The following is a 72,089-nucleotide window of genomic DNA, read 5'->3' on the forward strand; positions in this document are numbered from 1 at the left end:
AAGAACATGAAGTAATAGTATTTACCTTTGCCATTCCATTCGCTACTCATCATCGTCGATACGAAAACAAGGAACTCTATGCCCACTCCTGTTTTCCTCATCATCACTACAATATTGCAGCATAGTATGATCAGTCCGGTTTTCCTCATCCTCGCTCTCATGTTCATCCGCTACCACCTTTCTTCTTTTCTTGATGCCTTCAACTGTTGCAGCACCAACGATCACACGTTCCCGGTCCCTTCGCACTCTGCTTTGCACCAGAACTTCCATAGAGTCATCATCAGCTTGCAACGGAACTTCCGTAGAGTCATCATCTTGGTATGTTAGTCCACCATCACCGGGGCCCTTTTCCACTTCAGTTTCAGTCACACTCCACAAGTGTCTGTGCTGAAAGTTTTGCACAACTCGCCATTTTCCGTGCAAAAGAGTGTCTGGCAGATAAAACACCATTGTTGCTTGTATTTTTAGAATAAAGGGATCACTCTTATACCAGCACCTTGCAGTGTTGATGCTTTTGAAGTGGCCATCATATTTGACAAAAGAGTCTCTCCTCTTCTTGCTACCAAGCTCAAACCAGTCACAGCGAAATAAGACAACCGAGCGATGGATGCCTCCACTAGAGTTGTACTGCAACTCTACGATGCTTCTCAACTGACCATAGAAGTCAATGATCTCACCATCATGTGACCCCTCAGTGACGATTCCACTATTCTGTGTCTTCCTTTTTTCCTCGCGGTCAACGGTGTGGTACCGGACACCGTCAGCAATGCATGCTGAATACACTCTCACTCGCTTATCCGGTAAGCATGCCAAAGCAAATAGATCATCACTGACCTTCTTCTCCTCATGCAACTTTCCAATCTGCACAAATAAACCATTTAGCAAACAATGGTATTTAACAATGGGTGAATAACACAGAAAACATAAAACATGTGGCTAAAGATCTCACATGATTCTTAAACCAATTAGCAAACACCTTGGCAACCCTTTTATCAACATTGATATTGCTTTCTTCCTGATTTAACTCTTCCTTGCATTTCCTACAATGCCAACAAAACATGTGAATTAAAACATTAGGCTGGTGCCAACCCAAGCAATATATATATATATATATATATATATATATATATATATATATAATGAGTGCACAAGATATAACGTACTCGATATATGGTAGAACCTCGGCGCAATTGCTGAGCACAAACCAAACCATCTTGTCATACTCATCACCAGCCTCCAAGTATTGTGAGGCTCCAAGAAAGTTCACACCATGGTTGAAAACAGAGACATCACCACTTTGCGAATCAGACCGCTCTCTATTTCTGCCCGGCCGGTTCCATCTTGTTTCCACATCACCAAAGTATCTAGAGCAAAAAGTCAAGCACTCGTCAACGACATATGCTTCAGCAATAGAACCTTCAGGTCTTGCTGTGTTTCGCACATAACGCTTACAAGTAAGCAGCCTTCTTTCGATTGGGTACATCCAACCGTATTGCACAGGGCCTCTAAGCATTGCCTCTTTGGGTAAGTGCACCGCCAAATGGACCATCACGGTGAAGAAAGCTGGAGGGAAAATCTTCTCGAGCTTGCAAAGAATAATTGGGATTTCTTTTTCAAGTCTTTCCAAGACAGTTAACTTGAGGGTTTTGCAGCACAGTTCTCTAAAGAAATTTCCCAGCTCAGCAACCGCTTCATATATATCCTTGTGCATGATTCCTCGGAGGCCCGCCGGTAAAATCCTTTGGAGGAGGATGTGACAATCATGGGTTTTCAGTACTGAAAGCTTGAATCCATCAGAAGTAACACACTTTGCTAGGTTAGCAGCATAACCATCTGGAAATTTCACCGCTCTTAGGAATTCACAGAATGCAAGCTTTTGTTCTTTATTCATTGTATACCATGCTCGTGGAATTTCAAATGAATCTTCATCTTCATTGTGCTGTAGATGCAAATCTTCTCTTATGCCCATGTCCTCCAAATCAAGCCTAGAACTAACCGTGTCCTTTGTCTTCCCTTCAATGTTCAGAAACGTCCCTAGCAGATTCTCGCATATGTTTTTCTCAATGTGCATTACATCGAGATTATGCCTTAATTTCAGATCAGCCCAGTATGGCAGGTCCCACAAACAAGACCTCCGGTCCCAACATTGACCTTCCTCACGCTTTCTTTTCTTCGCCAGCTTTCCTGGTCTCACATCTTTCACCTTTTCAAGTTGCTGCTCCAGCTCTTCTTTAGTGAATTCAGCTGGCTTGTCACGGGTTTCATTCTCACCATTAAAATCTTTGCTTCTTCGCCAGCGATGGTTTCGGGGAAGAAAGCGGCGGTGCCCAATATAGCATATCTTGCTCCTTATTCTCTTTGAGCAAGGGTCTTTGTCACAATGGACACAAGCCTGATAACCCGTTGTGATCCTCCCAGACAGAGTGTGCAGAGCCGGGAAATCATGGATGGACCATATGATCGCAGCACGTAGATTGAACTTTTCTTCCGGACTCAAGGCATCGTATGTAGGTACACCAGTCCAGAGCTGGAGCAGTTCTTCTACGAGGGGCTCCATAAAGACATCAAAATCCTTTCCTGGAGAATCTGGACCCGGGATAAGCAATGACATCATGAAGTTGGACTGATCCATGCATGCCCATGGTGGCAGGTTGTACGGCACCACAAAAACTGGCCACATGCTATAAGACGTGCTCATGTTCCCAAACGGATTAAACCCATCTGTGGCAATGCCAAGTTTTATGTTCCTTGGATCTGCAGCAAAATCAAAATGTATACGGTCAAACTCTTTCCATGCCTCTCCATCCGCTGGATGGCTCAGCTCATTGTCCACAGGTTGCCGCTTCAGCTTGTGCCACTGTACCTCACGCGATGATTTCTTAGAGATGAACATCCGCTGCAGCCTTGGTATCAAGGGAAAGTGCCTCAGTACCTTCTCCGGTATTGACTTCTTCCCATCAGCATCTTTCCACCTAGATGCATTGCATTTTGGACAGTTGTCATGCTTTGCTAAATCCTTCCGAAACAAGACACAGTTATTTGGGCACACATGTATTGACACATAACCTAACCCCAGCCTGCGGATTATGCTCAATGCTTCATCATAAGATCTGGGAATACAACTGTCAGGGAATTCCAAGCTCAAAAGACGGAGTATTGCGTTGAATGCGGCATTGCTAATCCGGTAGAAAGACTTGATGTGGAGTAACTTCACGGTGAAGGTAAATCTTGAAAATTTACCCCCTTCATGAGCTGCGCGCTTCGCCTCCTCTAACACCTCAGCAAACAACGATTTCTGTCCATCAGCACGATCTTCAGCATCGTACAAATCCTTCAATAGGTCAGGAATCCTATCATCTTCATGCCCATCCTCTTCCTCCAAAACAGCATTATCTCGCAAAACCTTTTCCATGAAATCAATGCCAGCATCACCACCACCCATCATATGAGGGGCCTCTGTATCAGCTTCAAAATGTTGAGGTTGTCTGTCTAAAGGTTCTCCATGATATATCCATCTATCATATATGCTGGACATCCCATTAAGAAGCAGATGATCTTCCACTCTTCCTTGAGCCATTCTTGGACGGTTGAGGCATTTACAACATGGGCAAAGAATGTGAGCATCGTTGGCAAAATTTGCCCGAACAAATGCCATGAAATCATCAACTCTTTCATATGTTCTTTCGAAAACTTTCTAACTCCTTGTCTAATCCAGCTTCTATCCATCTGCCAAAGACAACAAATTGTTGCAACTTAGCAAATAAATCTAAGTGCATCAACATTAATTAATGAAAATGGATGGAAGTAATGGAAGCTAAAATTCCAGAAAATAAGGTAGGCACCCAAGTTTATATGCTAACTGCCTAAGCACAACATTCAGCTATTTCCAATTCCTCACTACTTTAGTCCAGTTCACATGGTTTACAGATTTCACATGGGAGCAATAAAAAGTAGTTCAAATGGAAATACAGATTTCACATGGGAGAAAAGAAAAGCTAACTAAAACATGATGGTTCACAAAAAACAGAGGTGGTTAAACAACCAACAATAACAATATATGCTGCCACTAAGAACTATTTTGGTTAAACCACCAACAATAACACCACTGTCAATTTACATGAATGCCATTTCCAAGATTGCATCAAATCTACATCAATGAGAGTTTTCCTAGTTTACATCTAATCTACATCAATATTCAGGTCCTTTCACGGATTTGAGGCTGAAATTTCAGAGGTGTAACATCAAATCTACATCAACCCCAGGATCCTGTTTCAGGGAAAGACCAACTCGAGCTCTGTTCTATTGATTGCTGACAACATAATTTACCAGTAACAATTGACTGAATTCCAAAAGAATTCTTAACAATTTCATCAACAACAATTCTCCTAATAATTTCATCAACAGAAATTCTCTTCACAATTTCTACCAAATTCATCAATGACATTTCCAAGAGATTTTTCCAAGCTTACAACAAACCTACATCAAATCACTCTGAAGATTCTCCTACCAAATCTACATCAAATCATTGTCATCAACAGAGAGGAGAGGGGGAAGAGGAGGGGGAAGGAGAGGGGTGCATACGTGGGCGAGGTCTGCTTGCGGCGGTGGCGACTCCCCCATGCTCGCCGGCAGCGAGTCCCCCATGCGTGGGCGACGCGAGCGGCGAGGTCGCCGTTCCTGTCATGGGCCCCGCCCCCGCCCCCGGCTCCGCCCCTGCTGGTTGCTTCCGCCGCGAGGCCGTGGGCGAGGTCACCTGCAGCGAGGTCGTGGGCAAGGCGAGCGGCCCCTACTGGTTGCTTCGGCCGCCAGCCCCGCCCGCCAGCCGCCGGCCGCCGCCCGCCGCCCACCGGCCCCGCCCGCTAGTTGCTTCCGCCGCCGCCCGCCGCCACCTGGTCGGAAGACCTAGAAAAACTCTAAGTGTTGCTCTGTTCGATGCCACCCGCCGCCACCTGGTCAGAAGGTCCCACTTGTCAATGATACGAGAGAGCCTTAGTTCTATATAATGTATAAATAAACTCCCAGATGTGAGCAACTATCCCTCTCTAGCCCAGCGGTAGCATGCGAGCCAACCAAGCGCGAGGTCGTGGGTTCGAGTCCCGCCTCGTGCATCTTTTTTGGGCGAATTAAGCCCTCGGCCCCATCTGTCAAATGGGTCCCGCCTGTCAGTGTGTCCCCCGTCTGTCTGTTGAATATTAAAACTCAAGCAAAAATGACACCTAGACAGTGACACATAAGCGAGGTTGCTGAGGTGGCTGCCTAATCATCCTAATTCATTCAAACTCAAGTGTAGTGACCATTTTATATTGGTCGTTATCAGCTACGCATGAGGCAGTGGACAGTGCTACTAGCTTTATGACCATTTCCTCTAATGAAATTATGACCTTTCTGACCAAAATGGTCATTGTGGTTTAGGGTTTAGAGCCCCCCAGACAGCTTTTGACCAATTGGTCTAAAATGGTCATAAATTTATGACCAATTCTTTGAGGGTCACTGACAGAAGGTCATAAGTTGACATATTTCTTGTAGTGATGCTCATATTGGGTCCTACATATTCTCCGAAGATCTTTATCGGTCAAACCACATAACAACATACGTTGTTCCCTTTGTCATCAGTATGTTACTTGCCCGAGATTCGGTCGTCGGTATCCAATACCTAGTTCAATCTCGTTACTGGCAAGTCTCTTTACTCGTTACGTAGTGCATCATTCCATAACTAACTTATTAGCTAAATTGCTTGCAAGGCTTATAGTGATGTGCATTACCGAGAGGGCCCAGAGATACCTCTCCGACAATCGGAGTGACAAAACCTAATCTCGAAATATGCCAACCCAACATGTACCTTTGGAGACACCTGTAGTACTCCTTTATAATCACCCAGTTACGTTGTGACGTTTGGTAGCACCCAAAGTGTTCCTCCGGTAAACGGGAGTTGCATAATCTCATAGTTACAGGAACATGTATAAGTCATGAAGAAAGCAATAGCAACATACTAAACGATCAAGTGCTAGGCTAACAGAATGGGTCATGTCAATCATATCATTCTTCTAATGATGTGATCCCATTAATCAAATGACAACACATGTCTGTGGTTAGGAAACATAACCATCTTTGATTAATGAGCTAGTCAAGTAGAGGCATACTAGTGACTATATGTTTGTCTATGTATTCACACATGTATCATCTTTCCGGTTAATACAATTCTAGCATGAATAATAAACATTTATCATGATATGAGGAAATAAATAATAACTTTATTATTGCCTCTAGGGCATACTTCCTTCACAAACACCCGGAGAAGTCTGACGACTGGATTACACGCGAACAAACAAGGACTTTCGCCGGTTGGTTGCAGAAACGTGCCCTGAATGATGGCGATATGTCAGGACCCCGACTCAATGCCACATCGATCTAGCATGTAACACCTCATATCACTTTGCGGCCTCACACACGGTATTCCCACGGGTGTCGCCTTACCTTTGCCCGGGACCGTTTGCGCCTTTTGGCACACGTATATGACAGTGTCGCTAGCATCCATATGATAAGGAGCCCGGGCTGACATGGCTAGTCGTAAACCCAAAGCGGCACAGACTTACAGGGACAGGCATCCATGACCCAGCATCAAACGTGTCGGTCATCAGCGAGTGAATCCAGGCTGTAGCACTGGGCTAGCAGGACTCCGGTGAACCGGGCTGTAGCGGGCTAACAGGACTCCGGTATTCACGCGTGACATTTCCCCGAAGGGACAGACACAGGAACGAAGAAGGACACATGCCGGCCAGCCTAAGTGTTCCGGAGCAGTAGCAAGCTACCATGGCTCGGTGGAAACACTAGGAGACATTTCTCCATAAGAGAGGCTACTAAAGATAAACAACTAGATGGTCAGATCCCACACATACCAAGCATTTCAATAACATACACACAATATGCTCGATATGTGCAAATACAACATGGCATCACAACATGACTCTATGACTCAAGTAGTTTATTCAATAGGCTCCGAGGAGCGAGATATTACAAACATGGGTCTCATGACCCAACACTCAGAGCATACAAGTCAAAGCACAAGCGGAAGCTATCATGTCTGAGTACAGACAACTATAAATGAAAAAGGCTGAGAAGCCTGACTATCTATCAGATCCTGCCGAGGGCACAAGATCGTAGCTGAGGTATCAAGCTAAACGTCGAAGACCACGTGGAATTACTAGTGAGACTGAAGTCTCTCTGCAAAAACATAAAATAGGCAAACGTGAGTACAAATGTACCCAGCAAGACTTACATCAAAACTATCTACATATGCATCATTATCAACAAAGGGATGGTGGGGTTTAACTGCAGCAAGCCAGCTTTGACTCGGTGGCTATCCTGAACTACGACTGCGAGTAACTTTTTTGAGGTGGCGCACACGAGTCCACATATTCACCATATCAATACACCACTATGGATCCGCTCCCGTCTCCCTACGAGAACGCCATCCATAGCACTCACGCTTATCTTGCGTATTTTAGAGTATCCACTTTCACTTGTCTATGAACTGATATAAGCAACCCAGAAGTCCTTTTCCGCGGACACGGCTATTCGAATAGATTAGGTTAACCCTGCAGGGGTGTACTTCTTCACACACGCTCTCACCACTTACCGTCGTTTACACGACATGTACTCGGCAACCTTCAAGCGGAAGCCCAATGTGGGTGTCGGCCACGACCTACCTAATCACCTAAGTCTCTAGTCCAGGTTTATCGCCTATTCGGGTTCCATCCATGAGGAGATCCGGCCGGAGTTTCGCTCACAGCCCCAAACGATGTGAAAAGGGTTCCCGAGACACCAAACGGGCGCCCGGTACACCGTGCCACGTGCCTACCGCATCACAGCCCACCCCTACGGTCAGCGCTGTCCACGGCCTCCAGCATACTACAAACACCAGAAACTACTTGCAACTCCTGGACATAGGACAAGGGTGATTAAGAAGCCGAGAGGGTCCATTGGTTTCGGGCCCAATGCGTGGTAGTAGCTGAATCATGGATGACAAACACAGAACTCAGTTCCTGAGGACGGCTGCAATGAGACAACCCACCATGTACTCCTACATGGCCTCTCACCGCTACCTTTACCAAATCGTGTTCACACACTTAGCTCACACACAGTAGGGCATGTTCACACACCTCTGATTCATCCCCGATGAATCAGACCTGACTCAACTCTAAGCAGTAGCAGGCATGACAAACAAACATGAATGAGTAGGCACAACAGGGCTCAAACAACTCCTACTCATGCTAGTGGGTTTCATCTATTTACTGTGGAATGACAGGTCATGTAAAGGATAAAGGGGTTCAGCTACCGCAGCAAGTAACAGATGAATCGATGTTGTCCTAATGCAGTAAAAGAGAGCAGGAGCGAGAGAGTGGGATTTTATCGGAATGAACAAGGGGGGGTTTTGCTTGCCTGGCACTTCTGAAGATAACATTGAGTCTTCATCAGTGTCAACGATCACATCATCGGTATCACGTCTACCGAGAGGGGACAAATACCGGCAACACAGAAGGGAACACAATCAATGCAATGCACAATATGATGCATGATCATGACATGGCAAAATGAATGTGTTATGAGCTAATGCAACTAGCAATAGATTAAATGAAGTTGGTTTGAATACAAGATTCAAATTCAAACTCCATATGTGATTATTTAAATGCCCTTTAATTGATTTGTGCTGAACAGCAGCTATAAGTTGTTCTAACATGCATGAAAATGGTACAGATGGATTCCTTGAATTTTTTTGATAATTTTTCATATATAATTTATTTCATTTGGAGTTACGGTTAATTTTCTATGATTTATTGAAGTTTTAGCTATTTTCTGGAATTTTCTGATTATTTAGAATTAAAATAATTCCAGAAAATGAATTATGGCGTCAGCATGTCATCACCTTGACGTCAGCAGGTCAACAGGGCGCCTCCAGGTCAAACCTGACCAGTGGGGTCCACTGGTCAGTGACCCAGGGCTGTTTAGTGTCAATGGCAGGTGGGGCCGGGTCAAAGGCCACGTCAGCAGAGTCAATGCTGATGGGTGGGGCCACTGGATTAGTTAAAAACTAAACAGAAACTAATCTATGATTAATTAGCAGGTGGGGCCCTGCTGTCAGTGTAACAAAGCGGTGATTAGTGGCTAATTAAGCCAGCCACGTCACTGGCCACCGGAGTTCGGCCGGCGGCGACCCGGAACACGGCGGAAGTTCACCGGGGTTGCGCTACGGGCGACGGCTGGACGCGCGAAGGGCACCAGAAGGTAGCCCGTGCCCGTGCGCACCTAGGGGGGCCAACGGGAGGTGCGGGGGTGGACGGAGTCCACCGGAGTGGAGCCCGAGGCGGCGGCCGGAGCTCGGGTGGGTGCGGGGTTAGTGTTGTGGCTTGCAAACAAGCTAGCTGCCACGCTAGCGTTGCTCCACGGGTCATTGCGAGTGCAATGGACGCACGCGTGGGGCCGTTTGGTCACCGGGGCTTCGCCGGCGACGAGTCCGTGCGGCGGAGCGTCTCGGCTCCGGTAGAGGGGGCGGCTAGAGCTCGAAATCGAACTTGGGGTTAGGGGGAAACGGAGCAGGGACTCATGGGGATCGCGCAGGGAGGGTCAGCGAGCTCGGGGGCGCGCCGGAGTGGCCGAATTCGATGGAGAACGGCGCCGGGGCCGAAGCTTGGGGATGATGACGATGGCGGCTGCTCGGGGCCCTTCTGGTCGCGTGAGACGTCGAGGAGGTCGAGGGAGGCACTGCGGAGCTCTGGGAGGCGTCGGGGAGGCAAGAGGGGGATGGTGGCCGCGGCGAACGGCATCGGTGGCGACGGCTCCGTTCGGGTCCGAGGTGCGGAGCGAGAGGGAGAGCAGGAGAAGGGGATGAGCACGGGAGGGAGTTGAGAGAGGCCTGAGGGAGCCGCATGGCGTCTCCAGGGAGTAGCGGAGGCAAGCAGGGAGGCAGGAGGTGGCCGAGGCGGCATCTGCGCTCGCCACCGAGCTGCTTCGGTGCGAGGGGAGGAAGAAGACAAAGGGGAGGAGGTGGGTTGGGCCAGCGGGAGGAGCTGGGCCGGCTACAGGTAAGTGGCCCAGGTGGGCTGCAGGTAATGTTTCCCTCCCTCTCTCTGTTTTTCCTATTTTACCTCTGTTTTCTATTTTTCTGACATTTGTTTGATTTAACAAATATATTAAATCATTTAATTTTATTATGCCAATTTTTGTAGGGGCTAATGGTATTATTCCAGAGCTCTTTTATAATTGGCATAATTTTTGGACCATATTTCATATATATAGAAATATCTTTCCAATGCAAATATTTATCGAATTAATCCAAATGGCCAAATTAAATGTCCATGAGCTCCTAAAAATATTGTTTTGATTTTTATCTCTGTCCAATATTTTCAGAGGGCAACATGAGCATTTTCTTGGACCCTTTTGGGGAATTTTTTTTATTTGGGTCATTTTCAACATGATTCTGAGGGTTCCACCAATCCTCATTTCAAATTTAAATGAAATTTAAACATGATGCACACATGAAGCTAGCCTAGAGCATTACCAGAAGCTAGGGATGTGACAACTCACCCCCACTAAACAAGAATCTCGTCTCGAGATTCAAGTGTAGGGTAGGATGAAGGGGAAACGCAAACTAGTACAATCTTCACGATCCAGGTTGCACTTCAAATGAACGTTGAGTTGAACACCATCTTTGTCTTGTCGTCTTGCTCTGAGAAATCCTGTCAACATGACAACGAGAGGAAAGGAAAAACCCTAAAAGAATCGTTCTTATCGAAGGTCGAACAACTCAAGATTAACTCACGGAATGGAACATAGCAACATCTCTCGAGCTGAGAGACGAAGCACACCTCTAGAGAAATGGAGTGGAACAGATGACGAAGGTTCACTAGGCAGACAACGATTCCACACCTAAGAAGGTGGTGAACGGTTGTCAACGTAGCGAGGAGTTGAGTTGCCATGATACCACAATGAGACACCTCCGGAAGCGTGACTCGTAGATATCTCCCCTTAAGTGGCAAAAAGAATTACTTTTGATTCAAAGATCATTGAAACTCTTTATACCAGCTTAAGGCAAATCATAATCGATCATTTAGAGGGGTTCGGTAGAATGGCATACTCAAACTTGGATGATGTGGATTACCTTGTTGAAGACAACGTAATGGATGAATTTGCTTACCACCGGAAATGGAAGAGATCCGTGGTAGAATGGCACATTGGCGGTGCAAGCTGGGAACAAAATGCAATTGCTGGGAATGATTCTGGTAACTGGGGAAGAACCCAACAATAGAGAGTAAATCCACTGTTGAGAAGTTATAGCATAACCGAGGAAGTAGAGAGCAAACCTAGCTAGTGCCGATGGTAACACCTAACGCTTGTGCGTGCTCTCAAGAACTTGAGCATTTCCATAATCATCAAGGTTTTACCAATATCCGTGTCAAGGATTCTGGCAACACAACTTACTACCATGATGAATACCGGTGGAAAATGCCGATGCAAAGGAAGATAACACCTTCTTAGATTTCACCTTGGCGAGGCCAAAGAAACAAAATCTGGATGATCGACCGAGAGACATTTAGCACTCTGCTTCTAATGTTCTCCTTGATGTGCTAGCGTAACCCATTCATAGATATGGTTTGATATCTAGAACATCAAGTAAAGGGTCGGACTTCGGGAATACAAAAATCCATAAGGAACAACTAGGGAGGTAAATCCTACGAAATCCTTATGGGGAGGTGGCCAACTTCCTCAATCAAGATACTATAATAATAGGTCTACCGGATGGGTGTGTTGGCCACGACATCTACCTTACCGGTTATCGAGAGACCAATATTATAGTTCTTAGGGAAATGTTTCAACCATCATATCTGCCTGAGATTCAGCTCTGGTTGGTGTTAGGATATTCCAGGCTCATCGAGTCTTAGGAAGAAAAATGAAAGTTTGCAACACAAATCGACGAGATGACGTTGTGGGATTCTCGGGAGATGAACTACGATAGCAAGCTCCAAAACATGAGCTGGTTCTGCTACAAACATGTGAACACGTTGTCCCAGACAAGCATGACCACGTGGTAGTCTTATAATAAAACACTACCGAGTTCAGGAGGGGGAACCATCAACGAGGGTATCGAAGTTCTTTCATAAGTCCGGATTAGCTCTTATGAAGGAACTCCTTCTCCTTGAACAAATCAATCAGTGGCTTGGTGTGTTAGGGATACATATAGATTGAAGGTTGCAAGTCTTCAAACCACAGCATTCTTCGCACGTGTGCATGACTGATTTGGAATGATTCCAAAGAAAGCAACATTGACTTTCTAGAATCCACGGCGGCAACTTGTATCAGATGCACATGAATTAAAGGAAGTCACTACCTTCATCCAAACATATGCTTCATGAGCTAGCATGAACAAATGCTGTCAAAAGTTTCCAACACTAGCTTAATGTTCAGCAAAATTATGGAGAAGACAAGGATGTTGTCAATGGGCACAACAACAATTCATCTGGGTTTCCTTTTAAAAGGAATTCCATAGTTAAGTGAACAAGTGATAGCATTGGTCAGACCTAAAAGATATAATGGTGTATGCTCGAGGGATCAACCACGAATAAGACAACATTACGAGCATCGTTGGTACTGATTTGATTTGACGATAGCCCACACTCAAATCAAAGGATTGATAAGACAATAGGTCCAGCAACTGATCACAAGGACCAATCGATGAAGATATCATCTTTCTTCAACACACACTACACAAGAATATCCCTTTGGAACGAACTAAGTCAGACAAGCTTTTATCTTCCAACTCTCCAAGTTGTTGTCTAGCTTAACCAACTAGCTCAGGGATATCTAACACCGATTCTTGGAGAGAAGGTGGTTCACAAGAAACCAACTTGATCACGAACTCAACATAGCGGTCAGGTGACAACCCGGTAACACCTCCAAGAAGATATTTGGAAAGTCACGAACCACCGGTATGTTACTAAGCTCGAGAACAATCTTGCTTTTGAGGGCAAGACGATATGATCAAATGAGTGAGGACTTGACAAGATCCTAACTCATCAATCGAAGGGTGCACCGAAATAAGGACTAGGTAGCACGATCAGTCTTAGAAGGATGATTCGAAAACCAACACGCTAAGAATGAAACTATTATCCTTTAACTACCAAGCAACGAAGTTGCTGGGAGTATTGATTTCACACATCACAATTCATTTGCCGGTATTCCGGTTGCATCAACACGAGGGCCGAGGAATGACTAATGATGGTGAGAAGTATCACTACGTCAAAATTCATGAGAGTTGGTGCAGTTCTCATGACAATTCTGACATAAAGGGGGTAATACTCCAAGGTAGAACAGAACCAAAAGCTGGATTGGCATTTGATCTGCGGAATACAACTACTTTGACCCAATCCTAGATATGGATGAGGTACTGGAGTTTGTTTCTCCAAGTCATTCAGGACAGAATGGCTTGACGGACCACAAGAGTAATAGGCATCGATAAACGAACGCACGCATACTCTTGACTATCAATTGATAGACGAGGGTCAGAATGCAACTAAAGAGAACAACTCAAAGGAACATATAACTTTCTGAGTTGTGGATGCATAGATTAGTATGTCGAACCAAGTTCAACATATTTCTTCCGGATAACCCATGCAGAAAGGTAGAACTGGCAGAGTCACGATTTATGAATGGAGAACTCCTCAAGAGTACTCTAATTGTGATTTTTTTTGATCCAATAAACATCTGCCATAAGTAGTTCATGGTATTTGGAAGAAGAAGATACCACGGACTTCAAGGACTATCGCAAAGGTTACTAATATCCTAAAGGCACTAGCAATTACTATCAACATGAAGTAGGTAGAGTGAATCTCGGGTTCAGAACCCAGGAGTAGAATACCTACTACTAAGTAGCATCACGGGATGCTTCCGAGAATAAAGGCCAGAATCTTCACACTAGGACACAAATCATGGCTAGACCACTAGATGATCCCCTAAGCACTTAGGGTCATAATAATAATTCCAACATATATGTCGAGGCAATAATTACCTCAACACACCGATTAGTGTGGTTAATCTGGCCCATGGGAACATCGGAAACAGAAGGAAGGGATTTGCAAATGCATCGGACTATTTAGAAACCTGGGATGACTCGGACAGCATAACGGCTATAATTGCTCAAAAAGATTTTAGACAATCGCAAAAATGGTGGCATAACCACTCAGAAGCACAATATCAAGGTTCCGAGATCAACAATTAACATACGGAAGTAGTAGGAACTGAACTGAGACTTAAATCCAACAATCTTATAAGTCTACTGATTAGTAACACGGGATCCTAATAGAAAGAAGAGATAGCCTAGTTCTTAATCCCCGCAGGAAAGATAAGATGACTCAGATCAGAAGGGTATGAGGTATAAGGAGTAAAAAGAGCCTTACGTTCCATCCCACAATCAATTCCCTTATATAACTAAAGAATTTCTAAACTCAACTTCGACCAGTTTGGCTTGGTAATCCTACAGGCAGTCAAGCTCTGATACCAACGCTGTCAGGACCCCGACTCAATGCCACATCGATCTAGCATGTAACACCTCATATCACTTTGCGGCCTCACGCACGGTATTCCCACGGGTGTCGCCTTACCTTTGCCCGGGACCGTTTGCGCCTTTTGGCACACGTATATGACAGTGTCGCTAGCATCCATATGATAAGGAGCCCGGGCTGACATGGCTAGTCGTAAACCCAAAGCGGCACAGACTTACAGGGACAGGCATCCATGACCCAGCATCGAACGTGTCGGTCATCAGCGAGTGAATCCAGGCTGTAGCACTGGGCTAGCAGGACTCCGGTGAACCGGGCTATAGCGGGCTAACAGGACTCCGGTATTCACCGCGTGACATTTCCCCGAAGGGACAGACACAGGAACGAAGAAGGACACATGCCGGCCAGCCTAAGTGTTCCGGAGCAGTAGCAAGCTACCATGGCTCGGTGGAAACACTAGGAGACATTTCTCCGTAAGAGAGGCTACTAAAGATAAACAACTAGATGGTCAGATCCCACACATACCAAGCATTTCAATAACATACACACAATATGCTCGATATGTGCAAATACAACATGGCATCACAACATGACTCTATGACTCAAGTAGTTTATTCAATAGGCTCCGAGGAGCGAGATATTACAAACATGGGTCTCATGACCCAACACTCAGAGCATACAAGTCAAAGCACAAGCGGAAGCTATCATGTCTGAGTACAGACAACTATAAATGAAAAAGGCTGAGAAGCCTGACTATCTATCAGATCCTGCCGAGGGCACAAGATCGTAGCTGAGGTATCAAGCTAAACGTCGAAGACCACGCGGAATTACTAGTGAGACTGAAGTCTCTCTGCAAAAATATAAAATAGGCAAACGTGAGTACAAATGTACCCAGCAAGACTTACATCAAAACTATCTACATATGCATCATTATCAACAAAGGGATGGTGGGGTTTAACTACAGCAAGCCAGCTTTGACTCGGTGGCTATCCTGAACTACGACTGCGAGTAACTTTTTTGAGGTGGCGCACACGAGTCCACATATTCACCATATCAATACACCACTATGGATCCGCTCCCGTCTCCCTACGAGAACGCCATCCGTAGCACTCACGCTTATCTTGCGTATTTTAGAGTATCCACTTTCACTTGTCTATGAACTGATATAAGCAACCCAGAAGTCCTTTTCCACGGACACGGCTATTCGAATAGATTAGGTTAACCCTGCAGGGGTGTACTTCTTCACACACGCTCTCACCACTTACCGCCATTTACACGACATGTACTCGGCAACCTTCAAGCGGAAGCCCAACGTGGGTGTCGGCCACGACCTACCTAATCACCTAAGTCTCTAGTCCAGGTTTATCGCCTATTCGGGTTCCATCCATGAGGAGATCCGGCCGGAGTTTCGCTCACAGCCCCAAACGATGTGAACAGGGTTCCGAGACACCAAACGGGCGCCCGGTACACCGTGCCACGTGCCTACCGCATCACAGCCCACCCCTACGGTCAGCGCTGTCCACGGCCTCCAGCATACTACAAACACCAGAAACTACTTGCAACTCATGGACAGAGGACAAGGGTGATTAAGAAGCCGAGAGGGTCCATTGGTTTCGGGCCCAATGCGTGGTAGTAGCTGAATCATGGATCACAAACACAGAACTCAGTTCCTGAGGACGGCTGCAATGAGACAACCCACCATGTACTCCTACATGGCCTCTCACCGCTACCTTTACCAAATCGTGTTCACACACTTAGCTCACACACAGTAGGGCATGTTCACACACCTCTGATTCATCCCCGATGAATCAGACCTGACTCAACTCTAAGCAGTAGCAGGCATGACAAACAAACATGAATGAGTAGGCACAACAGGGCTCAAACAACTCCTACTCGTGCTAGTGGGTTTCATCTATTTACTGTGGAATGACATGTCATGTAAAGGATAAAGGGGTTCAGCTACCGCAGCAAGTAACAGATGAATCGATGTTGTCCTAATGCAGTAAAAGAGAGCAGGAGCGAGAGAGTGGGATTTTATCGGAATGAACAAGGGGGGTTTTGCTTGCCTGGCACTTCTGAAGATAACATTGAGTCTTCATCAGTGTCAACGATCACATCATCGGTATCACGTCTACCGAGAGGGGACAAATACCGGCAACACAGAAGGGAACACAATCAATGCAATGCACAATATGATGCATGATCATGACATGGCAAAATGAATGTGTTATGAGCTAATGCAACTAGCAATAGATTAAATGAAGTTGGTTTGAATACAAGATTCAAATTCAAACTCCATATGTGATTATTTAAATGCCCTTTAATTGATTTGTGCTGAACAGCAGCTATAAGTTGTTCTAACATGCATGAAAATGGTACAGATGGATTCCTTGAATTTTTCTGATAATTTTTCATATATAATTTATTTCATTTGGAGTTACGGTTAATTTTCTATGATTTATTGAAGTTTTAGCTATTTTCTGGAATTTTCTGATTATTTAGAATTAAAATAATTCCAGAAAATGAATTATGGCGTCAGCATGTCATCACCTTGACGTCAGCAGGTCAACAAGGCGCCTCCAGGTCAAACCTGACCAGTGGGGTCCACTGGTCAGTGACCCAGGGCTGTTTAGTGTCAATGGCAGGTGGGGCCGGGTCAAAGGCCACGTCAGCAGAGTCAATGCTGACGGGTGGGGCCACTAGATTAGTTAAAAACTAAACAGAAACTAATCTATGATTAATTAGCAGGTGGGGCCCTGCTGTCAGTGTCACAAAGCGGTGATTAGTGGCTAATTAAGCCAGCCACGTCACTGGCCACCGGAGTTCGGCCGGCGGCGACCCGGAACGCGGCGGAAGTTCACCGGGGTTGCGCTACGGGCGACGGCTGGACGCGCGAAGGGCACCAGAAGGTAGCCCGTGCCCGTGCGCACCTAGGGGGGCCAACGGGAGGTGCGGGGGTGGACGGAGTCCGCCGGAGTGGAGCCCGAGGCGGCGGCCGGAGCTCGGGTGGGTGCGGGGTTAGTGCTGTGGCTTGCAAACAAGCTAGCTGCCACGCTAGCGTTGCTCCACGGGTCGTTGCGAGTGCAACGGACGCACGCGCGGGGCCGTTTGGTCACCGGGGCTTCGCCGGCGACGAGTCCGTGCGGCGGAGCGTCTCGGCTCCGGTAGAGGGGGCGGCTAGAGCTCGAAATCGAACTTGGGGTTAGGGGGAAACGAAGCAGGGACTCACGGGGATCGCGCAGGGAGGGTCAGCGAGCTCGGGGGCGCGCCGGAGTGGCCGAATTCGACGGAGAACGGCGCCGGGGCCGAAGCTTGGGGATGATGACGATGGCGGCTGCTCGGGGCCCTTCTGGTCGCGTGAGACGTCGAGGAGGTCGAGGGAGGCACTGCGGAGCTCTGGGAGGCGTCGGGGAGGCGAGAGGGGGATGGTGGCCGCGGCGAACGGCGTCGGTGGCGACGGCTCCGTTCGGGTCCGAGGTGCGGAGCGAGAGGGAGAGCAGGAGAAGGGGATGAGCACGGGAGGGAGTTGAGAGAGGCCTGAGGGAGCCGCGTGGCGTCTCCAGGGAGTAGCGGAGGCAAGCAGGGAGGCAGGAGGTGGCCGAGGCGGCATCGGCGCTCGCCACCGAGCTGCTTCGGTGCGAGGGGAGGAAGAAGACAAAGGGGAGGAGGTGGGCTGGGCCAGCGGGAGGAGCTGGGCCGGCTACAGGTAAGTGGCCCAGGTGGGCTGCAGGTAATGTTTCCCTCCCTCTCTCTGTTTTTCCTATTTTACCTCTGTTTTCTATTTTTTTTGACATTTGTTTGATTTAACAAATATATTAAATCATTTAATTTTATTATGCCAATTTTTGTAGGGGCTAATGGTATTATTCCAGAGCTCTTTTATAATTGGCATAATTTTTGGACCATATTTCATATATATAGAAATATCTTTCCAATGCAAATATTTATCGAATTAATCCAAATGGCCAAATTAAATGTCCATGAGCTCCTAAAAATATTGTTTTGATTTTTATCTCTGTCCAATATTTTCAGAGGGCAACATGAGCATTTTCTTGGACCCTTTTGGGGAATTTTTTTTATTTGGGTCATTTTCAACATGATTCTGAGGGTTCCACCAATCCTCATTTCAAATTTAAATGAAATTTAAACATGATGCACACATGAAGCTAGCCTAGAGCATTACCAGAAGCTAGGGATGTGACACGATATTCAAAATGACATGTACTCGCTATCCCAGTTACCATCTTCAAATATAATGACTTTCAAAGGGTACCAGATAAATGGGAATACATTTTACACGATCGCCCAAGATAAGAAGAGCACCAACCAAAAGAGTGGTGTCCACTTTGATGCAACAACCAACACGGGAAAGGAAACATATTATGGTTACATAGAGGACATATGGGAACTTAACTATGGATCAGGTGATTTGAAGGTCCCTTTGTTTCGGTGCAAATGGGTCAATATGACACGAGGCGGGGTAACGGAAGACCCGCAGTACGGAATGACTATAGTGGATCTCAACAATCTTGCGTATGCAGATGAACCATTCGTCCTAGCCAATGATGTGGCGCAGGTTTTTATGTGAAAGACATGTCTACCAGGCCGAGAAAAAGAAAAGATAAGGAAGCGAATGGATCATACGACGAGCCAAAGCGCCACATAGTTCTTTCAGGAAAAAGAAACATCGTGGGAGTGGATAACAAGACAGACATGTCAGAAGATTATGAAAAGTTTGATGAAATTGCTCCATTCACAGTGAATATTGACCCGAGCATCCAGTTAAATGATGAAGATTTTCCATGGCTACGGCGCAAAGGGACAGACGCGAAGAAAAAGTTTCACACCCAAAGATCTGGGATGTGATCGGCTTCACTATCATCACTTTCTTCTGTGTTTCACACCCAGGAGGGAATGTCTGTAATAGTTAGGGTAGTTATGTGTTTTGGCATTTGAAACGCGAAGAAATTTTATGTGCAAACAAATTCTTTTCATGCATTTACTGATTTTTTCTAGCTAAATGACCCTGAAATTGAAAAGCATTTCAAATGAACTCAAAAAAGGTTGAAAGTTGGCATGGTATCATAATTTCATACAAATAGCATGTGCAAAAAAGTAGAGAGGGTTACAGCAAAAACTGGATGCACTTCATGTACAAAATCGACAATCTCTTTCGAAGTATCAGGGTTTCCGACGAAAACTGAACTGTTACAAAGGCATTTCATTTTTTAAATAACCTAAGCATTACCAAATTGAATATAATGATAAACCACACTAATATTAAATATAATAAAAAAGAATCACTGATAAAACTTTTTTCAAAGTTAAGTTATTCACAAACTAGTGAATCACACAAATTTCAAATAATTCAAAATTTAAACTATTCAAATTTGAAAACTACCGGCACTAACAGAAAGTTTGTAATTTTTTGTATCTAAAGCAAAAATATTCACAAAGAAACTCTAAATACAGCAAAAAACAACTAAAAATAAATAAAACAAAAATAAATAAAGTGAAAAAAATTAAGAAAATAAAAAAGCCCGCCTACTAGGCCAAAGCGGCCTGCATACGACTAGGAACGCAACCTTTTGTTGGGCCAGGATGCAGGCCCACAAAGGCCCAGTAGGCCCACTGGGCGAAGAGGACAGGTAGGCCAAGTAGGCCTGCTTAGGAGAGGAGCTCGAGAGAGCTACCGCACTGGGGCTTATAAACCAGTGCGGTAGCCCCTCGACTAGCGAGGTGGGACTAAACTTGCGCACCGCCTGGAGCCAGCGCACCCCCTTTAGTACCGGGTCGTGGCTCCAACCGGTACTAAAGACCCCCCCCCCCTTTAGTACCGGTTGGTGCTACGACCCGGTACTAAAGGGGGTGCGCTTCCCGCTGCTGGGCCTGGCCAAAACAGACCTTTAGTACCGCTTGGTGGCTCCAACCAGTACTAAAGGGCCATCCTATATATACAACACTTGAAAAAAAATTCAGTTTCCCTCTGTTTCCTCCCTCCATCGCGCCGCCCTGCCCCGATCGATGCCGTTCCCGTCGACGTCGCCGCCCCCGCCCCTCATCGCCGACCCCGGCCGTCCCCGCCCCTCGTCGCCGCCCCCGTCGACGTCGCTGCCCCGACCATCCCCGTCCCCGTCGCCGCGCCCCGCCGGCGCCCCGCCCCGTCGTCGTCGCCCGTCCCGTCGCGCGCCACGGCCGCCCCGCCCCGTCGTCGCCTTGCCAGTGAGCTCGCCCCGGCCGCCATGTCCACACACACACACTACACACACACACACACACTACACACACACACATTAGTTTGTTTGTTATAAATTTTTCTGTTTTTTAGTTATAGAAATGTTAGAAATTATTCTGTTTTTTAGTTATATAAATATTAGAAATGTTAGTTATATAGAATTGTTATAAATGTTTTCTGTTTTTTAGTTATAGAAATATTTATAGAAATGTTAGCAATTTTTCTGTTTTTTAGTTATATAAATATTAGAATTGTTATGGAAATGTTGGTTATATAATTAGGAAATTTTAGAATTAGTTTTAGTTAGATGAATTAGATTAATGTCAAATTGTTAGAATTTGCATATATATAGAATTTTAGTTATCACAATCCAATCATTTAAAAAATGTTACTTTTTGCAGGCATATAGTATTTGGTCTCGACGATATGCTCGGCCCGCATCCTCGCCGTCGACCCGTTCGCGACAATGTCCTGCTTCAGGGGACCCATGTCCGGGACTGGGCTCCGCCGGGCTGGCACTGGGAGGTGCTACCTGGAGGGGGGCGCCTCTTGGTGAGGAACCCGACCTCGGGTCCCGTCGTCGACCCTGATCTTCTTTGGTGGCGTTCGTGTGGGCCACATTCGGTGCAGAGGCAGCCGGCCCCGCAGGAGGTGGTGCGTCGCCGTGTCAGGGAGGAAGATGAGCATGTTCATCGCTACATGGCTGCTATGGACGACGTCAGGTTCTCCACTACTTGGCGGGTTCTTTGGGCAGATGACCGGAGATATGATCCTGTGATGGTTCCTTCTCTTTGGGCGTGCACCGCCCGCACCCCAGGAACCGCGAGTGGTGCCCTAGATTCTTCTATAGTACTCGATCTTTATTAGGTACCTAGCCAGTGATGTATTCGATATATAATATTCGAGATTATATATATTAAGACGATGATGTATTCGAGATTATATATTCGAGACGATGTATTCGAGATTCAGTTTTTCCTTATTGATTAATTGCATCCATGCATTGTAATTTGAATACTAAATTGTTTTATATTTCTTCTGTATTAATTAGTAAAGTAAAAGCTATGGCGGACAATACCGGCAGAGAGAGAGAAGAGGAATTGCTCGACATCATACGCAGCTCTCACAGGCTAGATGATCTGAATGAAGATGATGGCTCCCAATATCTGAACAATACTGGAGAGGGTGATGAAAAGATATTCGATCTCGACGACCGAGCTGATGAAGTCATGAACTATGATTATGATGACACAGACAATGTTTGTGATGACACAGACAATGCTGATCTTCAAATAATAAAGACTACCGACGAGGTATATTTATATAAGCATGCATCCTGGTGATCATCACATGTTTTTTTATTGAAAATATATTAACGAATCGATCTTTCTTCTTTCAGCCCTCCGGATCGAGCAAATCTGCTTCTACAGACAGCAAGACAAAGCGACGTCCGGGCAGATTGTTGAAGGATGGTGTAAAGTACCACATCGAATCCACCAAACTTAGTGGCGAACCCCTCACGCCTAAGAACGTTGTAGACAAGTGAACTCGTCAGTGCAGAGTTTTTGTGAAGGACAAACTCCCGATCTCCATTCAAGAATGGAAAGAGCCAAAGACTAAACGTCCAGGTGTTACTTGGGTCGACGACAGAGCCAAAAAAGACCTGGTGAAAGCTCTGATGGAACATTTCACCTTACCAGATCATTTCACTGAAGCAGATGTGAAGAAAGTCAAGGCCGCTGCTCTTAAGAAGATGGCAATTGCATTCAACACCCACAAGAAAACTGTATGGGCTAACTACCTCGCTAATGAAAGGAAGACTCCAAATTTCAAGGGAACACTGGAGAAGCAAAGAGAACACTGGGACGATTTCGTGACCTTCAAGGATTCAGAATTATCTAAGGAACGGTCGATGAAAAACAAGGCAAATGCCGCAAGAAAGACGCAGTTCCATAGGCTGGGTCCAGGTGGCTACGCGGTAGGATTGCCTAAGTGGGATAAGTCTGAGCAAGAGATGGAGGGTGCAGGGGTCACTTCGATTACTAGGAGTTGTCCCCCCAGGTGCAGAACTTGGTTCTATGTGCATGGGGGCCGTTGGACCCGAAGACAGGCCTGGTTTCGAAGAAGGCAAGTCTAAAAGGAGCCGAACAAAAGATACTTGACGCAATAGAAGAAGCTCGAGCCGGGGTGTTCACGCCCAACAGAGAGAACGACGAGCTTACGCGCGCCTTGGGAAATCCTGAACACCCGGGAAGAACACGAGGCATGGGCGTTATTCCCTGGTATGAGGGCTTTTCAGACTGGAATGACGACTACAGGTCCCGTGCAAGAAAGAAGATGGAGGAGGAGAAGAAGAGGAAGTTGGAGGAGGAGCAGAGGAAGCAGGACGCAGAACGCCTTCAAGGCCTAGAAGCAAGGCACGCGGACCTGGCACTCAAATTCCAGCAGCAGCAGCAGCAGATCGACTCACTTAGCCAGGAAAGGGGGTCTCAGCAGCGGCAGTAGCAAGCGTATGATCGTCCAGCATTGGATAGCACCGTCCCATCCATGCCGAGAAGCAGCGTTGGTTCTGCCCCGAGCGACACACTGCTGGATACATACCCTGTGGATGACATCATAGAGAACACTAACTGTGAGCTACACTCCAAAATGAAGAACATATCCATGAAGGTGGCGGACGACTTTGCTTTTCCAGTTACCCCCAAAGCAACCTACCATTGCATCCCGATTCCAGAGGGCTATGCTCGTGTCATGGTTGATGAAGTGGTGGACCCATATTCGGGGCTAACGCTTGACACTCCTGGAGGTGAAGACGAGCGCACACTGGGAGAGGTCATACATCGTATCATCCTATGGAGAAAGAATTGCATCATCTTTCAAAGTCAACCGACACCTTGTCGTCTGCTGACTCCTCCTCGAAGTCCGCCGCCGAGTAAGCAGACTCCCGCTCCTCCAAGTCTACGAACGCGTGAGACGACTCCTCCTCGAAGTCCGTCACCTCCTCCAAGTCCCCGAACGCGTGAGCTGACTCCTCCGGTTTCAAGTTCGGCACAACGTCATGCCATTTCTCCGGTTTCAAGTCCGGCACCGTGTCAGGCCACACCTCCTGCTTCAAGTCCGACACATCGTCAGGCCACTTCTCCTGGTCCAACTCCATGTCAGCCATCTCCGCCGTCTCAGCAATCGCAGAAGAGATATGCCGCAGCTTTGGTGCGTAGCGGTACAAGTCGAGGTAGTTCAGGAAGTACAGGCGGAGACAAGCGATATAAATATGGTCCAAGCCTCGCTCCTCTTCCTTAGAGGCCTTACGACATGACTAAGGAGCAAAACACATCCATAGTGCAAGCCCAAGTGGACGCCCATTTTGGACCGAAACCGGCACCGCCGCCAAAGGAGAAAGTGCCTGAGAAAGTAATTGACCACTTCATTCGTATGGCTAGAGAACCAGCTCCCAAGCATGTTGACTCGGACTATGAGCGCCAAATCAGGAAGGCACATCGAGCACAACTATAGAAGGAAGCGAGCTCAAGCTTGAGCCAACAAGCAGCTGGCAAAAAATGTGGGAAAACCGTTCCCCAGTTAGGAGAACATGCGGCGCAAGCGATCCCGCCGCTTGTTGTGCCAACAACACATGAGAGGAGTAGTACGCACGCCAAATATTATTGTGGGCAAACTGTTAGCGTTCCCCAGCATGGCGATGTGGTAATAACAGAGGATCATATAATGCAGGCTCAAATGCTCAATATCTCTGTTGGACAACTCCTCGAAATCGAGCCCATGCCTACGCTTAAAGAATCGGAAATAGCATGGCAATATGTCCGGGGCAAACCTTTGGTCCATCCAGACAAGGTCAAGGACCTCCCAATGAGAATGTATCAATTGCATCAATGGTACATGAACATTACCAAAATTTCCAATCGAGAGTCCCTCATGGTGAATGTGAAGCATGAGCATTATTACCATGAGAAAGCTCTGACCATTGAGTATCCAGAACTATTTCAGTTATACAATCAAGACGCACTCGACAAGTCTATCGTCCGTTGCTATTGTCTGTAAGTGATTTCTTTCTGTAATTTAAGTCTCAAGCTAGTTATGTAGTGATAATTTTGATCAATCATTACATGTAATTATCCTTACTATATTCTTTTTCTGTGGTATTATATGCAGGATGAAGATGTATGAAATGAAAAAAGCTGGACGCTATGGCGTTGGGTTCATTGACCCAAATACCATTAATCAGGACATATGGCAGATTGAACATTGTCAAGATGCTGTAGAGGAAAGCATGCTAGAGTTCTTGAAGCGCCTCAATAGCAATGAAGATATACTACTTCCTTACAACTTCCCGTGACTCACACTGTCTTGTACTAAAAATTCTGTTTTTGCTTACTAGCTAGCTACTCCCTCCGTTCCTAAATATTTGTTTTTTAGAGATTTCAAATGACTACCACATACGGATGTATATAGACATATTTTAGTGTAGATTCACTCATTTTGCTTCGTATGTAGTCACTTGTTGAAATCTCTAGAAAGACAAATATTTAGGAACAGAGGGAGTAGATGTTAATAATTAAGTGTATACAGTTTACGGTAGTTGATTAATTTTATGCACATGCCCGCTTAGTTAAGACATGCAAACGTGTGCGTATGTAGTTGGCACTGGGTCTTGTTAGACATTAAAGTTGAGGAAGGAAAAGTTGAATTACTGGACTCACTAACTAAAGAAGATAAAGACTACACCATCGTGAAGGGGATAGTCAATAGGTAATTTCAATCATTATTAACTATATCTCAGCCTATTAATTATTAGTTCGTCATTTCCTGATATGAACTATTTAATAACCCCTTTATTAATTTTCTTTACCGGCGGGCAGGGCATGGGCAGAGTTCATCAAGGTGACTCCATGATCGTGGCCAAAAAAGTTGTTTTGGCATCGACCCAAGGTAAGTAATTAAGTAGTACTAGCTAGCTACCATCTCTTTAATTCTTGTTTCAATATCATTAATTAATTATCATGCTTGATTAATCATTATCTGATTCAATTCCATTCTCGTAAAGGTCCTGAGGCAGGCGCCGGGGAAAAATCTGTGTGCATACTATGTTTGCGAGAACATTCGCATGATGACGTGCGAAAGGAGCAGATCTGATAGACAGGACTGGGTACGTTTGTCAGAACACTATTCACACCATTATCAATATCTAGCCACACAACTAACACACATGCATATATTGATCTCCTTCTTAATAGTTCAGATCGGTGCGGGATAAGCTCCTACCATCGGACCGCATACTAGCACTTCAAGAGGAAATAGCCGGATTTTTGCTCGACCAGGTCATAGATCCCAAAGGAGAATACTATTACCCGTTACCGCCCCCATGAACCACTTGTCATCGTGCTCCGGAGGCACCAAAGGCAACATATATATGTAGGAGAAATTGTGTATATGTATATAGATGTGTATGTGTGAATAATTAATGGTGTTGGTAATCTATTTATATATATGCATAACGTGTACAATTTGTAGTATCGTGAAATAACAGCAAACAAAAAAAAATTGAATGGAAAATAAATCAACCCCCCCCCAAATATTTTGTACCGGTTGGTGTTACCAACCGGTACTAATGCCCTACGCGCACCCCGGGCCTGGCTCGTGCCACGTGGTGGCACTTTAGCGCCGGTTCGTGACGAACCGGTACTAGGGGGGGCTTTAGTCCCCACTCTTTAGTGCCGGTTGGCAAACCGACACTAAAGACCGTTACGAACCGACACTAAAGCCCGGTTCTGCACTAGTGATGATTGCTTTGCTAACATCGCTTGATTGAATGCCTCTGGATCTCGAAAACCCATTCCTCCATTCCTCTTCGAAGCACACATTTTCTGCCATGAGATCCAACGTACCTTGCGTTCACCACGTGTTGCCGCCCACCAGAATTTTGACGAGATTGATGTCAGGTTCCAGCATATTTTCTTCGTGAGCTGGAAACAACTCATGGTGAATGTAGGTACAGCTTGAAGCCCCGATTTGATCAACACTTCCCTTGCTGCCTTTGACAGGCCTTGCCCCTTCACTCCATTCACTTTGCCTTCCGCGCTATCGGTCACATATTTGAAGGTTCCATCTTTGGATTTCCCAACCAGTGTTGGGAGCCCTAGATACTTCTCACTTAACGCTTCCGACTAGACACCCAAGGTGTCCTTCAACTCCTGCTTATCCTCCTCTTGCTGACCTTTACCAAAGAAGATTGATGACTTCTCCAAGTTACACGTTTCCCCGAAGCCTCCTCATATTGCCTCAAGATTTCTTTTAACTTTTCCATGTTACTTCGTGTTCCCTCAAGGAAGACTATGCTGTCGTCCGTAAAGAGAAGGTGCGTAACGTGGGGGCCAGTGCTCCCAAAAGTCACGCCCTTAACCTCCCTCTCCTGTTGTGCATGTTTGAGTAACGTAGAAAAACCTTTGACACAAAATAAGAAAAGATAGGGAGAGAGAGGGTCCCGCTGTCTGAGCCCTCTAGATGGGAAGAAGCCACGTGATAAACCTCCATTAAGCTTCACAGAGAAGGAAGCCGACTGCACACATCTCATAATCATCAATATCCAATCATTCGCAAAGCCAATATGTTCCATCATTTGTTGCAAAAAAGCCCACTCCACTCGGTCATATGCCTTCATCATATTCAGTTTCACCGCACACAAAGGTTTCTTCCTCCTCCTCTTCCGTATAGCATGAACACATTCATATGCAACAAGAACATTGTCCGTGATTAACTGTCCCGGGACGAATGCACTCTGCTCTTCTGAAATAAGAACCGGTAGAATACCTTTTAGTCTATTTGCAAGCACCTTCTTCGCTATCTTGTAGAGAACATTGCATAGACTTATTGGGCGGAACTGAGAGAGTAACTCCGGTGAGTTACACTTCGGAATCATTACAATGATCGTTGCGTTAAAAGCATCCGGCGCAGCCACTCCATATAGAAAATCCTTCACCGCCCTGCACACATCATTGCGAACAAGCGACCAGTGTCGCTGGTAAAAAAGAGCTGGCAGTTCGTCCGGCCCCGGGGCCTTAGTCGGTCCCATCTGGAAAAGTGTTATTTCAATTTCCTTGTTCGTAAAGGGAGTCAGCAGCTTCTCGTTCATCTCATTTGTAACCAAACATTCAATGTGCTGAAAAATTGTGTTAGCATCCCGTGAGCCATCCGATGTGAACAGATTCTCGTAAAAGGCCGCAACCATGTCGCGCATCTCATCATCCACCGTACATTTGGTTCCATCCTCACGCCGCAGTGCCTTGACCGTGTTTTTCCGCTTCCGGTGCGAGGCACGTTGCTGGAAGTATTGAGTGTTTTTATCTCCTGCCCGTAACCAGTCCACCCTAGATCGCTGTCGATACATAACCTCTTCACGGGCATAGATCTCTCGAAGCTGCTCTTCTATGTCTCGGACTTCCAGTAAAGACCCCGTCGATAGAGCTCTATTTTTTGCTTCCAGAAGTTGCGCCTTAAGCGCTTTTATCTGTCGCCTGATGGAGCCAAAAACCTCACGTGCCCATCGTTGCATGGATCCAGCCATCACACTGAACTTACTCCATGCAGCGGATAACCCTTCGTCTCCCATGCCCGCCGCCACCCAAGCCTGCTCAATCATCGTGTCGTAGTGCTCATGCCTAGTCCAGGCTTCCTCAAACCGAAATGTCCTCACACTCCCACTGCACCGCCTTGGAGCTGTCTCCTGCGCACGCACTAGGATGGCCTGATGGTCCGATTCCTCTGTTAAGATATGCTCGACTTTTGTTTTCGGAAATAATTGTAAGAAACCATCATTGCATGTGGCACGGTCTAGCCGAACCTGAATGTTCTCTTCACCATCTCGCTTATTGTCTCACGTGTACGGATAGCCTGAGAAGCCCAAGTCTGCCAGTCCACAGTCGGCGAGACAGTCGCGGAAATCTTCCATCTGCAAGAAACCTCTAGGGTTACCACCAATCTGATCCGTCTGAAAGAGGGCCTCATTGAAATCACCTAGGCACATCCATGGAAGATTATCCTGCCCTCTCAGGTATCTAATTGCATCCCAAGATTTTTTCTGTAATTCCGTTCGGGGTTCTCCGTAGAATCCAGTGATTCTACAGATATGCCCTTCACACGTGACCTCTGCGTTGATGAAATATTGGCTCCACGGCCTCACATTGACCTGAATATGATCTCTCCACCATAGTGTCAACCCACCGCTTCGACCCACACAATCGACAACAACACCACTAGTGAAACCCAAACTCCACTTGAGCCTTTCCATCGCCCTCGCCTTCTTCTTTGTCTCACTCAAAAAAAAAACCATCGCTGGGTTGTAGGACCGTATCAGGTCTCGTAATTCGCCCACTGTCGAGTCTAACCCCAGTCCTCGACAGTTCCAGGCCAGGATATTCATTGCTCCTGGTGGCCCTGGTTTGCAAGGTCCGTCGATGTCTCGTCGTTAGTTGAGATCCGCTCAAACACTGTAGACGTCTTGCGTCTCATGTCGCGAATGAAAGCATCACCTATCATCTGCCTGTCCTGATCATCCTTGGCCATCCACACCTGTTTTGGTCCCCTCTTCCTCGTTCCATGTTGCATACCCCTCTGGTCATATCCATGCTGCCGGGGTACGTAGTCCGGCCTTGGTTTCGTTACATACCTGTCCTGTTTTCTTCCCTCTGAGCCATACCGACCTTGATTACCCTGCTCGCCACCTTGTCCCCACACAGCCTCTCTCCATGTGTTAAACATATTATGTCCCTCCGTACACTCCTCAAACTTACCATGCTGATCACGATACCCATGGTGACGGGGAGAGTACTTCACGTCTTCCTTCCCTTTCCTGTCCCAATGTCCATCTCGCTGACTCCCCCTCTGGTCTTGCATTTCAAACAATCTGTTTCTGTATTCCTTCTCCCTCCTTTGTTCCAGCCCATGCCTCAGATCGTTATGATGCAGCTGTTCCTCTCCGTTCCTCTCTTTAATGGGGTTGTTGACCTCCGTTCTGCGCCGCCGTCACCTGTCGTTCTTCAGTCACCTCTCTTCCTCGGGCTCGCCCGTCACCTTCATATGGTTCCTCCATCGGTTTCACTTTTTATTTTCCACTATATTTTCGGAGGGAGTTTATGGGGTAGAAATGGTTACGGCTGTTATAGCTTTCAACTCGACCAAACATCAACTTAATTTTTATATCAGTTCTTAGGTCAATGTAGTCAAAATAACAAGCTGATTGTTCTTGTTAGACTTTGTAAGTTCATTGGTGAGATATCCATTTTTAGATCTATCTTGCTTGATTGTGTCTATTTCCTTAATTATAGTTACTGGCTAAAGACCCTAGATCCGCATTTTCTTGTTTAGTAATCCTGATTCTAGCAGATCCTTGGTACACTATCCTGGCATGGCGATTAGGTCGGAGGGGAAATATGACACAAGTTTAACCAGGTTCATGCCCATGAGACTGATTCATGATTTAACTAGAGATTGGGACCTTTATTACAACTGTCATCTTCCGGAGGACACCACAGAGACAAACACGGATTCTCTGAACTTAAATGAAGTATGAAATTTTCCGTTGCTCACTTCAGTTCAGATAATGAAAACTGGCAGGGCATCACCGTACTTCTTCTCCGGCATAACTTTTCTACTCCTACCTCTTTGAGTGCAGTATCTTGTTCCTTAGCAAGTCGTAATGCTTGGACTGAAGCTCATTATACTGCTCTTTGGATTCCTAGAGCTGATGTTGAAGATTCAAACTATGCTCATTGGCTCTCTAAAGTTCCTCACTATGACCATTCTTGGACTCCAAGAGCTGATGCTGAACATGCTCATTATGCTTATTAGCTTTCTGTAGCTCATCAGCGACCTCATTTTGTCGTGCTTTAACTTGTTGCAACTCTTGTTGTATCTTGGAAAGATGTTCCTCAGTTTCTTCCTGTCGTTGGACCTTGTTTGCCTCTGATACCCTGGCCTGCAAAAATCACATCCATTTATTCATATTTATCAGTGATAGATGGCTTGATTAATATGGTTTCATTTAACATCAATAGTACCCAGTCTAGTAAGTTGGAAGGAGGTTTAATCTAGAGAGTGCATGCATATCCAAAAGGCTATTGTGCGACCCTCCGGTCTAGATAAGATAGCTTTTCAAATATAAATGCTTATCGCGATAATTCTTTAGGACATCATGATATGAACTTACCACTCGTTCAGATTCAATCCGCCTCAAGGGCTCATCAGAAACTTCCTTACACAAATCAATGTCCGAATGTCAATCTCTCTGTTATGATCATTGAGAGCAAATAATTAGTCACTGAGGATATTAAAACTCAATCATATTGTTTTGAAGGGGTACAGTTTAACTACTAATTAGAAGGTTTTCATTGCCAGTCAAGGTACAGTTTCTTTGTTCCCTGCTGCACAAGGATTACAAGAGTCAAAATAAACCATGCATGCAAGAAATGTGTGTGGACAAATTAAACAGAAACAAATAATGATGGAAGCCTTGTCGCATAGAAATAAACTAGACTAACCAAAATGTCTTCTAAATCCTCAGGCCCAACGTCACCGCCTTTAGACCTCTCAATGCATGTCACACATCCAGCCCAATGAAAACAAATGTTAGTTCATTATAACGTCAAGAAGTTCAAACAGAAGACTGGGATGCTACCTCTTAAAGCCATCAATTACAATGGTACTGTTTGGATCACACTTCAAACCCTCTATGTATGTTGCCATAGCACTTTCATAATTCTGCATCAGGGCTTGAACCTTCAACACGTATAACCCACCAGATAAGTAGGATCCAGCTCAATACATTTTCCCACATCATCCAGACCTTCAGGCAGAGCTCTGAGAAAGATGTGACCTTGAGCTCTGTTTGTAAAAACCTGGATGGCCAATCATAAAAGTAGCATTATCATCATATAGTAAAATATTACAGTAATCAGGGTGCCAAGATAAAACGGTACCCCGGGAGCATGCCTTGCAGCTAACGATGTAAAACAAATAACACAGATCATAGATGATATATGTTATTATGTCACATAAATTGTAGTAATCAGAGATCCATCTAACTTGAATGGAGAAACAAATTTAACTAATGTATTAGATAAAGTACAACAACTCATAAAAGTGCCGTGACAGATTAATAACAGATAATAAAACAGCTCATAGAATTTGCTTCAGATGTTATATAAGGCATAATCGCTGTAAACCAAAATCCTTACTGCGGGTTCATTTGGATTCTTTTCAGAGCTTCGGTAAGTGAGTTGCTGCTTCCAGATATTTTCCGCTGTACAAGAGTTCATCGCCTGCAACATGCATAGCGGTGTACATTCAGATTCCAGCAGCAGCAGTTCTACATCACAATAGCATGTGTCATACCAAATGGAGGTGGATGTATCATGCTAGAAGAGAGAACAGAGATTGCTAGCAGCCTGTCCACTTGTGGTATTATCGATCGACGGTGTGGTACTTCATACCAAACATGCAAGGATGCAAGAAAATCTAGTGCATCCATTGCATGAAACGTCTTTTTGCAAAGTTATAAGCTTCACATTTCATAATTGAAGAACAAGGGAAGACCACGGAGTGAAATACGCAAATAAACTGGTAGATGGTCATGATTCATGATCAATCATGATGACATGCAACAGGCAAGCAGCAAGCAATAAAACATGCTGCCAGATGGTCAAATTGTACTACTAGTTACCTCGGCTATTCGAGCTAATGATTTCAGTAGAATCTGCTGAGAACTAGCCAATGTTCAGATAACATATGCAAAGCAATTGTAAAGCAGTGCGGTACGTGTAGATACTGAAAAATGATAATAAACCATCTACATGATTGTCAATTGAGGAATGGAGAAGATGGGATCAGAGAAAGTACGTACCCTCGAGTAGACTGGGCACAGACATTTCATCGAGCAGATGACGGGCATGCTGCCATTGGAGCTGGAGGTGCGGGGAGGAGAGGAGGTCGTGGACGTCGCTGGCATAGCAGCGAGGAGACAGAGATGAGCCAGCGCGCTTGAGGATACGCGCCGGAAACCTGGTGGTTGCGAGCCCCGGCTCCGCTGCGATGACGATGAGCCAGTGGAGAGTCCGGCGGGCTGGACCTCGCGCCAGCGCGCGGCATCCTCGACGGCCGGGAAGGCGCGCGGAGAGGGATGGTTGGTGGAAGGAGATGGGAGGGAGGCGCAGATGAGCTGCTCCACTGCAGCTGGTCGCCGGCAGCGGAAGGTGGGTGGGTCTGGTTTGGGACTGACTGGAGCAACCTAGTAAAAGTTACGGCTCGGTCGGTTTGGTTCGATTCGGTTCAGTCGGAAACGTGTCGGTCGGTTGCCTAGTACTAGCAGCCGACGTCTGGGAGCGGCCACGTTCGCCGGCCGGCCGCCGGAGCTCGGAGAGGCGACCCGATTTAGATAATAATAGAGAAAAAGAAAAGGCAAGCGTTGATTTGGGCTAAAACTCGGCTCCGGCCCAATAGGCCCGCTCGACCTCGTCGCCAACTTGAACCGTTATATTCCCGCCCAAGCCTTCCTCCCCCGTCCCAACACCCCGGCACCCTCCCCCATCCAATCCTCCACCGGAAACCAGAAATCACCGCCCCCTCCCCCATCCATCCTCCGCCGGAAACCAGAAACCACCGCCCCCTCCTCCGTCCAAACGCCGCGCCGGAAACCACCCACCACCTCCTCCTCCACCAAAAATCACCCACCACCTCCCGCTCCTCCTCCTCCTCCCCCTCTCCGATGGAGCAGGTTGGCGAGGAGCCACCGCCACCGGTGCGGGTGCGGGTGCCACGCCCTCCACCGTCGCGAGGCACCTGGCTGGAGTTCTTGCGCGCGGTAGCCAATTCCATGGGGATGTCCCTCCGGTGCTTTGTGATGCGGGTGTGGCGAGTTTCTGGTGTGGCGACCACCACAAACAAGAAGTCCAAGAACTCAGACAAGAAGAACGGTCGGAAGAAGAACAAGAAGAGGGGCAGGAAGAAGAACAAGAAGAAGAAGGCGGAGGCGGAGGAAGACAAAGTGCAGGAGGAGGATGCGCCCGAGGATGAGGAGGATGCGCTCGAGGACGAGGAGGAGGCGGAGGAGGCGGAGGAGGAGGAGGCGGAGGAAGAGGAGGAGGAGGACGAGGACAAGATCAGGGAAGAAGACGAGAAGCAGGCCAAGGAGGCGCTCGCCAGGCAGAAGAGGAAGGAGGAGGAGGACAAGATTAGGGAAGAAGAGGAGAAGCAGCAGGCCAAGGAGGCGCTCGCCAGGCAGAAGAGGAAGGAGGAAGCGATGAGGAAGAAGCAGCTCGCGGCCCAGGAGGTGGAGAGGCAAAGGAAGGAGGACGCCAGGAGGAGGACGCAAGAGGCCTTCGAGACGAGGGAGGAGGCCATGGAGGAGGCCAAGCGGAGGAAGGAGGACAAGGCCGAGGCTTCCACTGCACGGCGTTCTGCTGCTACCGACCAGGTACCTACAATCGATCCCCTCCCCTGTTGGCCTGTTCCATGCAGCTTCTCTGCTTCTCTGCTTCTCTGCTTCTCTGCTTCTCTGCTTGAAAAACTAGTTGTTGTCTTAGAAGCTCCTCTGTTTCAAATGATCATCAGGTGTTGTCTAGTTCAAGGTTTCTATTACTGGATGACAACGTTAAGTTTCGGCAAAACTAGGAGCTACAAACAGCAAACTTAATTTACAATCATGTCAGCATCTCCATTAGATAATGTAAAACAAGGTTTACGATTTCGAAGTGGCAAAAATTTCGCTCACCCTCGAAATGGTCGAAATTTCGAAATCTGTTTCGTACAAATCAATGAGATTTTTGTTTGAAATTCAAATAATTTTAATTAAACAGATAGATAAAAGAACAGGTAGTCCTAAATTAATGCAATTACATACCTAGCGTGAAAGTTAGTCCATAGCTTAACATGCTATTGGTCGTGGTTCGAATATCATTTAGTACTTTTCTTTTGCCACAAATGTATATTTGGTGCAAAAATAATCAAAATGTTCGTCGTTACTTCGGTCATCTTTATATACATAGATTCGAATTTAAAGTATTAATGTGAGTACATAGGAAGAACAACTGCCTACCACCATGCTAAGACAAGGGATGTTATTTAGAAGGATTCCACCAGCTTTTGATAAGTGTTATTTTGTAGGATCAGGAGCATGTTCACGACAGCTACTGGAGTAAAAATCGCTACAAGAGCAAGAAGCCCTGCCTAAGCTGTTACCTTGACCGCAGTGTCAAAAGGCCCCAGGAAATCGGCAACGATGATACCGAGGTAGCTATTTATGTTCTCTCAATTTTCAAATTCTGTGGTTGGTCGCCATGTTGATCTGAATATCATCAATTTTCCTTTCAGTTTCAGCACCACGCCAAGATGTTTCACAAGGCCAAGGGAGTTCCATTTGGAAAGTGCAGAAAGAAGGGCTGCGGTGTGATAGGCAAGATGACGGATATCGAGCTCCATCAGCGCTATTGTCATGGCATGGATTGAGCAAAGATGAGGCCACGTTGGCGTGCGCTTCTGTAGCTACTCTGTTTTAGTATTTTTCCCATGAGCAGTGCGTGTAGTGTGCTCTCAGGAGAACCGTGCTAGTATGCTCTTTCGAAAATTTGTAGGAAAATCTCGTGAGTGGACTTTCGTAACAAGTGGAATGGTTCCGGTGTCCAACTTAACACTGATGTTTTCACTTGTTGAATCCTTTACATTCAGAATGGAAGCGAAAGTGGCCAACTTATCAGTTAGCACCTCCTTCTTCAGTTTGTGTCACACTTGGCACTTAATTACTGTACATATTACTGTATACAAAGTATCTGTTCTACTATTTAAATATTACTCCCTCCGTCCGGAAATACTTGTCATCAAAATGAATAGAAGGGGATGTATCTAGAACTATAGTTCTAGATACATCCCTTTTTATCCATTTTGATGACAAGTATTTTCGGACGCAGGGAGTACTATATGAGAAAGTTTGGGCAAAACTATGAGCTACAAACAGCAAACATAATTCAGACTCATGTCAGCATCTCCATTGGATAATGTAATATAAATCAGCAAATTATGCTTCGAGTAAAATTTACATCTCCAAAAAGTGGGCTTTTGTACATCACCAAAAACCTCCAACTCCAGGAGACGTGTAAATTTTACATCACAAAATACCTCCAACTCCAAAAAATATGACACGAAGCCTAGAACGAGGCTAACATCTTGCTGCGGCCCAACTGACGACGCCAAGCTCCACAACAACGCACCCAAAAGGGTGACGACGCGAAGCGTCGCCGTTGCCGAGTTCGAGCAAACATACATATATTTTCACCTAAGCCCTGACACAAGGATGAGACCTACGACGACGTCTTCATGAAGCAAGCAACACCCATGGGTGCCACTGCTGCCGGTGCCAGAGAGCGAGAAGCTTTCTCTCTGGAAGTCACCTGCACCACCAGGAGAAGCCTAAAGGCTCTATATTTTACATATTTTTAGAGATCATTTGTTACATGTCCTCTTCACATATCATGTCCCACTAAACCAAATATGTGTCCATTATGCATGATTACCAGTTTTATAACTTTTCATTGTGAGCATTGCACAATTAGTGTTTTATTTAGTTTTTGTCAGTTTTCTTTGTTTTGGCATGTCTACAGGTGGTTTGGAGCAACCTAGGACCAAGCACGATGAAAGGGTCAAATATGAGTTCAATAAGGAGGACTTCCAGTACCTAACTTAGGCATTTCAGAGAGTGAAAAAAATGATTTTTTTTACAAAGTTCTCCAATCAAGATCTAATACCCAATGTTGGCGTGGCTCTAACGATTCCAACGAGACGAGGAATGCCAAAAGAGGTGTCCGTATGACGAAATGGCGACCAAAATACCCAAGGAGTCCACCTCATTCGACGGCGGCAGTTGTACCAACTCGAGACAAGCCCGAAAGTTGCCCTTCCAGATGGGATTCTTAACTAATTTCATTCCCATTTGTTCCCACACGATCCTTGGATAATAAGGAAGGGTTTGGGAGAGGATTCGACTCACCTTGAACCCTTGGATCAAAGAAGGCAACCATCATCCATGGAGGAGGCTTGAGGAGAGGCATTATAAATACGCCTCCAACCCTAGCGGCCGCCGTCTAAACTTCCACAAGCCAGGGTCATCCAAGATCAATCTCCGCTGCTCCATCCACCACTACCATAGAAGGACAAGATTAAGAGGAGGAACAGGAGACTCCACCACACACGCACCATCCTTTGGGTCGGTGCCATCTCCACTGCACCGGCACCTCTACCAGCGCCACCCTCCATCGTCACCGCGTCAGCGCCATCATCGATCATCACCACTATCATCGGCGCCTCCATCTCCACTATCACCACCAACACCAAGCCTTCTCCCTTCACCGGCTCGATGCCGTCTTGTAACTTGACCCTCTCTTTTATGTTGCCAGTCTACGTGTTTGAGTAGTTGTACTAGTTCTTGGGGATATGGCTGAACTCCTTGTGCGATCAATAATCTATTGTTCATGTTCGAGTTAGTGGCCTTCGAAATGTTGAGAGGGGCCCTCTCTCGCATCATTTCCTTATTATCGTGAAGCATATTACTTTCATTTTAGAGGTTATGATGTCGAGGTAATTAGAGGTAACATTCAAAGCCTCAGTTCCATGCTTTTGTAATTGATAGGGAAATAACGGAGAATCTTTGGTGAGACCGCATCCATGAAGAAACCCTTAATTAATTGTAGTGATAACCGATGTGGGGAACTACGGTTGGTGACTTATGTGGCATGAAGTCTACGTGAGAGTAGAACATGTTTTGTATCTGGATCCGTCCACTTATGCACATCAAGAGTGGCTTGGAGATATAAAGTGCATATTAGTCGTGATGATTTCGGAACCCTCGAGAATGATTTACTACTCAAGCATTGTTCTTTCTAACTTCGTGTCTTTTAATTCTTATTTTTGCCTTCTTGTTCATAGTTTAGTAATACTCCTTTTAATTTTGTTTCCCTACCAACCATTAGAGTAGACTATTAACTCTAGTTTGGGTGTGTACGGAACTAAGTAAGTGATAGCGTAATTGCAGGGTTTGTAGTGTCTTCCTTTCCGCTCCATGTGGATTTGACAATTATATCAAGAAAGTGGTACAACAGCCATGTGCACTTGCAGGACATCAAGCATTCTTTGGCACCATTGCCGGGGAGAATAGCGCTTGGTCATTACTTACCTTCTTTGCACTTACTTTATTTTGTTATTTACCTTATGTTTTTTCCTTAACCCAAAATACCAAAAATATATGTCTTGTTTTGAGATGTCAACAGAAATCGAAGTTGCTGCGAGAGAATACAGTCATGGAAGAGGAAGGGTATATGAAGAATACTAGCGATCCGATAACAGTATTGAGGTTGGTGAACATTTTTGGCAATGGATTATGTGCAACTTTCTTTGAAGTATTGTGTACAATGATACTCCGATAGCCACATGAACTTTTCTATAAAGTTCACCCTCACCCGGTGTAAGATCATATAAATGTGGTGACTACCCTTTTGAAGATGTTGAAGTCATTGAGGAGATGTGTTAATGCTTAGATCTTTTGAGCTTTTAGCTTGGGCTGAAATACTTCCACTTGAAGCTATAACTAAGCATATAGGGTTGATAGAGGAAGTCCACAATTTTTTGCATAACCAATGATTTTCATGAGAATCCCTTATTCTTGAAATATGACATGTGGCCGACCGCCACCTCCCAAGCCATTACTCCGCATGAAAATAACCTTATGCAGGAACACGAAGAAATTATCACCGTGCCACAAAAATAAGAGCGTTTGGAAAATGATGAGCTAGAGGAACACATAGATGAAGATGAAATGGACAGTGTTCGACAACTCCCACCAACGCTAAACTTTAGACATAATTAATGTGCAGCTTGACGAAAATGATGAAGGTTATGACCTACGTGTATCTCCTCATCCTCTTGATTATAAAGATATTGTGAAGTTATAGCCACTAACCTTTCAGGCATCTTTACTTAGCTCGATGCATCGGTGCTCACCAAAGAGCGAGTACGAATTTTCCTACATGATGCCAATGCATCGCAAATGAGTACGACTTCGACCAGACTTTGCTATTAGGTGCTCCAAACCTCGGTTGGAGGTAGGTCTCACAATAGGGGTTGCCATCCCGTGGGATCTCAGTGAGTACCTTTTGGTGCAATAATGCCTCCTCATGTTTTCGATATTGTTGTCAGAAATAGTATGGGACTAATGTGTGTGCACGCAGAGTGTCAAGTCCGTGAAGTCATGAGATGTTCGGTACAAACTCTGAAGATAATCTCCTGCGTGGCAGTGAAGATTATCACTGAAGATTATGCCTATCGAAAGAGACCCCCCAAATTTTTTGACGTGAAGCAGTTGGTTCGGTGTCTCAGAAGATATTGATTGCAGGCAAGAAGTTTGAGGACGAAGTGAAGACATAACATTTGTTTCGTAGTTCATCTTTCTCTTTCTTGAGTCATAGGGCCACCGTACTATTAAGAGGGGTATAGTGTTTGAAGCTTATGGTTTGCTGATGCTAAAGCCGAATCCTGTGTGAGATGAGAGAAATCTCTTTGTGTTCTGAATAAATACTTGTCAACAAGAGACAAAGTTCTTCTTTGTTGCGAGAGATTTGTTTCAGATCAATCAGTTAGCATTTCTTGCTTGACGAGTAATGTTATTGTTGTGCTAAAAGTCTGACCGTTAGATATGCATCAGTTGGACATTGACTGGGTGCATATATCCAAAATAGTCTTTTCCCTTCGAGAAGACCACGACTATGAATCACCCACCCCGTCCAACGTGCACCATTGGCTGTTACAATTGGTATCAGAGCAAGGTACTACTTATATCTTCTTATTATGGTCTAACAACCTTGGATTTTAAGTATATCTTTAGTGAGCTACAAGTCGCATCTAAAGATCCCTGTCTTTCTTGGGATGGACTATCCCTTCTGGAAGGAGAAGATGAAGTTACATCTCCGAGCTAATGATGATATGTGGCACGTGGTGCAGTATGGCTATGTCATTCAAGTTCCACATTACCCTATTGACTATGCGAAGAAACTCATTCAGATGGATGCTCAAGCGAAAGATGAAATTTTTGGTCATCTTTCTCGGGAACAATTTCTTTGCAGCCACTAATGTGAATCTGTGAAGGAATTGTGGGACATCCTTGAAAAGATCAATGAGGGTGTGTCCACTTAGAAGGAAGCTCACATTGATACTCTTCGTGCCAAATTCAACCACTTCAACAAAGTTGGAAATTATATCTATCAACAAACCTTCAACCAACTGAGTGAAATTGTAAATGAATTGCAAGGTCTCAGTGCCAGGACATCACTATCATGAAGTTGTGAAGAAGTTGCACAAATCATGGGATAGTTCATTCGAAACTCTGGTTCTGATGATCTGGGGAAGAGCTAACTTCAATGTTATCGAATATATTGTTATCATGGAAAAGCTGAACACACAAGGAACATGAAGAAGAAAAGAGAGATCTCTACCGAAAGAGTCACACACTCAAATCTATGGCTGAATCTTCTTTAGAAGATAATGCTGAAGAAGATTTCGATGATCCTGTAAGCATCAACAAAGATCTCATGCTGATAATGAAATGCTTCCAACGCTTCCAAAACAAAAACCAGTTTAAAATAAAGGAACAAGCAACTCTGGCAGCTCCAAGTCTTCGTCAAAACTAACCGGAGACTGCACCTACTGCAAGTGCAAAAGGTGAGGGCATTTCATCTCAGTTTGCCCTCTCTAGGAAGCTGAATTTGAACCAGTGGAATATTTGATCCAGGCAGCAACAAGCATGGAAAAGGTAAGAGCAGGAACTATGACTCGGAAGATGAGAAGAAAACCAAGTTCTTCAAGAAGAATGACAACTCCTCCTCCAAGTATTCGTCAAGATCTTCTTCATGGAATCCCTCCAAGTCCTTGTACAGCCGCAAGAATACCTCTCGCAAGGCCAAGGCATACATCGACAAGGAGATGGACTCCGAAGAATAGGAATCATCTAGATTCAAAGAAGTTGAGGAGTCTGAAGAAGAATCAAATTCTGGCATGGCTGGCATCACATGTGCTTCTACACCAGCATCAAACTTCTTATAGAACCACTCAAGCAATGATGAATCTCCTGCCTACTTCTTCATGGCTAAGGCACCAAAGGAAAAGGTACCTCCCAAACATCACAAGGTGTACACCAATTATCAATTTTGCTTCACATGAGGATGATCATGCTAAAATGATTAAAATTGTGAAGAAGCAACAATACTCTCTCGAGAAAATTAAGAAAAACCTCAGGAAGTTCGAAGGGTTGTTGGTTGAGGAGATGGAGAAAAACCAATCACTAATAGAGGAGCATCCTACTCTCGAGTCATGAATGGAAGAACTAACCAATCTACACGAATTTCTCTCGGTCGACCATGAGAGGCTGACTTATGATTACCTAAAAAGGAACCAGGAACTCGAGTCGCAGAGAGAGGCTCATGATGACTTGATTAGGGAAAATTCTCTTCTCGCACAACAACTCAAGGAGCAACGTGAAGTGTTTGTACCACCTTGCTTAAAATTCCTTGAACGTGGTAGTGCTGAATCTAATGCTGAATCATCTATGACTGTTGAAAGAAATACTTCCTTGAATGATATGGATGCTAACCCCTCAATCAAAGAAAATGGTTCTGTATCTAATGAAAATTCTTGGTTGAAGGTCGTTCTTCATACTGGAATGGTCAAAAGTCTCAAAGCGCATCAAACCCTTTGTGATATTTTCTAAAGAAATCCATTCTTCACAACAATCCCACAAAGGAAGGTGTAGGTTCTGTAATGATCTGGACAAACACTATACTTCTGTAACTCCAAACACTCTAAAAATTTAGGACAACGTGGGAAATTTGTATATCAATCATGTGTAAAAAATTCAAAATGTTTTCATGTTCTAGTGAATTATGAAAACTTGAGTACTGGGCGCAAAAGTATTTGTTTTTTCACAGGATCGGGTCGACTATCAACCAAATCATCCCAAAGGCTTTACTTGGAACAAACACTAATTAAGATATAAAAACACAATCATAAAAGTAGCATAATTGTGTCAATACTCAAGAACAGAAAGAAAAATATTGGGTTGTCTCCCAACAAGCTCTTTCTTTATAGCCATTAAGATTGGCTTTGAGATTTCAACGATGCTCACATGAAAGACAAGAAATGAAGCACAAAGAGAGCATCATTAAACATGTGACAAACACATTTAAGTCTAACATACTTCCTATGCATAGGCATTTTATAAGAAAACAAATTATCAACACAAGCAATGTCTAGCATATGCAAGAAAGAACAATGCACTAATAGTTTTAACATGAAGAGAGGTCATTTAGTACCATGAAGATTTCTATAACCATACTTCTCTCTCTCTCTCTCTCTCAAAATAATTACATGTACGATCATATTCAAATTCAACAATACATGTATCACACAAAATATTCTCTCCATGATCCATATGCATAAAAGTTTTACAATCGCCTAAGATAGTGAGATTGGCATCAACTAAAGTCATGACCTCTCCAAACCCACTTTTATCAAAAAATTCATAAGATCAAACACTCTCCAAATATGTGGGATTCTTTTTACTTAAAGTTGACACTCTTCCAAACCCACTTTCAATACTATTGCAAATTTCATTATCAATAGTAGATTCATTAGAGGTGTAAATAAATTTTCAAGATCAAAAGAAACACCAACAGCTCAATCATGATCATTAGCACAATTGACTTTCATAGAATTCATATTAACGTCATTAAATCATGCTTTTCATTCAATAAATGTATCACAATACCATTTAATTGTATAACTTCTTCATTATTAGCTATTGGTTTACAATAAGCAGCAAGTTTGAAGAGATTAGTAAGTGGATGAGGATCCATACTTATCTTTAAATTGTGCTTTTACTTTCTGTTCTTGAGTCATGAAGGCAATAAAATCAAGCAAGCAAGCAAAGCAACAAAGTAAACTATTTTTGTGTTTTTGATTTTATGAGAATTGGGGGAGATGGAAACTAGAGGCAAAGTCAAATAAAAAGTAGAGCAAGTAGATGCTAGTTTGTATGTAGGTACTTGATAGGTTTTGATGATGTCTCCCTGGCAATGGCGCAAGCAATTCTTCCTTCTACTTGTGATCTGCGTTGGGATTTTCCCCGAAGAGGAGGGGAGATACAGTACAGGAGATAAGTATTTCCCTCAGTGAGAACCAAGATTTATCGAACCAATAGGAGAATCACGCAAAGCCTCGGGAACAACACCTTACACACAAAAGCAAATACTGAAGGAAATATGCCCTAGAGGCAATAATAAAGTTGTTATTTATATTTCCTTATAACATGATAAATGTTTATTATTCATGCTAGAATTGTATTAACCGAAAACATAATACATGTGTGAATACATAGACAAACAAAGTGTCACTAGTATGCCTCTACTTGACTAGCTCGTTGAATCAAAGATGGTTATGTTTCCTAACCATAGACATGAGTTGTCATTTGATTAATGGGATCACATCATTAGTGAATGATGTGATTGACTTGAACCATTCCGTTAGCTTAGCATTTGATAGTTTAGTATATTGCTATTGCTTTCTTCATGACTTATACATGTTCCTATGACTATGAGATTATGCAACTACCGAATACCGGAGGAACACTTTGTGTGCTACCAAACGTCACAATGTAACTAGGTGATTATAAAGGTGCTCTACAGGTGTCTCCGATGGTACTTGTTGAGTTGGCATAGATCAATATTAGGATTTTCCACTCTTATTGTCGCAGAGGTATCTCTGGGCCCTCTCGGTAATGCACATCACTATAAGCCTTGCAAGCAATGTAACTGATGAGTTAGTTGCGAGATGATGCATTACAGAACGGGTAAAGAGACTTGCTTGTAACGAGATTGAACTAGGTATTGAGATACCGATGATCGAATCTCGGGCAAGTAACATACTGATGACAAAGGGAACAACGTATGTTGTTGTGTGGTTTGACCGATAAAGATCTTCGTAGAATATGTAGGAACCAATATGAGCATCCAGGTTCCGCTATTGGTTATTGACCGGAGATGAGTCTCGGTCATGTCTACATAGTTCTCAAACCCGTAGGGTCCGCACACTTAACGTTCAGTGATGATCGGTATTATGAGTTTATGTGTTTTGATGCACCGAAGGTAGTTTGGAGTCCCGGATGTGACCACGGACATGACGAGGAGTCTCGAAATGGTCGAGACATAAATATTGATATATTGGACGGCTATATTCGGAAACCGGAAGTGTTCCGAGTGATTTCGGAGAAAACCAGAGTGCCGGAGGGGTTACCGGAACCCCCCGGGGAAGTATTGGGCCTTAGCGGGCTTTAGGGGAGAGAGAGGGCAGCATCCCAGGAGGTGGCGCGCCCCCTCCCATGAGGAGTCCGAATTGGACTAGGGGAGGGGGGCGCGACCCCTCTTTCCCTCTCCATCTCCCTCTCTTTCCTTCCCCCTCCCCCCTTCCTAGTAGGACTAGGAAAGGATGAATCCTACTCCTACTAGGAGGAGGATTCCTCCTCTCCTTAGGGCGCACCAAGGCCGGCTGGCCTCCCCCCTTGCTCATTTATATATGGGGGCGGGGGGGGGGACCCTAGGACACACAAGTTGATTGTTCCAAGCCATGTGCGGTGCCCCCTCCACCATATTCCACCTCGGTCATATCGTAGCGGTGCTTAGGTGAAGCCCTGCGTCGGTAACTTCATCATCACCGTCATCATGCCGTCGTGCTGAAGGAACTCTCCCTCGAAGCTCTACTAGATCGCGAGTTCGTGGGACGTCATCGAGCTGAACGTGTGCAGATCGTGGAGGTGCCGTACGTTCGGTACTAGGATCGGTCGATCGTGAAGACGTACGACTACATCAACCACGTTGTCATAACGCTTCCGCTTACGGTCTACGAGGATACATGGACGACACTCTCCCCTCTCGTTGCTATGCATCACCATGATCTTGCGTGTGCGTAGGAATTTTTTTGAAATTACTACGTTCCCCAACAAATACTTGCACCCAACATGGGAAAGAGGGTTGTCAATCCCTTGATCTTGTTACTTGGAAGGATCAAATCTTGTATAGATAGATGGATAAATTGCAAAACAAAATAAAATTACAACAAAGGAATTTTGTTTTTTAATATGATTAAAGTAGACCCGGGGGCCATAGTTTTCACTAGAGGCTTCTCTCTCGAACACACAACATGCAGTGGATGAACAACAATTGGGTAATTGATATAAAAGCGCATAGTTATGATGATATCCAAGGCAAAGATCATGTATGGTGTCTTGCATTGCATAGTTTAGACATCATATACACAATATTCAACGCCATGTTCCTAGTTCAGACATCATATTTGCGAATGCCCTCCGCTTAGCATATAGATCACATATGTGAATTAAATCATGTGATCCTAATTACTTAGATAACATGTATGTGAATTATGTCATACGAACCTGTTTACTAAAGACGTCATATAATTATCTCATGCCATCGTGTTAAGTTAGTCATCATATCTTTGAATTATGTCATGCTATGCTATCCAGTTTAGATAGACATCATATATGTGAAATTATGTCATGCTATCCTTTTTAGTTAAACAATATATATGTCAACTATTTCATGCCCTCTTTTTTCCACACTATATATTGCATCTGTCTCTCATACAATGTCTGTACATTCAACTATATGTTTCCTGTTTATCAGCCATTTGAATTGGAGCAGGTGATGGCAATATCTAGCGGAGTAAAAACATGATGTTGAAATAAAACAGTGCTACCTCTTGGTGAAGATAGCACCCCGGTTGTACATGCACGAGAACCAGCCCTACCACACATACCCTAGACTCTCGCAGATTGTACTCCTACTGCGATGGATAGAGAACCAGCTTCACCCAATCTAACCCCAACCCCAGCAGATAGTAACCCAGTTCCTGTTGACACAACACCATCTCCACCACAGAGCTCCCAAACAAGAGCAATTAGTAAGGCAGCTCCAGTGCCCAAAGCGCAAGTACTACCACGGCGAACCCCAACTCCACCAGTTAGTACACCTATTCCTGTGGAGGAAGCACCACCAGCCATTCGTAGTTTAGGATATATCGTATTTGATGTTGTTAAATCCTATGTGCGTGTCTTCCCATCATGGAAATATTATACTAAATATGAAGGAAAATGCCAGTTGCAGGTGTTTATCCAAGAGTTATGTGTAAGTAATTTTATTCATGGCAATTACTTTGCTTTGTCCCATACATTCTACCGCCATGATGGTTATAATACAACAAATTTTCCCATTTTTCTCTATAGAGAAGGACCAATTTGGGAACTCAGGATGAGCTAACCTGTGCTAATACCTCTGCTATCTTCAAGAATGCTTGGTGGCAGTACCGAAATTACCTAAATAAAACATACTTCACTGGAAAAGAAACTCATCAGATTCCCTTACGTTCTCCTAAGACACATTTACTGGACGATGACTGGGAATGCCTTGTTCTGTACTGGTCCTGAACCAAGAATGTGGTAAGGTCTATGAGCTCATTTTTCATTTTTAAGTACTATATTCTTGCGTCTTACTGTACTCTGTTCATGTAGAACAAGTGCTTAAACCTGAAGAACAACTGTTCTCATTTAAGATTCCATTGCTATCGTGCATACTGCTTTGCTCTTGTATCGCTGTATTTACTCATACAAACTTATTTTTAAATTGAAGGATCCAATCGAAACTCCAATGGCACAATAGGTATGTTTACGCATGTTTCTTTAACAGGTTTGCTCTTATAAATAGCTCTGTTGATTTCAATTTCAATTGTGTATATAGTTGACTTCTCATATCATGCACATTACTAGCATCACAACAGAGCCAATAGTGTTGTTGTACATGTAGACCCGTGGTACCCATCTGAAATCTTGTTGTGCTGTGTAGTTTCCCACGCTTTGTATTCTTTCAGTGCTGCTTTGTCTTGAACTGTTATGATTTGAACCGTGTCTCTATTTTGATTTGGCAAGACAATGCAGTGACCATAGGACATAGATATATGTTTGTTTGATGCTTTTGTTGTGTACTACTTGGCAATAGAAGACTTGATAGTTTAATCCTTTCCAACTTACTAATGAACTGGTTCACCGAAATGAGTTTCATATACTAGTACATGCTAAACCTGTTATGTGTCTGCTTGTTTCTTCTTTTAGAATGCCGACAGAATATTGGGGAAGAGTGCCTTATTAAGCAATGGTAAAGGAACTAATGTAGATAAGGTTTAGGATAGTGAGACGTCCTTGTTGGTCTCCAGCAAAGCTAATAAAACAGCTAAGGAAAACTATCTTGAAGACAGTGAGACAACCCCAAAGTCTTGTCTTGGTTTAGTGTTCGAGTTACTAGCCACTACCACAGGCACAAGCTATTCAAATTCACTGTCTGAGTTAGTTCGGTTTCTTGAGTCTCAACTACAAGTTGAAAGACATCAATCAACTATGCTGCGACAAGAAGCCAAAGGACTATGGAAGTCCCTGGAGCATTCAGATGCATACTTTCTGGTGTACCAGCAAGCGTTGGAGGATTTTGGCGCCAAACAGGACAAAGCTAATAAGATTGCTAAGCTTATTAACAGCATGGTCGATACCCAGGATAACGTTTCTTGAGCTCTTCTGAAGTTGTTTCGGTTATGGACTTGTTTTGCTGCCGCGTTTATTTGCACTACTAGCCAATTTAGACGGCCAGTATATGTAATATGCTGCTTTGTTCCCTATATTTGCACTGGTGGTGAACTTTGATGCCCAATGGATGTAATATGTGTAATAGCCGTAATAGCCTAGCGTTAGTTGCTTGCTTATTTATTTCCTTATTGTCTTGTTTAGCCGTTTGCTTGTAGTCAGTGCAGTTCTTTTTCCACGTTTTTCTAGTGGCCACAATAACCTATTTTTATAACTAGGCCACAATAACCATGGCAACACACGGACTATTGTAACCATGGTCCTGCTACCTGTTGTAGTGACCATGGCCCTCCACGGGCTGTACGATCCATGGGCCTTCTACGGGCCGTAGGATCCATGGGCCTTCTATGGCCCGTAGGATCCATGGGCCTTCTACAGGCCATAGGATCCATGGGCCTTCTATGGGCCGTCTCATCTATGGGCCTTCTACAGGCCATATTATCATTTCGCCAAACATGGGTCGTACTATTCGTGGACCAATAATGGTCCGCAAAATGGGCCGTAAACGGGCTAGAGTCGAAATCGTCTGTTTTATGGCCTAGCCAAAACGGGCCGTTAATAGGCCATATTTGATGACGCTATGAAAATAGTCCACGGGTTAACGGGCCACAAACAGGCCGACTATAACCACGGGCTGAATTTGGCCCATAAGCAGAACAGGCCAGTAACGAACCGTAAGTAATCGAATTCTGGAAATGAGCCCAAGAATAAATGGGCCCTTAGAAGGCCGAAAGTTAACACGGGCTGGAAACGGCCGACGGAATAATGGGTCGTTAATGGGTATAAAGCGATACAATGTTCATTACGGGCCAGTTTCACCACGGGTCATTAATGGGCCAAGAGTTACAAAGGGCCACATATGGACCGAAAGATGTCATGGGTCATACATGGGTCGGAAGTTACAACGGGCTGGAATTACATTGGACGGCCCAGATGACGCTACTGGGCCTAATTCAGATAGGTCATAATGGGTCGTGACTTAGCGGGTTGTAAATGGGCTATATGCGAACACGTCGTTAACAGGCTTTCTGTGAGTCGGTCTGCTACCTTTTGACCAAGTCAAATGGGACGGCCTTTTCACCAGAATGGGCTTCTGTTGGGTCGTGCCACATGTCGACGTATCATAGGCACCTTCGGTCCAATAAGTGGATGACATCTATCCCAACGGTGAGCTGACACGTGGTTCCTCTAGCCATTCAGAATTTTACACGTGGAAAATCCCCATTGGTCCGGGCTGTTAACGGGTTATCGGATCAAAACCGAAACCCGATAGCTTAACGGTGACCCGTTATGGTGGATGCCACATGTTGGTTACCCTTGACGAAAGCAATTCTATGACACATGATTTATCGTCATGGAAGTGGACACTTCCATGATGATAATTTTGGCAATGTCATGGAACACTTCTACGACATCACATGTATAACTATCTTGATTCTGTCCTAAAATCATCATGGATGTACATGCATGACAGAAACCCGACCTACTGTGACAAACACGTATCAGCACGGAAGTGTATTTTTTTGTAGTGTGATAAGTTAATTATGCGCCATCGGTGCAGTATGTTCTATCTACCATCTTCCATACATTCTTTGAAGAATGAAGATAAGCTATCAATGGAAATAAGCTGTCAACTATTTTGAAATAAACAATATAAATTACTTAATAACTATGTTTGAGAAACTCACATAGCGTTAGAATTGTAAGTGTATCAACAAGGACCAAAAAGTCCATATTATCTTCGTCGATGTCAGGATCACCAAGATCCAAGGTGACAAGCATACCCTCATGAAAATTACACATCTTGCAAAGTGTTTCCCAATTCGGGCAACCAAAATGGGATACACTCTCAGAATTGTATAGATTTACAGCAAAATCCATACCATGATGGGTCCTTAGGTGAACTATCTTTGTTTCCATACTTTCATGATCTTCAAAATCCATCCTCTCCAAGACATAGCGTCTTGCATGGCATGGATAAGCTAGTTAAATTGTAAAAGACAAAAAATACATGTTGAAGAAGTAGAAGTCGTGCTTAATTAAGAAAAAACACTTGTCGTCATTGCATACCATTTCAACATCAAAGGTCTCCTGGAGCTTAATGCTGAAGCACCGACCTTCTACCAGGTGAGGCCTGTCGCACATACCTTGGTCGTTGCCGCACCAGTCGCACTCCGGGAGACTTTCCTCGTCCGACAACGACATCGACGACATTTCCTATGTTCATAATTCAAAGATTAAACTTGTACAACTAAATATATGTAATACAAAAACTAAATTAGATCATTATTATTCATTACGGGTTGACTATCGGTCTATTGAGTCTTTTCTTGAAAACTCTCAGCTCACATGGTGTGTACATTCGACCACGAGTGATGGTCGCTCCTCCTTTCATTCCCAAGTGCATTACACCAAAATGTCTATGATAACCCGCAAGTATACGGGATAATTGTAGCCTCTTTAGATAAGTAAGAGTGTCGAACCCAACGAGGAGCTAAAGGTAGAACAAATATTCTCTCAAGTCCTATCTGCCACTGATACGACTCTACGTATGCTTAGTGTTTGCTTTACCTAGAACAAGTATGAACTAGAAGGACTTTGTAGGTATAGTTGGATAGGTTTGCAAGATAATAAAGAACACGTAAATATAAACTAGGGGCTGTTTAGATAAAGAAGCCATAAAGTAAATATTAGTAGAGAGCTTTTTGTTACGAGAAAGTTATTTGTCCAAGGCAATCGATAACTAGACCGATAATCGCTATTGCAATTCTATTTGAGGGAGAGGCATAAGCTAACATACTTTCTCTTCTTGGATCATATGCACTTATGATTGGAACTCTAGCAAGCATCCGCATTTACTAAAGATTCATTAAGGTAAAACCCAACCATAGCATTAAAGTATCAAGTCCCCTTTATCCCATACGCAAACAACCTACTTACTCGGGTCTGTGCTTCTGTTCACTCACGCCACCCACTATAAGAAAATCATAAACATATTGCAAACCCTACAGAGGGTATCCCTCACGCTTGCGCGACACGGAGAGCACCATAGGACAGCATCAATAATAAAACATGCAACTCAAACCAATCATGATCATCAATTAACCCATAGGACAAAACGGATCTACTCAAACATCATAAGATAGCCATACATCATTGGGAAATAATATATAGCGTTGAGCACCATGTTTAAGTAGAGATTACAGCGGGTAAGAGAGGGGTTACACCGCTGCATAGAGGGGGGAAGAGTTGGTGATGAAGGCGGTGAAGTTGTTGGTGAAGATCGCGGTGATGATGATGGCCCCCGGCAGCGTTCCGGCGCCACCGGAAGCAATGGGGAGAGGGCCCCCTTCTTCTTCTTCTTCTTCCTTGACCTTCTCCCTAGATGGGAGAAGGGTTTCCCCTCTGGTCCTTGGCTCCCATGGCGTAGGAGGGGCAAGAGCCCCTCTGAGATCGGATCTATCTCTCTGTCTCTCTCTGTTTCTGCGTTCCCTGATTCTGCCCCTTCACCGTTTCTTTTATATCCGGAGATCCGTAACTCCGATTGGGGTGAATCTTTCGTCCATAATTTTCTCATAAAATTAGCTTTCTTGCGGCAAAAGAAGAGCGTCAACCGCCTTACGGGTGGCCCACGACGGTGCCAGGCGCGCCCAGGGGGGAGGGCGCGCCCCCTATCTCGTGGCCACCTGGAGCACCATTTTGCGTTGATTCTTCCTCCGGGAAATCCCAAATATTCCAAAATAATTCTCCGTCCGTTTTTATCCCATTTGGATTCCATTTGATATTGGGTTTCTGCGAAACATAAAACATGCAACAAACAAGGAACTAGCACTGGGCACTGGATCAATATGTTAGTCCCAAAAATAGTATAAAAAGTTGCCAAAAGTATATGAAAGTTGAATAATATTGGCATGGAACAATCAAAAATTATAGATACGACGGAGACGTATCAGCATCCCCGAGCTTAATTCCTGCTCGTCCTTGAGTAGGTAAATGATAAAAAAGATAATTTTTGATGTGGAATGCTACCTAGCATAAACTTGATCATATGTATAATCATGGCATGAATATTGAGACATGAGTGATTCAAAGCAATAGTCTATCATTTGACATAAAAAACAATAATACTTTGAGCGTACTAATAAAGCAATCATGTCTTTTCAACACAACAAGGTCAAAGCAAGCTTATCCCTACAAAATCATATAGTTTGGCCATGCTTCATTTTCGTCACACAAAATGCTCCCATCATGCACAACCCCGATGACAAGCCGAGCAATTGGTTCATACTTTTTAACGCGCTTCAGCCTTTTCAAGCCTCACACAATACATGAGTGCAAGCCATGGATATAGCACTGTAGGTGGAGTAGAATATAATGATGGAGGTTATGTGGAGAAGACAAAAAAGGAGGAAGTCTCACATCGACGCGGCTAATCAACGGGCTATGCAGATGCCCATCAATTGATGTCAATGCGAGGAGTAGGGATTGTCATGCAACGGATGCACTAGAGCTATAAGTGTATGAAAGCTCAAACTGAAAACTAAGTGGGTGTGCATCCAACTTGCTTGCTCATGAAGACCTAGGGCATTTGAGGAAGCCAAGTTCTATAATGAAAAATTCCCACTAGTATATTAAAGTGACAATATAGGAGACTCACTATATGAAGAACATGGTGCTACTTTGAAGTACAAGTGTGGAAAAAGGATAGTAACATTGCCCCTTTTCTTTTTCTTTTTTTTCTTTTTTCTTTTTTTGGTGGGCTTCTTTGGCCCCCTTTTTTATTTAGGCTTCTTTGGCCTTTCCTTTTTTTCTTTTTTTTCTTGGGGCAATGCTCTATAATGATGATCATCACACTTTTTTTACTTACAACCCAATATTACAACTCGATATCTAGAACAAAGATATGACTCTATATGAATGCCTCCGGCGGTGTACCGGGATGTGCAATGATCTACCATAGCAATGACATTAAAAAACGGACAAGCCATGAAAACATCATGCTAGCTATCTTACGATCATGCAAGGCAATATGACAATGAATTCTCAAGTCATGTATATGATGATGATGGAAGTTGCATGGCAATATATCTCGGAATGGCTATGGAAATGCCATGATAGGTAGGTATGGTGGCTGTTTTGAGGAAGATATAAGGAGGCTTATGTGTGATAGAGCGTATCATATCACAGGGTTTGGATGCACCGGCGAAGTTTGCACCAACTCTCGAGGTGAGAAAGGGCAATGCATGGTGCCAAAGAGGCTAGCAATGATGGAAAGGTAAAAGTGCGTATAATCCATGACTCACATTAGTCATAAAGAACTCATGTACTTATTGCAAAAGTTTATTAGCCCTCGAAGCAAAGTACTACTACGCATGCCCCTAGGGGGATAGATTGGTAGGAAAAGACCATCGCTCGTCCCCGACCGCCACTCATAAGGAAGACAATCAAAGAAACATCCCATGCTTCAAATTTGTCACACAACGTTTACCATACGTGCATGCTACGGGACTTGCAAACCTCAACACGAGTGTCTCTACAATCCACAACCACCCACTAGCATGACTCTAATATCACCATCTTTATATCGCAAAACTATTGCAAGGAATCAAACATATCATATTCAACGATCTACAAGTTTATGTAGGATTTTATGACTAACCATGTGAATGACCAATTCCTGTCATCTCTCTAAATAGATATAATTGAAGCACGAGAGTTTAATTCTTTCTACAAAAGATATGCCCATGCTCTAAGTGAAGCAAAAGAGCATTCTACAAATGGCGGTTTTCTATGTGAAGAGAAACAGGCAATCCAGACTTCAAATGATATAAGTGAAGCACATGAAGCATTCTATAAAGCCATACTCAAAAGATTTAAGTGAAGTGGAGTGAGCATTCTATAAGTCAACCAAGGACTATCTCATACCAGCATGGTGCATAAAAGAAAAATGGAAACTAAATGCAAAAGATGCTCCAAGACTTGCACATATCGCATGAACGAAACGAATCTGAAAACATACCGATACTTGTTGAAGAAAGAGGGGATGCCTTCCGGGGCATCCCCAAGCTTAGACGCTTGCGTCTCCTTGAATATTTACTTGGGGTGCCTCAGGAATCCCCAAGATTGATCTCTTGCCTCTCTTCCTTTTCCTCATATCGAGACCTCCTCGATCAAACACTTCATCCACACAAAACTTCAACAGAAAACTCGGTAAGATCCGTTAGTATAATAAAGCAAATCACTACTCTAAGTACTGTTGCAAACCAATTCAAATTTTGTTTTTGCATTGTGTCTACTGTAATATAACTTTCTCATGGCTTAATCCACTGATATAAATTAATAGATTCATCAAAACAAGCAAACTATGCATCAAAAACAGAATCTGTCAAAAACAGAACAGTCTGTAGCAATCTGAACATCCACCATACTTCTGGTACCCCAGAAATTCTACCAAAATTAGGAAACATAAAAAATGTGTACAGAAAGACAGTGCAAAAGGAATCAGAACCGTTTGACTTTCCAGATAAAAATGTAAAATCGCGCACTACAGCCAAAGTTTCTGTCCTGCACCGTACAAACCAACAAGCATTGTAGACATCCTAAAGGCAAACCTTGGCACATTATTTTTATAATACAATGGAATTGTACAACAGGATAATTATTTTTGATGAAAAGTTTCTGTAATCAAGATTCACAGAGTTTCCATGAGCATGAACAAGTTCAAGGCTAGCTCCCACTTCAACAATGCTTGTCTTTCTCACTTTCACTTTCCTTTTTGAAAAGTTTTTAGGTTCCCCTCTCTATTTTTTTGTTTTTAAACTATATAAAAGCACTCAACAGAAATAAATGACTCTCTAAAACTTCCGGGTTGTCTCCCTGGCAGCGCTTTCTTTAAAACTATTAAGCTAGGCATTTAGTGCTCAAGTAATGAATCCACCCGGATCCCAAGGTATATCAAAGCCAATTTTAATTAACAATGATTTGTAATTTAGTAGTGAGCACAAAGTAATATATATCATGTAATGACGAAGTCTAACCCTCTTCCTATGTATCGGTATGTCATAAAAGAACAATTCATGCACACATAGTAAAGGCCAATGCATAGTATAAACAGTTTCTTGCAATTCTATCATATTGGAAACATAAAGAGGCGGAGATATAGTTCTTCTCTCATAATAATTGCAAGTAGGATCAGCAAGCACATGCATATTACATTCATCAAAATCATCATGTGCAATGGTAAAAGGCAACCCATCAATATAATACTTAATAAGCACAAACTTCCCCGATATAGTGTAGTCGGGAGAATTCAAAAAGATAATAGGACTATCATGCGTGGGTGCAATAGCAACAATTTCATGTTTAACATAAGGAACTATAGCAAGTTCATCTCCATAAGCATAATTCATATTGGCTTCTTGGCCACAAGCATAGCAAGTATCATCAAAAATGGATATTTCAAGAGAATCAATGGGATCATAGCAATCATCATAGCAATCATCCTTCGGTAAGCACGAAGGGGAATTAAACAATGTATGAGTTGAAGAGTTACTCTCATTAGAAGGTGGGCACGGGTGATCAATCCGCTCTTCCTCCTTTTGTTCTTCGCTCTCCTCATCATCTTTTTCATCCAACGAGCTCAAAGTTTCATCAATTTCTTCTTCCATAGCTTCCTGCAAAATATTAGTCTCTTCTTGGACAGTGGAGACTTTCTCAATAAATGCATTAATATTGTAATTATATTCATAATTTTCATAGCAATATCTAAGTATAGCAAAAATTTCTGGTCTATAAACTGAATCATCAAAATCGTCAAACGCTTTAAACATAGATTCAATCTCATAAGTACCCATAAAAGCAACAAATTCTTCTATTTGTTCCACATCATAGTAATCATAGATACCATTAGCATAAGAAGCTAAGGTTCATTATCATTAAATTTGCATGAAAAGGGAAGGTGTGGAGCCTTCATCCTAGAGCAGCAAGTATAATCATGTATCAAGCATAGTTGCCTAGCATACCACTTCAACATTTGAATTTGATACCATAATAGTTTCCCTTTCTGTGTCAAGGGATAATCCCTAAAGTATTCACGTTGATCCAACATTACTCCCATTATAAAGTTGAATGGGGTTTTCTCAGGATTATCAAATTAGTACAAAATATTTTTCACATGATGATCATCGAGGGTTTTAGGAGGTTCCCCATCTCCATGAGTAGCAAGTACACCTAATTTTTTTGGTATTTCGTGTTCCATATCCATAACTAAAGATAAAGAACAACTTATAACAGCAAATAAAGATTACTTAGTGATAAAGCAAACAAGCACACACGAGAATATTCACCCCATGCTACGACTCCCCGCCAATGGCTCCAGAAAAAGGTCTTGATAACCCGCAAGTATACGGGATAATTGTAGCCTCTTTCGATAAGTAAGAGTGTCGAAACCAATGAGGAGCTAAAGGTAGAACAAATATTCTCTCAAGTCCTATCTGCCACTGATACGACTCTACGTACGCTTAGTGTTTGCTTTACCTAGAACAAGTATGAAACTAGAAGGACTTTGTATGTGTAGTTGGATAGGTTTGCAAGATAATAAAGAACACGTAGATATAAACTAGGGGCTGTTTAGATAAAGAAGCAATAAAGTAAATATTAGTAGAGAGCTTTTTGTTACAAGAAAGTTATTTGTCCAAGGCAATCTATAACTAGACCGGTAATCGCTATTGCAGTACTATTTGAGGGAGAGACATAAGCTAACATACTTTCTCCTCTTGGATCATATGCACTTATGATTGAAACTTTAGCAAGCATCCGCATCTACTAAAGATTCATTATGGTAAAACCCAACCATAGCATTAAAGTATCAAGTCCCCTTTATCCCATACACAAACAACCTACTTACTCGGGTCTGTGCTTCTGTTCACTCATGCCACCCACTATAAGCAAATCATAAACATATTGCAAACCCTACAGCGGGTATCCCTCACGCTTGCGCGACACGGAGAGCACCATAGTACATCACCAATAATAAAACATGTAACTCAAACCAATCACGATCATCAATTAACCCATAGGACAAAACAGATCTACTCAAACATCATAAGATAGCCATACATCATTGGGAAATAATATATAGCGTCGAGCACCATGTTTAAGTAGAGATTACAGCGGGTAAGAGAGGGGTTACACCGCTGCATAGAGGGGGGATGAGTTGGTGATGAAGGCGTGGGAGGGGCGAGAGCCCCTCCAAGATTGGATCTATCTGTCTGTCTCTCTCTATTTCTGCGCTCCCTGATTCTGCCCCTTCACCGTTTCTTTTATATCCGGAGATCCGTAACTCCGATTGGGGTGAATCTTTCGCCCAGATTTTTCTCATAAAATTAGCTTTCTTGCGGCAAAAGAAGAGAGTCAACCGCCTTACGTATGGCCCACGAGGGTGCCAGGCGCGCCCCCTATCTCGTGGCCACGTCGGGCACCGTTTCGCGTTGATTCTTCCTCCGGAAAATCCCAAATATTCCAAAATAATTCTCCGTCCGTTTTTACCCCGTTTGGATTCTGTTTGATATTGGGTTTCTACGAAACATAAAACATACAACGAGCAGGAACTGGCACTTGGCACTGGATCAATATGTTAGTCCCAAAAATAGTATAAAAAGCTACGAAAAGTATATGAAAGTTGAATAATATCGGCATGGAACAATAAAAAATTATAGATACGACAGAGACGTATCAGTCTAGCACACGGGAATGAAGGAGAAGCGACCCCCACGACAACAGTCGGGATTCTTCGTCCTCTCATATATGGTGGAGACTCTCCCTCATTGATTCCTCTTTGACATTTGCGAACGTCGATGATGGTCGTTACTCCTCCTTCCCCTAGTGCATAACAAAGGTCTAGCACAAGGAGAAGAAGGAGAAATGACCCCCACGACAACAATCGGGATTCTTCGTCCTCTCTCATATATGGTGGACACACTCCCTCACTGATTTTTCGACTGTCGGTGATGGTCATTACTCCTCCTTCCCCTAGTGCATAACAAAGGTCTAGCACAAGGAGAAGAAGGAGAAACGACCCCCACAACAACAGTCAGGATTCTTCTTCTCTCATATATGGTGCAGACTTTCTCCCTCAATCATTTGTTGACTATCATGTATGGAGCCTCGACAGACTTAAAGTCAACCTGAAATGTTGTTTAATTATCTTTCTACAAAATCTGGGCGACTTGGTGTTTCCTACATATCCTAGCACAAGTCATGCCAAAATTCACGAAAAAATCCGACATGACCTTTGCTAAAAAGGACATATATCGAGCACCGGAAATTTGCCGAAATGGAAATTAATCAACACTCTGGAAAAACATAGGCCGCACTGTGAGGTGTTCCCCGCAAACATAGGCCACTCATGTAGCTACTATGCTACTACAACTATCAAAACATCTACATCATCATCAACATGGGGATAGCGCTCTTTCTCACCTCGAGGTCGGAGGTGGTTGATATGTCTCCAACGTATTTATAATTATGAAGTATTCATGCCATGTTTACTATTGTTTTATATGATTTTGGTAGGATTTGATTAGAACTAACCCGGACTGACGCTGTTTTCAGCAGAACTACCGTGGTGTTGTTTTTGTGCAAAAATAAAAGTTCTCGGAATGCGCTGAAAATCAACGGAGATTTTTTTTGGAAAATATAAAAAATAATGGAACAAAGAGTTGCTGGAGGGGAGTCCTGTGGGCCCCACGAGGGTGGAGGGCGTGCCCACCCCCTGGGGCGCCCCTGTGCCTCGTGGACTTCCCATGGGGCCCCCTGACTTGTTCTCAATGCCAACCTCTCCTATAAATGCCCAAACCTCTAGAAAATAACCTAGATTGGAAGTTCCACTGCCGCAAGCCTCTGTAGCCACGAGAAATCAATCTAGTCCCTATCTGCACTAGTGCAAAACCGGGCTGTAGCACTGGTTCGTAAGGGCCTTTAGTGCCGGTTCTGCAACCGGCACTAAAGAGTGGGGACTAAAGGTCCCCCCCGTAGTACCGGTTCTACACGAACCGCCACTAAAGGGCCACCATGTGGCACAAGCCAGCGCTGGGGGCGGGGATCACTTTAGTACTAAAATGTTGGGGGGGGGGGGTTGGATTCATGATTTCTTTTTCTTTAATTTTGTGTTTTCCATTTGATTCTTTCTCGTTTGCTGGTATTTTACTATACTACATATTGTATACGTTATGTATATATATAAATATATAGAATTTCTCATAGAACCGATCATATATATATATATATATATATATATATATATATATATATGGTGGGTCTATTATGATAACACCCTCTAGAGTCTTATTCTGCACACCAAACCCTTATTCTGCTAACACCCCCGATCCTCCCTGCTATCGCGAACCGAACCGCTGGCCCGATCCAAACTAAACCGCACACACCCACCAACCGCACCTTATCCACTCCCGTCCCCTGCCGCAGCACGACGCCCCCATCTTGCAACACACCTCCTTCTCTCGACCCCAGTGGGGCCGCCGTGCTACAACCACCGGCCCCCTCCACCTCCCTCCCCCCTCCGCCACCCTCTCCGTGCCCGACCGCCGTGAGCCAGCGCTGCCCCACGCCCCTCCCTCCACGCGCCGCCGCGCCACCTCCCGTCCCGCGCCACCGCACCAGTTCCTCCCTTGTCCACCTTCTACCGGCGCCGCGCCGTCCCTCCCACGCCTCACCGCCCCTGACCCCGGCCTGTGCTCCTCCCACCCCCACCCCACCCCTAGAAGCCCGCTGTCCCCACGTCCTTCCCCAATACACCACGACCACCCTTCCCGCCCAAGAACCTTCCCATCGCCAGATTCATGGCTGTCGCGCAGCCCCGGCCGACTACCACACGCGCCACCACGCCTGGCGCCGTCGGAGCTCCCATGCGCCCCCCTGCAACACTCCGTCGCCACGGTCCAATCCCCACAGCCCCCACCGTCAAGCCGCTTCCCAGTTTGCGGGGTGTGCACATGCAGTACGGACGGGCGCGTCGGTGCAACCCGGCCGGGTAGCACTTGAAGTGCTCACACGCCACATCCCCCGCCTCCGACGCCGTCATCCTGCGTGTGGACGTGGCTGGACCAGCTCCCCCGTCCCGCCTCCTCCCCATCCATGGATGCCATAGTCGCGGGTGCAGCACCTCCCACTCCACTTTCGTCGACGTCCAGAGGCGGAGGTACTCCTCTATGCCGATCTGGCTCGGCGGTCCTTGCCTCCCTACGCCATTCTGGCGCCAGATCTGGGCCCTCCGGCCCCTACCTCACCACCACCTACCTCTAACCATGCTCTCTTCGATGAGCTACGCAGCAGGATCCCTCTCGAGGGTGGCCCATGTAGGTGCAGTTCACCCTGCTTCTCATCGGGGTTCGGTTGCCATAATGCTGCAGTGCGCCTGGAGGTTTCCTCCTTCTTAGGAGCCTAGATTTCTGCCGTCTTGCCTCGCCCTCCTCACCTTCTTCCTCTTCAAAAGAAGGCATTGCCACCGGGGGCTGGCCTCCAACGCAGCCACTCTTTTCATTTTGGGAAGGATAATTTTAGTGCAGACTTCTATTCACTATTCTCGCGGTTCAGTTGTTGGCTTGTTGCAGCCCATTAGCTAGCAGCATGTAGTACACTGCCACCATCAACAAACATAGTGAAAATTTGTGAACATGCAGCTTGTTGCAGCCCGGGCTGTCCAGCCTGACGCCCCGACGGCCTCCTGCAAGCACGGCTGGGTCGACTCCGGCCCTCCCGCACTGCATTTGTAAGAAAATTCAGAAAAAATATTAAAGAATGATGAAGTTCATATGTAGGAAAAATAGTGATTTCCTACAAAACCCCATAAATTAGGAAAACCTCATGAGGTACACTAATCTCGTCTGGTACACTAACCTCCTCTGCCCGCTACTAGGGGGGCATCCCCGCCGCCACCGTTGCCCGCGCTACCCTGACACTACAGAGCAATAGCGACAACAGGGCTCCTCAACCTGCCTTGTAGAACAGCGGTGCAGTTGTCGCGTCCATAGGAACCAATTCGATACCATTTTTATTTGGGTGATTCAGTGTCAGAAGATAACTCTTGCTTTTGCATCTTGGTTTCCAGAGCGGTTGCAGATGCGTTGGAGCGAGAGGGCTTCTAGAACCTAGCCTGCATCACCTGAAGTATTCAGACACTGAAACCATGTATCAACATTCAGTACACTGATCTCTGGAATCCTCTCTAGAATGTACTGAAGAAATCTTGTGTTAGAGCACAGTGTTTTGCAATTATCCTGGTTTGTGCTGTAATGAACTGTGCCATGTATGCAGCCTTGTTGCTACTTGTAACGGTGTTCCCAGACCAGGCTGAGCAGATCTTGAGTTGGCTGGCATCAAATTGTGTTTAGGGTCGCCGCTCTTTTTGTAGCACTCTTTCCATTTCTCCCTCGTATCTGTTATGTTCTTTCCATATTCTCTGAACTATTGTTTGTTTGTTTTTCAGGTTTAGCATGGAGGATGTCCTCGGGTTGGGATTTTGGGCTTGCTATGTAATTAGGACAGGGGTTTAGGACAAAAGGTTGTTGTGTAGTTTGGTGCTTTTTACATGTTTGCTAATTTAACTACAGAAAGAACTGAAGGTTGACTCATTTAGTATATGGCGCTGATTGTGTAATTTGTTAATTGAAGGTAATTTCCAAAAATAAATGGTGACCTAATTGTAGTATTGGTTTTTGCCTTTTTGCTATTTTGAGCGCAGGCTTAAATGGGCATGCAGTTTGCCCCTTATATGGTGTTGTACTGTGTAGTTGAATGCATATGTGTGTGTACAGAGTTTGTAATATTGCGTTAGTCTATTAAAAAAGGCAATATATATAGCTATTGTAGTTCACTTGCCCCGGCTTGGAGTTCACTAATTCGAAAACCCCGCGCAGTTCACTACTTGCCCAGATGCCATGCATAAAAGAAAAAATGCAGTACACTACATTCGACCATAAGGTCAAGATGAATTTATAAGAAGTTTAAAATACAAAACAGAAATTAATGGAGTTCACTGTACTCATCATGCAATTTTGATGCATGCTTTTATTAAAAAAGTTTAAACCGTGAATTCAGTTTCTAATGAAGTTTGTTAAATCCCTCTGTGTAGTTCGGTTGGTGCCGACATGAGGTTCACTTCTACATGGCAGCTTGGACGCCTTCGCATTGCACGTCGTCATTTGTTGTGGTGCCGTGCGGGTGTGTGCGGCGTGAAGCTCGGAGCAAGCGGGCATGCAGTTTAGACCATTGTTTGCGGGTTTTTTGTCTATCAAATGTATCCGATTGGGATATGATATATTGTGTGTAAAAAATATTTGTTGAGAAGTTTATTTCAACAAGCATTAATGGTTCATTTTTGAGAGAAAAAATGTGTTGATGCAGCCTAGTTTGAGGAGTCTTGTGGTTCATTTTATTCAACAAGGAGTCTTGTTGTCTCATGCAGTTTGCTATAAAACTGATAGATGTGGCTTTGAAGCTCACTTTGTTGTCCCATGCAGTTTGCTATAAAACTTCTACGTGGTTCACTTGTCCCAGTTGTAAAACAGGGGAAAACACTTGTAAAACAAGGAAAAATAATATCTCAAAGAAGCTCGCTTCTATATTAGATGTAGTTCTCAGTCACTGTGGTCCACTCGCTTGGTCAACGCGCGTAAAAAACTTGTAAAACAGGGAAAAATAATATCTCAAAGAAGCTCGCTTCTATATTAGATGTAGTTCACTCGCTCAGTCACTGTGGTCCACTCGCTTGGTCAACGCACGTAAAAAAATTAGTAAGTATGAAAAAAAGGACAACAAAAACTCATGAGGTTCACTTTTGGTACTGTCGCGGTTCACTTTCGGGAGTGTTGCGGTCCACTGTCGTTCAAAAAAAAGTTGAAAAAATGACAACAAAAACTTGTGCGAGAAAGTTTACGTCTGACAAAAAGAAATGATGCAGTGCACTTGACTGTCTGTTGCAGTGCGGTTTTCAGTTTGAAGCAGTGCGTTCTTCTGTCCCACGATGATTTTGGTGTCGCGAAAAAACAGAGTGTCCGCTTTTCACTAATTTTAAAACTGCTCTTAAACTGTAAAGAATTAGAGTGTGCGTTTTACATGAAAAAGTTCCGTCTCATCGATATCTTTCCAATGGCGTATCGTTTGAATCATTCCGACCAGCGATTTGCAAAAAATTCACGAAAAAACAGCCGCTGCCTCTCAAAGTCAGCCACATGATTTTCAAAATTAACTAAAAACCGTAAGGAATCTCAAAACCATTTCAACATATGAAAGTTGCGCCTTGTCCGTAGCTTTCCAAGGGCGTATCACACGCCCCGTTTTGACAAACGGTTCAAAAACTGGAGCGAAACACTACCAAAAATTTCAAAAAATTTGAAAAACAGAGTTCCGCGATTTAATAAATTTGAAGCTGCTCTTAAACCATAACGAATTAGAGAAATATTTATATATGAAAAAGATGCGCCTTGATGATATCTATCCAACGACGTATCGTTTGCTTCATTCCGAGGAGCGGTTTAGAAGAAATCGCCAAAAAACGCTCGCTGCCACTCATCATGGGACGCGCCAATTTCAAAACTGCTCTTAAACCGTGTGGAATCTCGAAAAATTTTCAACATGTCGAAGTTGCACCTAATCCATAGCTTTGCAACGGTATATGACACGCCTCATTCCTATAAACGGTTAAAAAATTAGAGCGAAAACAGTATCGAAAAAATAACGCTTGCAGTTTTTTTCGACGAGAAGTTCACTCGTGTGAGTACTGCAGCACACTTGGTTCAAAGGATGACGTGCACTTGCGTTCAGCGTGCAGTGCGAAAGTGGTGTGCAGAGTAGTTATTCTGCTAATATTAGCAGAATAGACCGTCTGTGTGTGTGTGTGTGTATATATATATATATATATATAGGGAAAATAGATTCTACCATTTAGTGGTAGTTACCTTCACCTTTTAAGCCGTTGGATTCTTTTAGATACGTGCTTTTCTAAACGGGTCGTAGGTGCCACGGTACTGCCGGTTTCTTAGATCCAATCCAGTAATATACCAAACTTTCCTACTTTCATGCCTTTATAAATTAAAAACAACAGTACATCATTAATCCTCTCGTTTTTCAATCTACCTCACATGACGCGGCCGTACGCGTGGCCACCGCTGCCGCCCACCAAGATGAATCAGGTGCGTTCACAACCTAATGAACATGACCTGATTATCCCGCTCTCTCTCCCTTGGATTTGCTGTAAACAGCTAGCGCATCTGGGAGAATTTTCCTGACATGAAACCCCGGTTGGATTGGTCGCATGCATGGATGTTTCAAGGTATTGATTGATGAAATAGGTGAGATGTGTCGCTAATTGATAATTTGTGTCCTTTTTGCGTTTGATACTCTCTTTTTGCAGATTGTCGATTACACGCTGGCCTCCATAATGACGTCCTGCACGCCGGCGTCATTATGATCGGGCAGGGCAACTATGCACGCCGGCGTGCCGCGATGGAGAAGGTGCCATCGGTTTCCCTGGTAATGGCGTCGTGCGGTAGTGCACAGCTTGTGACTGCATCGACATGGGGCGCTCACGTACGGCTGCATACGACCAATGGACATCTACTTCGGTGGCGGCGAGGACGTACGATGGACGGAAGGATGCAATATATAGTTGCTCGCACAGTTCCATGGATGAGAACACGTAAGGACATGCATGGATGGTTGACATCTCGTTTGCATGCATCTTGTATTTACAAGATCTTGTACTTCATAGAAAGAATCAGCTAAAATTACAGATAAATATTCAAATGTTTTGAATTAAAGGCTGCACATATTTCACACTCTTCTTCTTACAAATGGATTGGCAGACGCTGACCTATAAATCTTTCTCGCTGGCCGGCCGGCCGGGCGTGTATACGTGCCCTATGATCTATACTACGCATTGGCTTTCTAAGATACTATATACTCCATATTTTCTAAGAATCCATGCCATCTTCCCATCTATGGACACTGAGAATTTTGGACATATTATGATATATACTCCATACTCCTTACTCCATACTATTTATATTGAAATACAACATACTCCATTCTCTCTTGTTGAATATACTCCATACTCCATACTATTTATTTTGAAATACAACATACTCCATTCTCTCTTATTGAATATACTCCATACACTCTTACAATGATATATACTTATAAAGAAATATGTAGATGAAACCATGCCATTTATGACCTTCACATACGGATATACTATGTTGCAATCCATACAGTCCATACTATATGCTACCCTACCTAAACAAGCGATACTACCACGCAGTAGCATATACTCTGTTTTGTGCATGTATTTGAAGATACTCTATTTTCTAGATACTCCATTTTTGGGAGCATGTATACTACTTTTCATTTTTGGGAGCATGTACTCTTATATTTGGAGACACTACATACTTCGTTGCTATAGTATATATACCAAATAAAAGGAATACTGCATACTCTTATTTCCAAAAGCATAGACGCTCCATGTGTACTTCTAATTAAAAATGGGTATATACTCCCACTCCAACGAAGGGGCACATGCTCCTATTATTGGAATAAAGTACACATATATACTTCATGATAAATAATCATTTTGAAAATGAAAAGGTAAATACGCTCCTGTTGAAAAAATGAATATACAAAGGGAATTAAGTGAAAACTAGTTAGTTAGCCAGCTTCTAACGCATGCTTATCCACTCGGCATCGCTGCAAATAGCCAGCCAAGAATCAGGAAGTAGTTCCGATCAGACGCACGTATCTCGCCGCCTAAAAATCTGGGCCTTATCTTATCTATAAAAAGTATATTTTATCCACCTCTTAATTGCGCTACTAGTACGAAGTGGGTTAGCGGGTTTCTGCCCGCGAACAGGGCACGGTAGCATGCCCTCTACGCTGCTGGTTTGGCTCAAAGTTGAGGGACACGTGGAAGGCATAGAGATAGGAGGTAACTACCATTGCTTGTAGCAAAAATTTGTCATATATATATATATATATATCACCGAATGTCTCACAACCACCATTATTCACACATACACATGTATATACATATATAGTTAGGTATATATACAATTTCTCTTACATGTTGCCTTCGGAGCACGATGACAATTGGGAGTGGTTCATGGGGGCGGTAGCGGGTAATAATATTCTTCTTTGGGATCTATGACCTGGTCGAGCAAAAATCCCGCTATTTCCTCCTGAAGTGCTTGTATGCGCTCCGTTGGTAGGAGCTTCTCCCGCACGTCTTTGAACTGTTAAGAAGGAGATCAATATGCATGCATGTGTATATTAATTGTGTGACTAGATATCGATAATCATGTAAAAATTGTGAATAGTGTTTTGTCAAACATACCCATTGCTGTCTATCAGATTTGCTCATTTTGGACGCCATGATGCGAATGTTCTCGCAAACATAGAAATGCACACATATCAGTCCCCGGCGCCTGCTTCAGGGCCTTTACGAGAATTTAATTTAATTAGGTAATAATTAATCAAGCACGATAATTAATTAATGGTATTGAAACAAGGATTAAAGAGATGGTAGCTAGCTAGTACTACTTAATTACTTACCTTGGGTTGATACCAAAACAACTGTTGTCGCCATTTGCCTGGAGTCACCTTGATGAACTTTGCCCAAGCCCTGCCCGCCGACAAAAAAAATGAATAAGGGTTATTAAATAGTCGATATTAGGAAAATGACGAACTAAATAGGCCGAGATATAGTTAATAATGAACGAAATTACCTGTTAACTATCCCTTCAAGATGGTGAAGTCACTTTTTTTAAGTAGTGAGTCCAGTACTTCAACTGTTCCTTCTTCAACTTTAATGACTAACAAGATCCAGTGGTAACTGCATGCGCACACTTTAATGACTAACAAGATCCAGTGGTAACTCCTTGATGTTAGGTGGAGGAATCATTATTTTGCGCGTAATAAAGAGGCATTTCCTTGCGTGCGGCCATGGACCCAGCTGTCGGCCTCTCCACGTACAGTCCACTTCAGATGCATCTCGGTCGTTGACCATGTTGACCAGGCCGCGCCGAGACCACCAGGGCGGTGGACGATGGCGAGGCCTAGGAAGGGAACGACACGAAGGCAGGGAAGACTCGGCAGTTGTTTCCCACGTGGAGGGGAGTGCAACTGCACGAGGGTTTACTGGTTCGTCTGCCGTCGCCGGAGAATAACAGCAGGTGTGGGTGAGTAGAGGGATGGCTAGGCCAATGATGGGAGTACGATGGGGCGGTGAGGCCTACGCGGCAGCACAGCCGGCCGCGGGGAGGAGGGAGCAGGTAGTCCCGCCGGCGCTTGTTTGAGCGGCTAGAGCAGGAAGAGTAGAGATTGAAGAAGCACGACGGCCGTTGGATGGACATTGTACGGTCACTGGAGCTAGAATCGTTCATATTGACTAAGTTAACAAAGCCCTCCGTCCCCGTCAACTTAGTAGACCCACAAGTCAGCCTACCACCATGGTGGGTCCCAGCTAGCAGGGGGAGTATTAATTTTTTTGTGCGTAATAAGGAGGCACTTCCGGTGGGTCCGAGCTGACAGCGGGGGGAATGTTTTTCTTCACAAAATACGGTGATCCGTCCAGTGGGTCCCAGCAGTCAGGGGGAAACGTTTTCTTCGCGAATACGATGGCCCATTCCATGGGTCCCAGCAGTCAGGGGGAAAAGTTTTTTTCGCGAAATACTGGTGGCCTGTCCGGTGGGTCCCTGCTATCAGGTGGAGGAATAATTATTTTGCGCGTAATAAGGAGGCACTTCTTTGCGGCTGCCGTGGACCTAGCTGTCAGCCTCTCCACGTACAGTACTCTTCTGATGGAAGTCGGTCATTGACCACATTGACCACGCCGCGCCGAGAGCACCACGGCGGTGGACGATGGCAAGGCCTAGGAAGGGGACGACGCGGAGCCGGGGAAGACGCGGCAGTGGATGCCCACGGGGAGAGGAGTACAAGGGTTCACTGGTTCGGCTGCGGTGTGAGGCTGCCATCGCCGCAGAATAACATGGGGAATGTGTGAGTGGAGGGATGGCCTGGCCAGCGGTGGGAGTAGTATGGGGGCGGTGAGGCCTCCGCGGCAGCACAACCGACCACGAGAGGCAGGAGCATGCGGCACGACCGGCGCTGCTTTGGGCGGCTGGAGCAAAAGACCAGAGGTTGAAGAAGCACTACGGCCGTTGGATGGACATCGTTGACCACGCCGCGCCGAGAGCACCAGGGCGGTGGATGACGGCGAGGCCTACGAAGGGAAAGACACAGAGTCGGGGAAGACACGACAGTGGCTGCCCACGTGGTGGAGAGTACGAGGGTGGACTGGTTCGGCTGCCGTTGCCGGAAAATAACAGGAGGTGTGGGTGAGTAGAGGGATTGACAGGCCAGGGATGCAAGTATGATGGGGCCGTGAGGCCTGCCCGGTAGTAGAGCCAGCCACGGGAGGTGGGAGCAGGCGGTTCCGACGGTGCTGATTTGGGCGGCTGGGGCAGGAAGATCAGAGACTGAAGAAGCACGATTGCCGTTAGATTGACATGGTCTGACGCTGGTAGAGTCGATTGTTGACTAAGTTTCTTTTTTGTGAAACCTTGTGTACGCATGAACTTAGTAGGCCCACAAGTCAGCCTCCAAATCTGTGGCAGACAACATAAAGCCCATTTGCTATTTTTTATAATTTGCAGCCCATTTGCTAATTCTTAAGTAATTTATTACAACCCATTTTCTGCCTAGGACCACGGTCAAAAAGTTCAACCTTATTTTGCATATTTCGGTGGAGTCCGAACTGTTGTAATCCTGAAATGATAAACATTTTTTTAAGAACTTATTGATTTGATAAAAAAATCATTTTGTTTTTGTAAGCAAATAAGACGTGGGACAATTGAGTTGGTTTAAGGGAAAACCAGTGGTAAAAAAATCAGCGCTGGGTGAAAAAAAACAACAAAAATAAGGATGTAAATATGAAAAGGGAATTTTATGTGTTTTCAATATAATGATACGTGTATATGAACTAGTAAAACTATAGGTAGAGATTAGAAAACGGATGTAGGACATGCGTTTCAAGAGGAAAATAGAACTGGGCTGTGTGTTTGATTTAGTAAAAAAATTGCCTACGGATGTTGTAAGACAAAATATAACTAACGCTGGCGGGCCAGAGGCCAGTAGCTAGATACCTGCTGGATCTTTGTGCCCCATTGTCGTCATGGGCTGGGCCTGTTAAAAACAAAACCAACCCTGGGCAGTCTACATCCCGGTTGAAACTTGGTCGACCTGAAAAAACAATATACGTGCTCAATAAACAAGAGATTTCTGCAAGTACGGACTGATAACTGGGATGCAACAGGGATATTGTTTTTTCATCGTGATAATAAGTGCATGCACTTGTTTCAAAAAAATTGGAGAACTGGGAATTCAAACAGTAGGTGCTTATGCTACTCATAAAATAAAAATCAGGTGCCTGAAATTTCGTTTCGAAACAAATGATTCAGCTCTATATCCACATCGACCCTCGGCATGATGGTTGGAAGAAAATGCAAGTTCATACCAAAAGATCGTTAACAACAATACCAACTTGCGAACGATAAGGTAGTACAACTACCAATACCAAACTAACTTATAATCTTTTTACTCCTGGCCCTAGTGTTCGTCTGGTAGAAAATCTTGCAGAGGACCAGCTCCCGCTCCTTCTCTTGCTCCAAGTGCCCGAGGTGGTACTAGTGCATCACCCAGTTGGTCCTATGCTGGTCGAAGTTCTTGTTGGTGTGCAGCACCAGAACCTTTTTTGCTGCCCGTCTGCCGTCTGTTGACCATCACCGGCAAGGTATTGCCGGTCTTGTGCCACATCGTGTGCATGCCACACTCCGACTATATCTTGCGACGCGTCCACGTGCCCCTTTTGAACACCCTGGAATTGCGCTGGAAGAAATGCTTCCTTAGGCCACTCAGTGTGATACCTGCAGTATTGTGGAATACAGGTTTTAGTGTACGTAGTTGGCATTTTCATAACATCTTTGGCATGTTGCAGTCACTTGTTCACTTTTTATTATTTGTCAAATTGTAATTGCTTCACTAGGTCTGCGTCTAAAAAGAAAAATAGAGCTATAAATAAAGGAATATGTTTGTGCAAGTAGACGGCCGATTGGTGTCTTACCTGGAAGTTTCTCAGGTTGGGTGTAGCATATGCCGTGCTCGCTGTCGATGGTTGGTATGAACAGATCGATGAGAGACTGAAATCTCGTGATGTCAGCACTCACTTTGTCCTCAAGTTGCTCGATCAACTCCTGATCCGTGGGATCGAACTTGACGCCAGCCGGCAGCACCGGCCAATCCTTCTTCGACTTGCATCGGTAATTCCAGTTATATGGTACTTAATGTATGATCAATCGACTGTTTTAAGTGAATGATGAAAGATTTCGACAGATAAGTGGTACTCCAAATGTGAAGTCCAGAATACCCGAACACGCCGCCGGGATTCTTGTGTCACCTCATGCGTAGTGTTTTGTCACGTCAATTCAATGTGTGGACATGATGAACAATTTGACCGACGTATACTAGTACTGCTACTGTACTACTTACTAGTCGTATTTAGTGTCACAATTTATACATAGGTTTAACTAACAAGTACGCACTTGAAGCCTAATATATATAAGTGGCTTCTGCACAGCATCTCCATCATCATTATCAGTACATCCTACGCAGGTGAGTTAGGATGCACTTGATCCTAGGAAGGTATCTATCCTTCAAACCAGAGGAGTGCTTCAAACTAACAACAGTACATAATATCCAACGAAAGAGGGTCGTGCTACAGCAGCAGAATACATGGCTCAGTCTAGATATCAGCACAAATCAAGTTGTGCATATTTGTTGTTGGCATGAACCACATCGCTGCATGTCAGGTTTGCAAAATCCATCCATCGCATGGAAGCTTGATGCCTTTCACACACTGAAGATTATCTGGCAACAAGCTGTGTCGAAGAATCTCTGGATATGGTGATTCAAGAAACCCATGGTATGATGTGTAAAGACAGTCCCCCCTCGCGAATGGAAGTTGCATAGCACGGTAATCATCACTGGTGATATGATCGATGATTGGTTGGATGATCGGATAATTGAGACCAAGGAACAAGGAGTGGTTGCCGAAGCTGTAAACCCGCCTCCAGTTGAATACGACTGGCCCAACGGAGCTGGGATCTTTCTCGAACACGAAGCAGCCATAGCCATCAATGTCACGAACGCCCCACGCATTGTACTGCATGTGGTTTGATGTAATGGTTTGGTCAATTTGGTACATGCGAATGAGCATCAAATGACCGCCATCAGCTGAACGAGCGATAAACCACCACCCATCATCTGATATGATTCCAGGTCCTGGAATCATGAAGGCCAGTGCATTTGCGTCTACTGCAACAATTCAAATTGGAGACCAAAAGGACAAAAATAAACAATCATGTTCAGAGTATGTGTGGAATTAAGATTATTATAACAGTGACACATATCATAGATAGAGAATTGCAATGCCGTGGTCATAATCATACCCCAAGTTAAAAAATAAGCCAATGGCTTTCATATTCTAGCAATATGTCATGGTTCAAACATCATGTAACAATGAGAGGAAAACAGCTACTCCCTCCATTCCAAAATAGATGACCCAACTTTATACTAACTTTAGTATAAAGTTGGGTCAGCTATTTTGGAACGGAGGGAGTATGACAGAGCCTACTCATATTCTACCATAGCACTTACTACTATTGTTCTCATATCAACTCTAAGGAAATAACATGCGTTTTTATAAAAATCTTGTAAACAAGAGTAACATATAGCAATCATGATGTTATGCTCATAATATGTATTCTAACAATCATTAGATGCCAATTGTTCTCATATCAACTCTAACAATAACATGTGTGGTCATAAAAATCTAGGAAATGAGAGGAACATATAGCAATGATGTGGTTATAGACATACTATGTATTCTAAATTGGTAATAATGAACAGGTAGTCGTATTCATAAGGTAAAGATGAGATGAGATAGAACAATTACACGATGATAGATTCCACCAGTATAGGCAACCAATCTATGCGTCGATCGCGTAAATGATGCCATCATGCACTATAGCATCAGACAGAAATGTTGCCTCAAACAGGATTGATGATGAGCCATAACCATGTATGGCGACCGGATTCCAGATAGACTAATCCCATGTTGAACAAGGCAATGAGCTTGTAATCCATGTAGTCTTCTGATGGTGTGGGCACTTCGCAGATTACAACTTTCAGCAAACAAAGGTCGAGCCAAAAGCTTGACGCGTCTCGTGCGTAGTAGGCAGGAGTGTCCGGCGGGCCGCGAGGCTCGATGGCGGCGGTATCCAACGATGGAAGGGTGATCTCTCGCTGGGTGTAGATATCCAGGAGACACCACAGACTACCGGATTGGTGGATGAGGACGATCCAGTTGGCCTTCATGCTCGCCCAGTAGTGG

General features: G+C 44.4%; 1 protein-coding gene and 1 long non-coding RNA gene across 3 annotated transcripts; one reads left to right on the top strand and one right to left on the bottom strand.

The window, feature by feature from the left end:
• Window positions 1-30,267: 30,267 nt before the first annotated feature.
• Window positions 30,268-33,268, bottom strand: LOC123161969 (uncharacterized). Its single transcript, XR_006480975.1, has 5 exons — window positions 32,693-33,268; window positions 32,028-32,111; window positions 31,332-31,688; window positions 31,001-31,078; window positions 30,268-30,769 (listed from the first exon to the last, which is right to left on the bottom strand). It is a non-coding gene; the product is annotated as an uncharacterized lncRNA (long non-coding RNA).
• A 79-nt stretch (window positions 33,269-33,347) lies between these two features.
• Window positions 33,348-35,568, top strand: LOC123161967 (vicilin-like seed storage protein At2g18540). Of its 2 annotated transcripts, none has more exons than XM_044579773.1 (3): window positions 33,348-34,261; window positions 34,957-35,076; window positions 35,158-35,568. In XM_044579773.1, exons 1-3 carry the CDS (start codon window positions 33,554-33,556, stop codon window positions 35,290-35,292), a joined length of 963 nt encoding a protein of 320 aa, XP_044435708.1. In that variant the 5' UTR covers window positions 33,348-33,553; the 3' UTR covers window positions 35,293-35,568. The 2 variants fall into 2 exon arrangements, with proteins under 2 accessions (XP_044435708.1, XP_044435707.1); XM_044579772.1 differs by having other exon boundaries at window positions 33,349-34,261; window positions 34,951-35,076.
• Window positions 35,569-72,089: the final 36,521 nt, after the last annotated feature.

The sequence above is a fragment of the Triticum aestivum genome, chromosome 7B, assembly GCF_018294505.1.
Source record: "Triticum aestivum cultivar Chinese Spring chromosome 7B, IWGSC CS RefSeq v2.1, whole genome shotgun sequence".
NCBI lineage: Eukaryota > Viridiplantae > Streptophyta > Magnoliopsida > Poales > Poaceae > Triticum > Triticum aestivum.

Coding starts and splice junctions, on each gene's coding strand:
- LOC123161967 (XM_044579772.1), top strand. CDS start 33,554: ATGGAGCAGGTTGGCGAGGAGCCACCGCCACCGGTGCGGGTGCGGGTG. Junction 34,262..34,950: donor GTTCTGCTGCTACCGACCAG/GTACCTACAATC, acceptor GTTATTTTGTAG/GATCAGGAGCATGTTCACGA. Junction 35,077..35,157: donor TCGGCAACGATGATACCGAG/GTAGCTATTTAT, acceptor TTTTCCTTTCAG/TTTCAGCACCACGCCAAGAT.